This window comes from Acipenser ruthenus, chromosome 3 (assembly GCF_902713425.1).
Source record: "Acipenser ruthenus chromosome 3, fAciRut3.2 maternal haplotype, whole genome shotgun sequence".
Lineage (NCBI taxonomy): Eukaryota > Metazoa > Chordata > Actinopteri > Acipenseriformes > Acipenseridae > Acipenser > Acipenser ruthenus.
The window spans coordinates 86,707,528-86,778,698 of record NC_081191.1 but is presented as its reverse complement, the minus strand read 5'-3'; the positions used below and the strand labels follow the sequence as shown (position 1 = coordinate 86,778,698).

The window sequence follows — 71,171 nt, the reverse complement described above, 5'->3', positions numbered from 1 at the left end:
TTGTGTGGAGTCATAGAATTGAGATCAAAACATTAAACCATCAAAACAGTGTAGTAAATGTCAGTAAATAAGCGAATTGTTTGTAGAAGTGTGGAAAACCCAAACGATAACACTGACAGGCACTGCTTCACTTTTCATAGCCTTGCTCCAAAATACTATGCTCAAAGGGCTTTGTTTAAATAGAGCAATCACTGCTCCTGTGCATCTCATTATCTGAGGTCCAAAAAGAGTAAAATTAGCTCCTGTTTTACACCTACTTTATGGTGGTCTCAAATGAGGAGCAAGCTATAAAACAGGATTATCAATGGAAATTAGTGTGGACTGTCTACAGTGCCGTTCTATTCAATTGATTAATCACAAACTGCACTTTTTAAAAGCATGAATTTAATTTCACCATTTCTGAAATTAACTACTGCAGGATGTTAGAGGGAAGCTAGGAGATTTTGTTAACACTTGGAAAACCAGAGGAAGCAAGGGAGGCAGTGCTTCCTCAAAAAAACAAATTATAATAAAAAAAATATATATATAACAAAATACAATTATTCAACCCTAGATTCAACCTTCTTATATTAACAGCAATTCTGACTGCTCAGAGGAGACAAGCCTCCATTATAAACTCCTATCTGCTATGAAACACAGTCCTAGCAGGAGCATGTGATCTGAGCACAGGTTTTAATTGGAGACGCCCAGAAGGTTTTTTCTTCAGAGGAGGCAAGCCTCTGTTATAAACTCCTATCTGCAGTAGCAGATGACGTGATCTGAGCACAGGTTTTAATTGGAGGAGACCAGAAAGTTTTTTCCTCAGAGGAGGCAGGCCTCTGTTATAAACTCCTATCTGCTTTTAAGCACAGTACAATGGCAATGCTGTATTTATTTTATTATCCACCAAAAGGAGACCCCAAGCCCTCTGCCTTTTTTCTGCCTCCCCATTTTTGTTGTCCATCAGTCGCCACTGATGGAAACTCATCTAAATGTTTTCAATGACATTTGCACAATAAATAATTAAATTACTGAATAATAACTATTTGGTCCTTTTGTTCAGTATACCGAATATGTTTCATTTTTCATGCTGTTGTCAGCCAGAAAGCCCTCAGGTACGAATGTTCTAGTGGTCTCATATAAAGCAAATAACGTGTTTCACAGCCTCATTTTTTTAAAAATTAAAAATTATAATGAATAAAATAAAGACTGCATTTGGCTTTAAACATCATTGTAAGGTCACTTACATGTTACCTTAACATATTGATTGTTAAAAATAACCATTAAACAGCAAACTGTGACTTAAACAAATAATAAGAGAGGTCGACTTATTCAGAAAGCTGAATTATTTTTCATTGCCAGTGTTTTTTTTTTTTTTGCTTTCAACCTATTTTCATTAATGTTGATGTTTGCTCCTGTTTGGCAGAGAAAACAGAACTTCATTACCATAGGAACAAATACATGAATAGCTGATCGTGGGCTCTGGAGATAAAAAACAGACAGGGATCAATTGAAAATAACATATTAGCATACAAAAATTGAAGCCAAGCAAAATCTTTGATAATCGGCTTCTGAATGCATTGGCCTCAAAGCCCAATTGAATGTGTTTGTAGATATTAACACCTTCACCCTGTCTTCCTGTTTAACTGTACTGTAGCTCATTATTCTAGTGCCATAAACACAGCTTTCTATGCAATAGCAACATGCTTTACTGTGCCTGTACAGTTACTGTGCAAACAGGTGTAGCACACACATTGGAGTAAACAGACATCCCCGCTCATAATTTGTTATGCCAATAGCAGGCTTTGAGGGCTGAGTCTCTCATTGGCAGGTGCTTCCATGTACCCCAAAACTGCACAAATCACTGTTTAAAAAGCAAGAGTCTCAAAAGTGATGTCTCTGGAGTTGGTCTGGAGAACAGAACAGCAGATCTTCACTGAAAAGACAGTTAACATTGACCAAATGATTAATGTGCACAGATTCCGAATTGCAAGATTGAAACGGAAAACTTGAATTGTGACACATCAGAAATGATGTATGTACAATACATGTTAATCAAATATGCAAATGATGATTGCGTTGTTGTTTGACCTTACTAAATTAATAATGTCATTTTCAACACAACTTGATCAGGGAAAATGGAATATCCAGCCATTGTTCCTCACTATCAAATATTTTTCCACTTAATATTCAAACCATCTCTAAAGAGAGTGTGCTTATCCATTCCTCCAGTTGGCGCTCAGTCCCATCCTAGCTGAACCCCATCGTTTGTGGCTGGTTACAGGTGATATGGTGTCTGGGAGTTCCCCTTGTTTTTATACTGTGTGCCGTTCAGTCTGCAGCCCCCCAGACAGCGAGTGCTTTGTGTCTTCTCTTCATACTCCCTGCTCTCATGTTTATCTTGCATCTCTGTGCCCAAGTCTGCTGTGAGCTGGTGCAGGTGCTTCTCAGCAAGCAGCATGTACTGTGTGAGGTTCAAATCCAAAAGATTTCCACAGATAACCTGGCAGTAAAATATGACATTTGGGTAATCAGACTTTGTGGCAATCTGGTTTATTTTTTCTCTGCTTTGCTAGATCTTGTCGGGCACGCACCTGTCTTCTGGCAATGTGGTCCTGCAGCAGCCTCTGTACAGGTTCTAAGGGTAAACTATGAGTCATATTTTCAAAGCGTTTACTTCAGACTTCCATTAACTCCTGTTTTTTGAAAGAGGTAATACACTTGTTAAGCTTACAAAACTAGAACCAGACATTTATGTTATATATTTCAAGTTCTCTTAAGGACTCTCAAGGTTTTTTTGCTTTTCATTTTGTAACATTAAAATATATATTTTTTCTCCTTTAAAAAAATAGGAGTTAATTAAAGAATGGAGGAAATGCTTTGAAAATATGGCCCTATAAGTCAAGTAGACCAATGCTTCCTCAGAGTCCAGTTTACCGTCTGCAGGGTGTAAATCCACTCTGCGCACAGACACCACATGCGTACAGAGTTTAGTCTTCCACTGCCAGTCCCTTCTGGTTGCTTGTAGGCCGATCAGCAGTAGTAGCAGTCTCCTTGAGCATTAGACATCCCTTAATACCTAATACTGCTCTTACCTGTTGTGCACTTCCAGAAGCACATGTTCTAGTAAACATGCATTTTATTGTACATGTTATACTGTTTAAAGAAATCTGTGTTTCTCTAAAAGCATTACTTTAACCATTATTCCATGTAAATGGGGCAGCACAGTAAAGAAGCAACATTACAGCATGTGTCTCATTGGGGCCCGGGGCTTTTCAAGTATGCTACTAATTAAAGCCACTGTGGTCGACTTTGTTTTTCTGTGGTTCAACGTTATATCCGTTCTCTGCATTTTGATTGATGACCCATTTCATTTAAAACTACATGGCTCATTTAAAATCTTGAATGTCTGTGACCACAAAACCTGTTTTTCCAAACTGCGAAAGATGTGCATCTTCAGGTTTAATAATAGCTTTTTCTAATCCTGTTTTTAACTTTGTGTTGTGAAACTGTCCACTGAGGGCCTCTGCTAAAATGAAGTCGAATCTGAATGTATTTTACTGAAAAAGTTTATAGGATTGTGGCAGTGTGACCCTGCCTTGTGCATATTGTTTGTTTATATGTTGCGTGTAGTGTGTTAAATGTTGGTGTATAGTCATTGGTACACGGGATATAAATGGGTCTGTGTAACACGAGTGATTTCAAATGTAGATTTGTATTTAGGCATGAGGATTGCACATCACTTCACATGCAGATAAAATGTGTATACTGTGTGTCACAGGATTGCACTTCATTAATTCATGTGCAGTTGTACCGAGATTCCAATTGAATGACTGATTAGCAATCGAGTCTCGGTACAACTGCATAAAAGCAGCATGTTTTCACCCACTCGGGGTTGGGTGTAGAGAGAGTAGGTACGGGGAGATAGAGAGGAGACAGAATTTAAAAATAACAATTGCTAAAACGTGCTGGATTAGCCAGCACGACACTTACTTGTTTGTCTGTCTGGTTTGTTTGGCCCTTGTGCCTGTTTGTTTTGTGGTTTGTGTAAAAACCTTTGATTTCATTATTATTTAATAAAGAAACCGAGTGCATTCGCGTCTCGGCTTTTAACCCGCAGCTGCTGTGTGTTTAAAAAAAAGTTTGTTTATTTAGCAGACGCCTTTATCCAAGGCGACTTACAGAGACTAGGGTGTGTGAACTATGCATCAGCTGCAGAGTCACTTACAACTACGTCTCACCCCGAAAGACGGAGCACAAGGAGGTTAAGTGACTTGCTCAGGGTCACACAATGAGTCAGTGGCTGTGGTGGGATTTGAACCGGGGACCTCCTAGTTACAAGGCCGTTTTTTTTACCACTGGACCACACAGCCTCCTTTTACATCTTCTTCCGGGTGTGACGTCACCACTGCAGCCATCCTGCCACAAGGATTTATCCGGTGAGATTGTTCCAGTGTTCTAGAACCCCCGACTCAGATTGTTCTAGTGTTCTAGAACCCCCAACTCATCACCCTGAATCAGTGCTGTCAATGATGAGCCACGGCCTACACCTTCTTCTTATTTTTTATTTATTTATTTATTCTTCAACCAGGAATATGCAATTGTTTTCTGTGGAAATCAGTAATTCTGTTATTACTCAATAATGGAATGGCAAATAAAACACAGCTGAAAGATGACCCTAATAATAACACCTGTGTATATATATATATATATATATATATATATATATATATATATATATATATATATATATATATACATACATTTATTCATTGACAGTGTCATGCCAGCTGATTCTATTTTTTGTTCCAGCCCCTGTATTAGGTAGGTAAATTGGCAAGTTAGGCTGAGTGGGAATAAGATGGCAGCAAGAAATCCAGAATCCAAAATCAAGAATCCAGTTGCTGTTTTTGCCAGTCACAAACACGCATTGCAAGTGAGTGGAATGAACCTGACATTTGTATTATTACTACTGAAAGCCCAGACATATTTTATCAATGCATAAAACACCCTTTATACAGCCTATCTAGAGCGCTGTGTACATAAATGGGATGGGTTTCTACAAATGCAACACATTCTACATGAGGTGACTTGGACAGAGAGCACAGACACCCGCTCTCCTTGAGTTCTACACTCACCCGAGCAGCTCTCCCTGCTTTGCCTTTATACATGTGGTCAGGCAAGGCCAATTTAGCCTGACCACGTTTTTACTTGTTCTCCTTGTCACAGGGATAAGGAGTTTTACCCTACTTCTGCCACACAAACCAAAAACTGACAAATGTGCATTCATCATGCAATGGGGAACACCTCACTCCATCACACTTGTGCATACAAATTATTTAAGTAAGGGCTAGTAAATGTGCTTTCATAAAATGCAATTGTGCATAACTGTGATTGTTAAAATGGAGTCTTTGCAGGTGGGAAAATGTCATCTTGTATACTATTCTGTTGCCAATGCTGCTGCTGTTATATCTGTTGTAAGTATGATCTAAAATCATTTGGCTCCTTTAAGACCCAACTTGACAAAGATCAATCGAACTGGATGGGTACTGATGTGCCAAATAACCTTCATTTCTTTTGTTAATTTTCATATGTTCTTGTGACCTCTATTTTAACACAAAAATATAAAACTTAATTATTATTTAATACACAATCCAGTATTGTTAAAGCCAACTGTGAAATATATATTTTGTGTTGGATTCGGAAAGCTTTTTTGAAATATAACAACTTCATTCAGACTACTAACAAGCCCTTCTATGAATACCCCATTCACACTACCAAAATAATGTGCGACCAGATCATGGTTACCAGAGCCAGGTAAGAGAATGTTTTGATGTAAATTAAAATGTAATAACTCATAATAAATAATTAACTGCAAATGTAATAAACTAGTCAAAAATCCAGAGGGCAATTTTGGTCACATCCATGTTCAGTGGAAATGGATAATGTTAATGTTTATTATGTGTCAGATATTATTTTGATCTAGATTAATTGCTGTATCAGTAAATAAAATGAATTGTTCAACACTAAAAGGACATGAAAAAAAAAAATTTTGTTGTGGTGGGTGACAGGGGTTTGATGCCTGTGCTTTCAAATATTTTCACAAAATTAGGTTACGTAGTTGCAAACCTCTGTCCAGTCAGGGTTCACAATCGTGTAATTATGAATTCGCTTTTTTATTTAATTTTTTTTGTGTTTGGCCTGTGTCCATTGTCCAGACGTCTCCATTGTGGAATATGAGAGAGAACATCAGACTGTAGTCAATGGAATGGCAAAATGAACACGCTGTGGCTGCAGTTGACCATCAAGTGGCCGTGGTGGGAATCGACCAACTTTCGCTTCGCTGAATGTCTGCTGGGAAAAAAATGTACGTATAACTATTTGATGTAAAAAGCTTTGAGAATCTGCTGTGTTGTGTTTAATATCTTAAATACTGAAAGCTAAAGATCACTCACCTATAGGAATAATTCCAAACAAAACTATCCCTTGTTTATTACTTTAAATGGAACTGTTAGGATTAATACATTTCAGCCAGTTTAGCATCAGTATAGCTAATACTGGTCTGTCTGTGTCTGGTCTGTTGGTCTTTCTATGAAAGTGTAGAAAGTGTAAACGGTGCATTCTGTTAATGGACCTGATCTGGTCTCAGGGTGTGTGTGCCAGCCTACACCTTACTCAAGACAGTGAACATGACTGTATTATAGTAAGAGATTGCTCAATCTGAGGATTACCTCACTAACATAAGTATTTACCCATTTTATTTTCTTTCATTAATTTATTTACATCACCACTTAAATCCAATATTTGGAACTCTCATGCACATATAATAATAGTGTCTATTGTGTTTGGCATGGATTCATATTTACACAGTGAGGACTATTTGAAGATAAATACATATAAATAAACATTCTCACGCACTTCTTTAGAACATGAGCGTCGGTAAATATTATTCAGTAAACACTGTAATGAACAATGTGAACATTCATGCTGTAGATTGGGTAATTCAATCACTCAAGGGTGGATTAAATTGTAAAAAAATAAAATTAAGCTTAAAGAGTAAGTAGCGGGGTTCTGAAAAATATAGTGTTACACATCCCCATGTGTTGCTACAACTGTTTAAAAAACGTACCAGTAATATTCCTTTTCATTGTTAACGTCCTGACAATTTGTTACACTTATAACTTTAAAGTCTGTTTCAAAGCTCTTTTCAAAATGTCTACTCTAGTGCACTGTGTTTGAGATTCTGTCCTCTAAATTACTGCAGGAAGAGCACTGTCTTTTCTGTTCCATACCACATCATGGATCATTATTGTTACCTGTTTGACAATGCGGGTATAATCCTGTGACAGAGATCGAATGATTCCACTATGTAACACAATTTTTGTTCCTGGGTAGTAAGTGTTATTTCCTAATTGCTTATGCCTCAAAAGTATAGAAAATGGCTATTATTCCCCACAAACTTTGCTTTTGTGACCAGGACAGTGATATTCTGAAATTTACCTATTTCCAATGAGAAAACGGGCAAATTTGTGTCTTTTCGTTCACATAAAGTCAGAAAAAAACAACATATGAATCCAAATTAACATGTATTTATACTAAAGTAATACAAAAATGACTACAAAAGATTTAGAAGTGAGTAGTTTTTCGAGATTTACGATTATACTGTAAATCACTTTCACGAATCAGCCTCCAAATGTAGTCTCCCATCATGTTCTCGTTATAGTGTCCTTGGTAGCGGCGTTCAAAGTCCAGTATATCCTGGTGGAAGCGTTTGCCTTGCTCCTCCGAGTACACTCCCATGTTCTCCTTGAATTTATCAAGATGAACATCAAGGATATGGACTTTGAGGGACATCCTACAGCCCATTGTGCCGTAGTTCTTCACCAGAGTCTCAACCAGCTCCACAGTTTTCGGCCTTGTGATTGCCCAGGAAGCCCCGAACCACTGCGACAAAGCTGTTCCAAGCCGCTTTCTCCTTACTAGTGAGCTTCTTGGGGAATTCATTGCACTCCAGGATCTTCTTTATCTGTGGTCCAACGAAGACACCGGCTTTGACCTTTGCCTCAGACAGCTTAGGGAAGAAGTCTTGAAGGTACTTGAAGGCTGCCGACTCCTTATCTAGAGCTCTGACAAATTGTTTCATAAGGCCCAATTTGATGTGCAGTGGTGGCATCAGCACCTTCCGGGGGTCCACCAGTGGCTCCCACTTGACGTTGTTCCTCCCCACAGAGAACTTGGTCCGCTGTGGCCCGTCCCGCCTGTGGTAGTGCGCCTTGGTGTCCATGCTGTCCCAAAGGCAAAGATAGCAGGGAAACTTGGTAAAACCGCCTTGGAGACCCATCAGGAATGCCACCATTTTGAAGTCTCCTATGACCTCCCAGCCGTACTCATCATACTTCAAGGCGTCCAGCAAGGTCTTGATGCTGTTGTAATCCTCTTTGAGGTGCACCGAGTGAGCCAGGGGAAGAGACTGGTACTTGTTACCATTATGGAGCAGCTATTTATATTACTGGAAAGTTCTAGAAAGTTCTAGAAGTTACTCCAAGTTTACTCAGCACTGAATCTATCTGGAATGTTCTGGAAAATAGGTAAATTTCAAAATATCACTGTCCTGGTCATAAAAGCAAAGTTTGTGGGGAATAATAGTCATTTTCTATACTTTCGAGGCATAAGCAATTAGGAAATAACACTTACTACCCAGGAACCAAAAAAAAAAATAATAATTGTTACACGGTGTTCTTGGTGTTAGATCTCCCTCCCGACCTGTGAGGGTGCTGTGTAAAAGGAACAGAGTACCATTAACTAAATGGCATGACAATTTACCTTGGGGTAGGTGGAAGTCGGTCATTTAGGAAGGGGGCGGAGCTACGGTACCCAAACTCAATGACTTGGACGGGAAACAGCATGGCATCTGAGGATTGGAGGAGCGGATGCGCTCGTTAACCTAGGGGTCATGAGCAAGGGTATAAATAGGGGTTGTAGTGTAAGTTATCTGTTCCTTTGTAAATGGTTAGAACAACCTAGGAGACTGCTGTGATAAGAAACCGTGAGTGTTGTGTTTGTTTGTTTGTCTGTCTAGTAAAAACTGTTTGTTTTGTTTCTAAAGACTACTAACACTATCAGGAGCTGCAGCCGCAGGCCAGCAACAAACCCGGACACCAGCACTTCCCTGTTTCACAACGTACTGTCTTTCACCATGAGCACTAGTTTCACACACTAAATGAACACTGTTTTAAACACTGTTCTGTTTTACGTGTGGGTGAGGACAGAACATGGACTTTGTTTTTGGTTTCGGGTCAAACCTGAGGATTACAAACGAAGTGATACATGCTGTTGTATCACTTCCATCATTTATTATTTACAGGTGTTTGACCTAAGGCTCTGGACATTGTCTAATAAGTCAATAAAGACCTTTGCACCTGGAAATCATTGTCTGTCTTTTTGTATCCGCTCTGCACTGCACACATTTGTAACCACTCACCACTTTGCCAGAAATCCTTACACTATCAGTGCACTAGAGAGGACATTTTGTAAAAAGCTTTGAAACAGACTGTAAAGTTATAAATGTAAACGTTTTTCAGAACCTAGCTACTTACTCTTTAATTTGGACATTAATGAAATATGTTTTGTAATACTTATTTATTGGTTAAGGAATAAGAAAGAAACAACAATGCAAGATTTTGTCAATTGCCCCCGTCTTCTATCCAATTGAAACTGCCAATTTCTGTGTCGCGCCAGCACTGTCTCCACTGTCCACTGTCTTGCCATTTCGCTTTCCAAGGGGTCTGCAGGTGTCACCATGGGAGACCTTCTGATGGGCCCCCAGCTAAGATCAGCCTCAAGGGTGAATCTGCATGCTTCCAATCACATGACTCATTCCTCACTCAACGTGGCAGCGCCTTTACCAGCAGTCCTACTGGGGACCCATGACTCCCACTCTTTATCCCTGAGTAAACTCCTCAGACCGCAGTGTTTACAAAGCACACACCCTCTGCTCCTCGGTGGGCTACATAAAGGAGCAGCACACTCAGAGGAATCCATCATTCAGAAGGAAGGTCGTTTTTACAGGTAAGAATACAAACCATTTTCCTAACTTAATTTTGCAGGTTTGGAACCTCGTAGTACTGATTACAAAAAAGCAGTTCTATCCCACTGTCTAATTCAAGGCGTGAAACTCACACTAGCCCTTGTGCGCCCAGTCCTGGGGCCGTTTCTACTATCGAGATAAAAAAAGGGATCGGATCTGGGATCACTGGAACCAGATCATGAAAATGTGTTGTATTATGCGGACCTGGATCGGGCTCCGCAGATCCTTAATCTTGATCCGATCCTGGAGCTGCAACAAGCCGTAACTAGGGAAACTGACCAATGAGAAGTGAACATGTGTGGTGCGTAGTTTAAAGACCCCAGCTGTCAAAAATGTGTATACAGCCTGAGAGATCACAGTAATGTTGGAAAAAATGACGAATGGACCAAGAAAGAGGAGGATGCGCTAGTCTTACACAATTGCACTCATTACACAATGTAAATTTAGGTTACTGTGTCCAAACACTTTATGTAAATAACAGGAAAACATTTTACATTTGGAACTCACCATAGCTCGGTGTTAGTTACTAATAAAAACATAAGAACATAAGACAGTTTATAAACGAGAGGAGGCCACTCGGCCCATCTTGCTCATTTGGTTGTTAGTACCTTATTGATCCCAGAATCTCATCAAGCTGCTTTTTGAAGGATCCCAGGGTGTCAGCTTCAACAACATTACTGGTGGAGTCGGTTCCATACCCTCACAATTCTCTATGTAAAAAAGTGCCTCCTATTTTCTATTCTGAATGCTCCTTTATCTAATCGCCATTTATGACCCGTGTCCTTGTTTCTTTTTTCAGGTTGAAAAAGTCCCCTGGGTTGACATTGTCTATACCTTTTAGAATTTTGAATGCTTGAATCAGATCACCGCGTAGTCTTCTTTGTTCAAGACTGAATAGATTCAGTTCTTTTAGCATGTCTGCATACGACATGCCTTTTAAACCCGGGATAATTCTGGTCGCTCTTTGCACTCTTTCTAGAGCAGCAATATCCTTTTTGTAACGAGGTGACCAGAACTGAACACAATATTCTAGATGAGGTCTTACTAATGCATTGTAAAGTTTTAAAATTATTTCCCTTGATTTAAATTCAACACTTTTCACAATATATCCGAGCATCTTGTTGGCCTTTTTTATAGCTTCCCCACATTATCTAGATGAAGACATTTCTGAGTCAACATAAACTCCTAGGTTTTTTTCCATATGATATTTATAATGCACATTTTTATTGCCTGAGTGCAGTACCTTACACTTTTCTCTTTTAAATGTCATTTGCCATGTGTCTGCCCAGTTCTGAATGCTGTCTAGATCATTTTGAATGACCTTTGCTGCTGCAACAGTGTTTGCCACTCCTCCTATTTTTGTGTCATCTGCAAATTTAACAATTTTGCTTACTATACAGGAATCTAAGTCATTAATGTAGATTAGGAATAGCAGAGGACCTAATACTGATCCCTGTGGTACACCACTGGTTACCTCGCTCCATTTTGAGGTTTCTCCTCTAATCAGTACTTTCTGTGTACTTTGTTTTTGGTCCCTTTTAAACATAAAGTAAAGTGTCTTTTCTGTAAAGTGTCTTTTTTCGCTGAATATTTTTTTTAAATTGATCTATTAAACCATTTTGGCCATTTTGTGCCATCACAGTGTGGTTTATAACTGTCTACTTAAACATTTTAAACTAATAAATAAACAAATATCGTACCGAATATTATCGTAATATGTTGCCTAAAACATATTAACACAATCTACTCATAATAAAGTTGAGTTCTTACCTGTACACAACAAGAACATTTTTAAAGTTTGGAACTGGTTTGATTTACATGGAAAAATAAAAATAGGTCTCACCTTTTTGGCACGCTATTTTGGTAGTACCTTTCGGGCAATTTGGGTTTACATGTAGTTTTCGTTTAAAATTCAAATGATCTAATTAATATTAATATATGGGAGGGAGTATTTAAATGTTTGGGCTTCACAAGAGGTCTTTAGGTTGTGTTGAAGAACCGCAAGTGCAGCCTACCTTATTTTACTACCAGAAAAATTTAACAAAACAAAAAACCCAGACATATCATTACATACATGCCAAAAAAAATACCAACATCCCATAAGAGAGTGCTTTGCACTATCCCTGTACTATTTGCTAAACAGTTTTTGACTGCATTTATATTTGTATACGTATTATACATATACAACATATACATGGGTTTCTACATAAGGGTGGCAATTATGATCCTATAATAGTCTATAAATGTAGCTAAAATCCATCACTTTACATTAATGATATTAAAAAAAAATATCCAGTCCAAATGTTTAGTAGAGTACATTTTCAAAATACTGGTAGTAAATCTAGAATAGCCTACCCTACTTGCCCACATTTCCCACTAAATAATAATAATAATAATAATAATAATAATAATAATAATAATAATAAATACCTGTATCCAGATTCCGCAGGGACGGTGCAAGGCTTTTGCCTGTAGAATGTTGTTATATTTTTTGTTATTGTGGATCCAGTATGCCAGTATCCTATACAAGTTTCACAAATGCCTCAATAGATGCTAATCCAAATGGGCATTTTTTATAACTTTTGTTCTGTAAGTTTGCAGCAAGCTGATATGTTAAGCCCCATATTTGTCTTTTTTAACAAATTCATGGAACCAACTTTTTCTTCACGTCTTCGTTCTTGTTTTCAGTCTTGTGAACCAATGAATTAAGAGATTTTACTTCAACGGGTGCTGAGGTCGGTAGGCTGCAGCAATAATATGGGACACCACTGGCAGCTGTGCTAAGTGAATACATTTAGGGGTACAAACATGACTTTTTTTATACCCATGATAGATGCTGCTGTAACATGAATTCCATCGTATCTTACTGCTAAGGGACCGAAAGGACTAAGCTTAAAGCATAAGTCATCTATCCGATACGTAGTCATGGGCGTGTTAAAGTGGGGGGGAAAGGCAAAGAAGAACTGCCGAGTGAAGAGAAGTGAAACATGTTTTTGCTAAGAAGCTCTGGGAAACCAATTTTTTTACTGTTCAATCTTTTAGGGCAGGTGTTTCAGCATAAAATGTAGAATATTTACTAACTGAGTATTTATTAAGTACAAACACAAGTAGCACCAAATGGCAGAACCAGTTCCAGTGGCATATCTGCACAATGCTGTACAGTACCTATAATTCCAACATGTAGCTTATTAAAGGGAAGTGCTAAACAAACAATAACATGTACAAAATGTTATAATATGGCTTGTTTATTGATAGATATATTGACATGTACTGTATGTTAACAGTTAAAATATTCTTTGCTCGGCTTTGTTTTAAATGTAGTGCTGGATGCTGCAGAGAATGTTTTTCACGTTTTGTCATCAGACCTTGTTGAGCTCAGTTATCACAGCGAAACCATCTGTTACATGTGCCAGCCTAAAGATACCTCGCTCAGGACAATGTGACACAATTTATAAGAGAAAAGGGTAACAAGAGTATTTACCTATTCTCTTTTATTATATCCATGTCTTAAATCACCCGGCCAAACCTATTGAACTCCATTATGTCATGCGTGTGTAAGAGAAGTCGCTCTTGTATTTGACATGAAAATTGAAAAATGGTTCCCTTATTCTTGTTGTAGAGGAAAAAATAAGGGACCGTTTTTGCTACAGCTTTGAGCAGCACAGGCCAGGCTGACAAGCTACTGGACTGAGTCAGAGAGAACCTGGTATTAGTGATCCAACACTCCAGGTGAGCATCGACAAGATAGTGAGGAACGATTTAAACTAGGTAAGAGGAGCAGGGGGCAGTAGGAAATACATTTCAGGACTAAAGAGGTAAACTAGTAGAGGGATAATCTATGTTTAAATGCAAGAAGTATTAAAAGACATTCCTTAAAACTGCCCTCAAAGCTCTGTGAAATAGACCTGCGTTTCTAGATCACCTTGCACACATATTATAAACACAAGACAATGTTCTGCACTGTTCATTTATCGACTCACCCTGATTAAGACTATTAGATATTTTTAAATATATTTGCAGGAAGTTTATTTTAAAAAGTCCTCACTGTGTAAATATGAATCCATGCCAAACACAATAGACACTATTATTATATGTGCATGAGAGTTCCAAATATTGGATTTAAGTGGTGATGTAAATAAATGAATGAAAGAAAAGAAAATGGGTAAATACTTAAATACTTACTATAATACAGTCATGTTCACTGTCTTGAGTAAGGTGTAGGCTGGCACACACACCGTGAGACCAGATCAGCTCCATTAACAGAATGCACCGTTTACACTTTCTACACTTTCATAGAAAGACCAACAGACCAGACTGCCGGATGTGCTCTCTATAGATGTGAGCCACTGTCTTTACAGCTAAAGCTATACTGATGCTAAACTGGCTGAAATGTATTAATCCTAACAGTTCCATTTAAAGTAATAAACAAGGAATAGTTTTGTTTGGAATTATTCCTATAGGTGAGTGATCTTTAGCTTTCAGTATTTAAGATATTAAACACAACACAGCAGATTCTCAAAGCTTTTTACATCAAATAGTTATACGTACATTTTTTACCCAGCAGACATTCAGCGAATCAAAAGTTGCTCGATTCCCACCACGGCCACGTTTCCTTGATGGTCAACTGCAGCCACAGTGTGTTCATGTTGCACAATCCTCACTCCATTGACCCAAGCCTGCTGTTCTCTCTCATATTCCACAATGAAGACGTCTGGAATACAACACAGGCCACACACAAAAAAAAAAAAAAAATGAAAAAGCAAATTCAAAACCACACGATTGTGAACCCTGACTGGACATATTTTTTTTCTTGTCCTTTTATTGTTGAACAATTCATTTTATTTATCGATATTAATCTAATATTTGACACACAGTAAACATTAACATTATCCATTTTCACTGAACATGGATGCGACCAAAATTACCCTCCGGACTTTTAACTAGTTTATTACATTTGCAGTTAATTATTTATTATGCGTTATTAAGTTGAGTCTTTAAAGGATCCAAGTGATTCTGGATCATACTTACAACAGACATAGCAGCAGTAACATGGGCAACAGAATAGAATACAACAGGCTTCTTGCCAGGAGCATGACATTTACCCACCTGCAACGACTCAATTTAGCATGTTGTATTAGGACAGTCATCTCATTTACAGTCACTGTTATGCACAGTTGCATTCTTTGAAAGCACACTTCCAGAGACCTGCTATCTGTAAAATGGCCGAATCCACAGCAAGTTTCAAAGACATATAAATCCCTTAGTGCTTTAGGATCTGCTCAGAGACTTCATATGTTCTATTTAATTAAAGACATGCCTTTGCCTTGAAAAACAATCTGTGTTTGAGACTTATACATTTTATAGCCCTGAAAGTGTCCTGTTTTTTTTTTTTACTTAAACAATGTATATGCACAAGTGTGTTGGAGTGAGGTGTCATAATAGTACTATATTGCATGTTACATTTTTCAGTTTTTTGTGAAGTGTATGGAAAACTACAAAGTAGTATGTAATTCAATATATTAACGTAACATTATTCAGCAGGTTTCATTCTACTTCATTAAGCAAAATTAGTCAATTCAGTAACACTGTATATTAAGGTGCTGCTTATTAATATTTTATATGTATATAAAGATACTTAATAACTATGTTATAGAGTGTTAATAAAGCATTATAGATGGTTTATAACCATGCAATAGCCATAGACGGAATTACGTTTAAACATCCCAAAGTACAATAGGTGGCTAAAAAGTATCCCCTTTATAAAAATGTAATTCTGTCTATGGCTATTGCACAGTTAAGCATCCCAAAGTAGAATATGTGGCTAGAAACTGTCCTCTTTATAAAACTGTAATTCTGTCTATGGCTAATGCATGGTTATAAACCATCTACAATGTTTCATTAACACCCTATAACATAGTTATTAAACATATATTATATATTTATAAAATATTTATTAAACATTAATAAGCAGCACTTCATACAGAAACAGTTACTGAAAGAGGAATGCAGAGCAAACAGCTTTTTAAGCATATCCAGTTTGTTTAATGAAATAAAGTGTGCATAAAGTTAATGAAATGTTTTACAACACTTTTAGAGTGTTTATCAGTTCATTCAGATTACCGAGGGATTAAACAGTCAACCCTCAGAGACCATTTCCTCTTTTGCCTCTCACTTACGAGTGTTTTTGAAAGAGCTCCTCTGAGTCGACTGCAGTTCCCTTGCATTCGTGCTGAGAGCTGGCTTGTCGCTTTCGTGGAATCAGCGGCTCTATTTTTGAGTTTCTTTTTTGCTTCTTTCTTTCACGGCCTGCTTCACTTGTACTACGACTGTCTGCCGTATGTGAGTGACTGCCTGTGCAATATTTGATTAAGTGTGTGTGTGTTGTCTTTTGAGCCTACACTCTCAGGTAGAACACTGTTCCTCCGCCGGGGCTCGGCTTTGCCATATCTCTGCCGTTGAGTGACTCCGCCAGCTGTCGTTCACGCAGCTTGGGCGAAATAAAAATAAATATTATTTGTGTGCGTTGTTGTTGTGTATCCACCTGTGTGTTGACCCTGTCACACAACGCCGCTTTGCCTGTGTTTGTGCTGTGAATTTTTGCTGCATGGCAGTTAATAAAAAAAATAAAAATAAAATAAAAATAAAAAAAGACAACAACAGCCAGTCAGCCGGGTACTTCCTCCACCGGGGCTGTGTTTATACCTGCCCCCACTGTTGAGTAGACCTCGCCGGCTGCCTTGGCCCGCCCACCTCGGTGCTGGGCTACGCGGCATACTTTCTCCAGGTTCTATCCCTTAATGGTTCGGTGCAAAAGAGGAAATGGTCTCCATGGGATGACTGTTTAATCCCTCGGTAGGCGGGACCGAGGACAGCACCCCACGGAGGGTCCTATCGGCAGATCTGACATAAAATGCTCAGTGAACACCTGTGGCAGGCATATCCCACCCCGCCCCCCAATGAGGGGATGTAGTTGATCAATATGCCCTATAAATACTAAAGTGTCCCTTATATATGTGTTAAAGTACAGGCATCCCAGATATGTATGGGAAAAATCATGTTTTACTATGGTTAATGCATAATGAAAGACAATTTGATAAAACTGCCAAAGTAATGCTCATCAAAATTTAGTTTAAGAGAGGTGTACCAGCTGATGATTGAGCTCTACTTACTGTACAGTTTTAACATTTCTAGATTATGTTCTCTGATGGGAAATCAACGTTAAAAACTTAAAATTAAAAAAAAATAACAAAACATAGCTTTACAGCTAACCAATGAAGTGCGATTGCCCTTATTTGAGGACAGGCTTCTTCGTAATTTCTTGGACTGTCATCTACCTGTTATTTTAATTTTCTCTTTAACTATATTGTTATGGTAACATACTCTAATTTTGTTAACCGCAAAAGAAAAATCTACTTGTAATGTATCAAATTACATAAATACAGCTAAATGGGTATTTGCCCATCATCTAAACAGTTTCTATTTGCTGTGTTGCATGAATACTTTATTTTAAAATATTTTCCACTACTACGTTTATATATTTACAGGGAATATATTAATTACCTGGTCTTGTATTGTATCACAGTGGCTGTGCTATCTTGTCTTCTCAAGTCTTCACTAAACTTGAACTTTTCACTTTACAGACTTTTATACAGCATGATTACTCATATCGAAACCTTTCTGGACAAAACCAAAATGCCTAAGAATGTGAAAGAAACTATAGGGAAATGTACTCACATTGTATAATAGGCTGCAGTGATAAGAACAAAAAACTGCATCAGGTGTTTACACCTTTAGTCAAACCAGTCGGTTCAGATTTAAGCCTGTTCAGTACCATGGATACAGTGTCTGTATTTGATTTAATGATAATAAAACAGCACAGTATAAACAACTTCCTCCTGTTTTTTTCATCTCACCATGCACCTTCAGCACTGACATAAAGTATTGGGCAAAAGTCTTAGTCTTTAAGATCATTCACCTTTGGCATATCTGTTTAATGGAACTTGAAAGGTCATATTGAGGGTAAATAGATCCAATGACTTTTCATATTTAGTTCTTTCTTCATGAACTGGGCATAGAGAATATCCAGGCACCCACTTCCCCCATGCCAAGACAGACAGTGCCAGACAGTGATCAAAACCCATCAAGACTCAGTAACAAAACACTAGCTTATTTAAATTCTTGTCCTCAAAGAAATTTATCAATTTGGAGCAGTGTTTAAGTGAGTTGTCTTGATTTTTATTTTATCTATTAAAAAATACTAATGTCAATGTAAAACGTACCTATGTAGAGTGAAAACTCTACGTATTATTAAAACTAACAAATGAGCTGCATTTTTTGGTCTAGTGTGAGTTTGTAAACATTTTGTATCCTTGCTGCAGCTGAAATGCAGCTCTACACTAGGGCAGATATGGTAACATAATACGGTAACATATTTTCATGATACAATGGTATGAATAGATACAAAATGTATTGTACTGATTTTCAGATAAAAGCATAGCAAAGTGATGATGATGCATAGTTCAGTAGTTGAGGATAAACCCCTGCGACAGTTTGTAATCAATAGTATTTATTTGATGATTATGGACTGTGGCATGAGATGAAAAAAATTGGCACTTGAGGCTCCCTCACCTGGCTGTTTGGACAAGATGATAGACCTCCTGTGGTTGGCAACGGGGCAACTGAAGAAAAGTGGCTTTTGGGGGATGGGGAGGGATGTAAATTGATGGAACAAAATCAAGGGAAGGGTCAATTATATTTTTTACTGTTGACTGAAAGGTGACAAAATGTGTGTGTGTGTGTGTGAGTGTGTGGGTCAGCTTCAAAACTTACATTTAAAGCAAATACTTTAAGAGCATCACAAAAAACAGGACCAGCGTACACAGTTGAACATTAAGGGGAGACTTAAGACAGAGGGTGGGAGGCACACCACACAGAGAGTGCTGAGGGTTTGGAATGGGTAATCGAGCCACGTTGAAGACCCACCTTGACAATGGGATGAGGCATCCATTGGTAGAATGGTATCACAGTGGGAACACTTTCATATTTCAACTTGCCATGGGTAGCGTGATGATATGAACCAATATGCACGGATGCTAATCCATTTTAGGACCACGGTACCATATTCTATGCTATTAGGATCACTATTTTCTTTCCAGTTCTTTCTGTAAGAGCTCTTCCCAGGCTGTGCAGTAACGTGATGCCTCTGGTGTCTCTTTTCCTCTTCCAGGAGCCTGTCATCATGTTTCCAGCAGCGGTCTCAGTTGTGGTTTGCATTGCCCTGGCTCTCAGCAGGGCTGCAGGTAGGGCGTTCACTCTGTAAAGGGTTTAAATAATGGGACAGAAACACTGAAAGAGGTTAAAATTTCTAAGGCTGTGAGTAGCCTGAAATTGTTTTCTTAGTTGAATACAAAATAATAACTCAAAGTTTCACCCGATCCACATTGTGACAGCAGCCACTAGAATTCTGAAAACATCTAGTTATACGAATAGCGAACAGATGATTGCCAACTATTCTTTAATATATGTCACGCTCCCACTGGAACCTATCAGCAGCAACCACACTTAACACACTTTGTATGACAGCAAAAAATACACTCTCAGCTTGGTTAGAGATAGCCATTGAAAACTTAAACATACAGCAGAAGGAAAACACAAGAAAAACAAGTTTCTAGCAAATAATTTTACCTCTCGCTAGCCGCTAGGTCACTCACAACCTCAACTGACACACTCCTGACAGGCAAGTGTAGTTATACTGATCAGGAGGCTGACAACATGTATGCTGCCTTAAAGTGAATTGTCACTCTCCCTGTGTGTGGTGTCCTGTACTTCACAGCCCAGGGTGAGGAGGAGAATGTAGTGGAGAAGAGGGAGATGTCAATGTGCCAAAGCACCTGTTCAGATGGAGGGGTCAGTTTCAACGGCCAGTGCTACCACTACTACAGTGTGACGAAGACATGGGCAGATGCTGAGGTAATTCTCATTATATAGCATCCATAGCTGTGTAGACAGTAGGGATGTAATGTAGCAACACTCTGCTCAAGTTTGTATAACATGCAGTGTTGTGCGATGCCCTGCCGTTACTGACTCTGTCCCATGTTGGCGAGATGAGGTTAAAAGCTATGTAACCAAGAATGCAGACGTGTCCGGCTCTTTTGCATCCCAGTTGAGACACTCGCTGGTGGTGTGCAGGGTCGCCATTTGACGCCCAGTCTCCGCCCTGTTCTAGGTGTAACAGTTCATTCTGTATCATATATTAAATTATATATCATAATAGAATTATGCATCATTTGTATTGTGATACAAGACCACCAAATAGCTCATTGTATGAAGAATAAGTGTGATTTGTAGTTGGTATGAATACATACTCTCTCTATCCTAAAGTCTTTGTCTTTTAACAAAATAGCCCATCATTAAAATTATCAATTGAACTTATAGTGCATCATAAAAGTAGCTCATCAAGACCATCAAATGTATCTTGATAGTGTGAACAATTTACTTATTGTAAGGTTCATTTGCCCCTTTGAAACAGACCCAGATGCAGGAATTTGAAGTTTTTAAGCACTTTCGTGCCTTTTTATTATTGTAACAGAAATAAAAGAAAAGAAATCAAAACAAAAACCTAACTCCCCTCAGAGTACTAACTCAACTTTTCTTTACAATTTTAACTATAATCGGACAGCTAAGCCGTTTACTGACAATTAAAAGGATTACACACTACCTTTAGGAACCACACAGGTCTCTTCACAACGACAGCCTCTTGCCTTCTCACAGACTGCCCTGAGCAAATTTTTTGGTTCTGCTTTTATACCTGCCTGCTCATTACAAGTAGGTGATATCAATTAAACTAAACACAACAATTAGAAACAATAATAATTTACACTTGTGGCTGTGCAAACACAGCCACACACACACACACATTTATCTGGCAGGGACAGAAATTAACCCTATCCCTGCCAGCCACCAACACATTTTTCCCAGGCAGGGATTTGCCCTGCCACAATAGATATTCTATCGCAACCCTCATATCGTAGTATCTATCATGACATCAGTGTATCATTGCACACCTAATAAACAACACTCAATCATTCAATCTGTATAAAACTCTGAATCCTCACAGTGCGTATTGTATTGATGACATGCTGCTTCCCAGTGCTCCCAGTCTGCCCAGCTCAAGCTGTCTCTCTTTGCTCCCTCCAGCTGCACTGCCTCGGCCTCGGGGGGAATCTCGCCTCCGTACACAGTGATGATGACAACCAGTTCATCCAGAATCTGATCAAGAGCAATGAGAAGAAGGTGTCTCTTACCTGGCTGGGGGGCTCAGACTGCTTCAAGGTAGAGCAGTTCTGATTACATGGAGTGAGGTTTCTTCCTGGAGTAATGTTAAGATACATGCAGGTGATCTTTTGACATGATGTCTGCTTGCAGACTGGCCAGTAGACTGCAGCTGGAACTGGCTGCAGCCACAGTTTGAGAACAACGTGAGATTGAATTTTACAGGCTGGTTTCATGGTGCAGATGGAATTGTGACATTAGGTAGAATAATATTTCACCAATAATATTAAAAAGATGTGCAGAAATGTTGTTTTACGAAGAGGCCTCGGTTTATTTACATTCTGTTATCCCCTCCTCGCATTCGGTTACACAATCCACAGAGAGTGAGGTACCGCAACAGCACAATCCACAGAGAGTCAGGTACAGCAATAACACAATCCACAGAGAGTCAGGTACAGCAACAGCACAATCCACAGAGAGTCAGGTACAGCAATAACACAATCCACAGAGAGTCAGGTACAGCAACAACACAATCCACAGAGAGTCAGGTACAGCAACAACACAATCCACAGAGAGTCAGGTACAGCAACAACACAATCCACAGAGAGTCAGGTACCGCAACAACACAATCCACAGAGAGTCAGGTACCGCAACAACACAATCCACAGAGAGTCAGGTACAGCAACAACACAATCCACAGAGAGTCAGGTACCGCAACAACACAATCCACAGAGAGTCAGGTACAGCAACAACACAATCCACAGAGAGTCAGGTACAGCAACAACACAATCCACAGAGAGTCAGGTACAGCAACAACACAATCCACAGAGAGTCAGGTAACGCAACAACACAATCCACAGAGAGTCAGGTAACGCAACAACACAATCCACAGAGAGTCAGGTACAGCAACAACACAATCCACAGAGAGTCAGGTACCGCAACAACACAATCCACAGAGAGTCAGGTACAGAAACCCACTGTGTAGTACAGTACATTTACACAATCCACAGAGAGTCAGGTAACGCAACAACACAATCCACAGAGTCAGGTACAGCAACAACACAATCCACAGAGAGTCAGATACAGCAACCCAATGTGTAGTACAGTACATTTACACAATCCACAGAGAGTCAGGAAACGCAACAACACAATCCACAGACAGGCCCACCGAGAGGGTGGGGAGGATGGGGAAATTTCCCCCGGGGGGCCCTGATGAAGGGGGAACTTTTTTTTTTTTAATATATATAAAATATTTTAAAACAGAAAAAAAGCTGAAAAAAAGGCACAGCAATTTTATATATTTTTTTAAAGACTTTTAAAAACTTTAGTTTTAGTTTTGTAAAATGAACGGGTGTTTAACCTCTCTCAAAAAACAGGAGTTAATTAAAGACTGGTGTAAACACTTTGAAAATGTGTCCCAGGGGCCAGCGGTTACTCCAGTCTTTAATTAACTGCAATTTTTTTAAGAAGAAAACTAGAACCAAGTAACTCATTTACTACTATTCGTGCCCTTTTATACATATTAAAGCTGTTTGCTTATGTTTTTTATCCTTTCAAATAGGAAATGCTGTGAAAATATGGCCCAGAAACTCCAAAAAAGCACAAAGATTAGCCTCAATCGTCTGGAACAGAAAATACAACAAAAAGTCACTTTAATATAAATGTCAGTTGTCAAATGACAGGTTACATAAACCAGCATTCAGGCATATGGCTTGCCTTTTATCTATCTGGCCTTTTATCTCCTTTTATCTCCAGCCTAGCTTACCTAATCATTGCTTGTACATTCACAGGCCTCAGCTTTCCTCAAATTCCTAGCATTCTCAGGAAAGCGGAAGCACATGACAATTACCCCTATAAATTCTGTTTTCTGTGAAAGGGTTGCACTCTCACGTATCATGAGAATACAAGAAGAAGATATTCCACAGGGCCATCACAGGTACATCTCAATAGTGCAGCACTAATACAAAGAGAGACCTAAGTAGAACATACTCAATTAAATAACAATACAAAAATAAAATAATTCCAGACAATTACAATACATCCAGAAATAACACACACCATGCACATAGTAAGATAAAAAAAACATAGTTACGGTTTCATTACAACAAAAACAAGTTCATCTCAAGCGCAGATGATGCTGAACAGCAGTTTTAAACACGAAGAGGCTTGACAGTGTGTTTCCATGTGTGGTTATTTACACGTGAAGTGGCGATGCGCGTGCATGTTTGAGAGAACAGCTTGACAGGATCAGGTCTGTGGCCTGACCCTCTCGAGCCACATAGGCGAGACAGGGTAAATCTCATTTACTCGTGAGCACGACGTAAAACACAGCAAATCCACGCTCATTTTCACATGGAAACCAGCCTTGGGTGCATACGTGGAAGGTGTCTGCCACAGATCTCTATAATCCTACGTCTCCGCAGGTTTTCAGCCATGGTGATCTGCAATAGCTGGGTTGAACAGTTTCATTATATACCTCCAGGTTAATTGTTTTCTTTTTTCTTTAACCAATAAGTCATGTGATAAATTAGTTGAAATATTATTCACTATTAACGATATGCCACCCCACTAATGGACATTTGAAAAATAATTTAGGCAAGAGCAGTAAAACACATTATTAAACAACCAGGCACGAGGCATTTACAAATCACAGCTTTATTACATAAGCTTAATACTGTGCTTTAAAGTTTCACTCAAACAAGATGTCAGCTAACAATTATGGATATTAGATAAAGGGGCATTCAGAACAGAAAATAGGAGGCACTTTTTTACACAGAGAATTGTGAGGGTCTGGAACCAACTCCTCAGTAATGTTGTTGAAGCTGACACCCTGGTATCCTTCAAGAAGCTGCTTGATGAGATTCTGGGATCAATACCCTACTAACAACCAAACGAGGAAGATGGGCTGAATGGCCTCCATTCGTTTGTAAACTTTCTTATGTTCTTATGTTCTTCTTATGTTCTTATTTCCAAGAGATTCTTTCCTGTACCTGTTCTCTGTGCATGGAAACCACATTTTCCCGAACTGTCTGCGAAAACAGCACAAGAACGCTGCATGCATAGCTAATTTACATATCATTTGCATGACATCAGGTGAAAAGAGTAAAAAAAATGGAGCCAATGGAAACCCGAAATGTATAGGGTAATTTTTTCATTTGGCTTGAGCACAGTGTCTCAAGAAAAATTAGAACACACATAGAAGGGCATTCCGTAACCCCAAGGCTGTGCCAAAGAAAGAATAACGACTGAGATACATCATGGTTATAAACTTTTTCATTGTACTGATAGCTCTGATTTTTAATTCACAGTCGTGGCAATGGGGGATGGATGTCACTGACATACTTGTTTTGATAGCAGGAACACGCACTGGCTCTTGATAGCTCTCTAATTTTCATTGCCACAGAAACAAACAAAATGACCGAGTGTTTTTAGTCAGTCAGCCTCCACTAACAAACTTTGTTTTTCATATCCCCCTTTTTCCTTTGACTCCACAGGAGGGTTCATGGATGTGGACCGACGGATCGAAATGGGACTACAACCATTGGAACAAAAATGAGCCCAACAACCATGGAGTTGAAAACTGTTTGCACACCAACTGGGGAGGTAATTGTGTCTGAATGAAACCCATTCCTTCTCTTTCTGTAGCTGGTCTTAGTTTACAGGGAGTCTTTATTGTTATGGTTAGCTCTGACGTCTCTGGTGAAATTGAGTGCTCCTTTCTGCTTTGACTTCCCAAAGAACTAATCCAGGAAATGTAGCTTGTCATGTCTTATGAGAGCTTTACTCTAGATGTTCAGGCCAGAGGGCCACATTCAATGTTTATTTGACGTTGAAACTTGACGAGTATGTCCCCAAAATGTCTTGAACCCTAAAAATAGAATAATTTATTGAACCTTGGTTTTATGATCGGTTGTGTGATCAGTTAAAACGTCATCTTGTATTTTAATTTTCCTGCTCTTTTAAAAACAATTTGAATTTTTCTGTAATTGGTATGAAACTTGTTTTTTTCAGAGCTTCTGTGATTTTGAAAGGATTTGTCTATGACACTGCACTTGAAATGAGAGCAAAAAAATGTCTACTGTTCGTTTATAAAACTTGCAGATTGGAAAGCGTAATGGTGTAGAACAGTGTATTTTACAGAAATATGTGTTTTTGCACTTATCTACGTATGGACATGAAAAATACAAGGATGTATTTCTTGCAATAAAGCATACAGCTGAAACATATGCAAGATGCAAGATGGTTCCAAGTGTGTAAATGAAAAACGTATCAATGGGTAAGGGGAGTTTAAAATAGAGGGGAGATGGTCCTGAATTGTTTATGTCTTTTCTCACAAGCTGATTCTTTTTTAGTTACCCATGAAGAACCATGGTGTTCTGTTTATAGCGCACGTAATTAACCATTTACTCATTTATTTTACGTTGCTGTGGGGAGCTCTGAATTCAAAGCTTGGTGAAGCTGCTATTGTCACACTGCTACAAGCTGGCCATTGAAACATGAAAATAAATACGCTCTGTAGCACCCACACCTGTAGTGTAAAAGGGAATACTTGATTCATAGGTTTCCAATACATTGAATTTGAGTGACAGAGATCCATTTCTTGTTCTTTCAGGCTCTGGAGGTTGGAATGACTACTCTTGTACAGCACAATATCCATTTGTCTGTGTGACCAAGTTTTAAGTGACTATGATGAACTCAAGATTTGATGTATAATCCCCTGTATAATCCTCTTTAATAAAATGCAGAATGTCTGTTAAGTGCACTTGATCAATAAAAATGAGTCAGCATACCCAGCATCTGTGTTGTCTCTTTTGCATAAGAAAATTTACTAACAAGAGGAGGTGAATCGGCTCACTAGTGCTCCTCCAGTTTCTAGTGGGTAATTGAAGGATCCCATTAATTCAGCATCATCAGCATGGCAAGATAACCCATTCCATACCCCCACCACTCTGTGTATGGCAAGTATGGAATGGGTTGCCTAGCCATGTTGTTCTAATAAATAAGATTTAGTGTTCACAAGTATTTTAGATCTTGGTTTCCATGGTGAAAGAGAACAGGCATTATCAGTGTTAACCCAACACAAACTGACCTTGAACAGGCAGAAGAAGTCCAAACTTTGTATAAGTAAATATAGTTTCCTCTCTATATTACAGGCCTGCATCACCCCATCTGTATCACCACCAAGCTCTCTGCTTTCCTGTCAACGCTCTCTGCTCGGCCCCCTCCAATCTGATTTTCGTCCAGCACACTCCACTGAAACTGCTCTTCTCTCCATCACAAACTCTCTACTCTGTTCATGCGGCCTCTCTCTCCTCTGTCCTAATTCTCCTCGACCTCTCTGCTGCCTTTGACACAGTCGACCACTCTATTCTCCTTTCCTCCCTCGCTGACCTGGGACTCTCCGGCACTGCTTTTGCCTGGTTCTCCCCTATTAACATATTGTACAGTAATCCCTTTTGTAGAGTAATCACTGCCCTAACTAAAACCTTGTTGGAGGTAACAATCACAGACATACTATTGGCTAAGCGGGACAGACATACTATTGGCTAAGAACTAAAACTATAGCAAGCGCTGAGGGTTCATGGCTACAAAAGCTGTTTTTTAATTTTTAATTTGATTTATCTTGGTAGGCTTTTACCATTGGTAAACTTTTATAAGGGTGTGTGACAGGGCGGACCCTGTCGCTGCTTCATCTGCACTGTCGCTAATGGGGCTGGGCTGATTGGGAGTTCCTGATTGGCTGTGGAGCATGTCCAGGGAGCCTTCGGCCTGTTCAAAAAGAGGCTGCGCCACAGATCTTGGCTGCTGCTAGGCCATGGACCCACAGACTGGTGCTGCACTGACACTTTTGTGTTTCCAACGAGGAGGAGAGTGTCCGCTCCGGGGAGAAAGAATCATGAATTATTATGCGACAAAATGTTGTCGACTGGAGTGTGCCTCTGGAATGTTGCCTGGCTACATTGCCTATTCCAGGCAGTGCAAGGAACTGGTTTTAATCTGGATTCTTACAGTAAATAATGCCACCACATTACAGTGTGTCACAGCTGCAGAGCTTTATTTAGTTATGTGTTTAAAGGTAGAATACATTCATTTAAAAAAATAAGTTTAAAGGATCTGATGAAAAAAGAAACAAAAAGAACTGGAAACAAAATACTGTGAATGATAGGTGGGATAGTAAAAGCATAGCAAAGTGTATTAAAGCACAGTTAAAGCATGTTAAAGCATAGGTACGCATTGTAAAGTCAACATATGGAAAAGCATATTTAAACACAGGGCAAACCATTGTAAACTGTTCAAGTTGTATAGTAAAAGCAGTAGAGATGGGATGTCTTGTTTGCAAGAGGCTCCTAGGGGACACAGTGGTAGAAAGAAAGAAAGGAAGAACGGAATTTGTAGTAATTTAAATCTAGTTCAATCTAGTTTAACTACAGAACTTTGTCATTACAAGAGAGCCTAGTTCAATAGTTACAAACTTCACCTTTAGGAAAGGTCAAATAAACACACTACTTAACCACATAATATAGACGTGGTTAAGCCTGGAATCTCACTAGTTAAAGACAAGCACAGTTACACAAAAATTTGAAAGAACAAAAATAACAAAATATTAAATAAGAAATCACTGAGTACTTTTTGTATTTAAAAAATAGCAAAATATTACATTCATTTAGGAATGGGAATGGTCTCAATTTTGACCAGTCTCACTCCAAAAAGAAAATCCCCCAGCTAAGAAAATCTCTAAGGAGAGCCCCCCTAACTATACAGGAAGGGGCCAAGAGGAGTGGAAACAATATTATAGGATAATTGAATGTTTGTGGAGGAACTACAATGAGGAGCACACGATTATATGTGATAACTGTCCAGTTAAATTATCATTATGCGGGACAATCTGAAGAACTGTTATTTAAACAAAATAGGGCACAAGTAGCAGACCACGAGCAAATCTTCCCAAACTATTTTTTTCTCCCTACCTTATATGAAAAATATGAAAGGATAGCTTCCTAGATTACTCCACAAATAAAAAAAAACTTTCAGATAGACTACAAGAATGTCTGGTTATCCCGGGTGAAGAACTTGGGCCCGTCTACATAACGAGAGACATACTTTTGAATCTGTTCAAGACTGAATCTATTCAGTCTTGAACAAAGAAGACTATGCGGTGATCTGATTCAAGCATTAATAAATATAAATGGTATTGACAGTGTCGACCCAGGGGACTTTTTCAACCTGAAAAAAGAAACAAGGACAAGGGGCATTCAAAACAGAAAATAGGAGGCAGTTTTTTACACAGAGAATTGTGAGGGTCTGGAACCAACTCCCCAGTAATGTTGTTGAAGCTGACACTCTGGGATCCTTCAAGAAGCTGCTTGATGAGATTCTGGGATCAATAAGCTACTAACAACCAAACGAGCAAGATGGGCTGAATGGCCTCCTCTCATTTGTAAACTTTCTTATGTTCTTATGTTGTAAATAATATGTTTGTAAGAGCAAGACTTCCACAATATTCTCTGAACACTTTATAATAAAAAATATAATCAAATATAGGCTCTTAGGTTACAATAAAATATAGGCTCTTGAGCTATGTATTGATTTGAAGATATTCTTACAATTCAAGGAATTACAGTGCCTTGCATAAGTATTCACCCCCCTTGGACTTTTCCACATTTTGTAGTGTTACAACCTGGAATTAAAATGGATTTAATTAGGATTTTTTGTCACTGATCTACACAAAATAGTCCATAATGTCGAAGTGGGGAAAAATATCTACATAGTTTTCAAAATTATTTACAAATAAAAAACTGGAAAGTCTTGATTGCATAAGTATTCACCCCCTTTGGTGTGACACCCCTAAATAAGCTCTGGTGCAACCAATTGCCTTCAGAAGTCACATAATTAGTTGAATGGAGTCCACCTGTGTGCAATTAAAGTGTTACATGATCTCAGATTAAATACACCTGTTTCTGGAAGGCCCCAGAGTTTGTTAGAGAGCATATCTAAACAAACAGCATCATGAAGACCAAGGAGCTATCAAAATTCTGGGATAAAGTTCTGGAGAAGCACCAATCAGGGTTGGGTTATAAAAAAATATCCCAAACTTTGAACATCCCCCGGAGCACCGTTAAATCCATTATTAAAAAATGGAAAGAATATGGCACAACCACGACTCTGCCTAGAGAAGGCCGTCCACCAAAACTCAGTGACCAGGTAAGGAGGGCATTAGTCAGAAAAGCAACCAAGAGGCCAATGGTAACTCTGAAGGAGCTGGAGAGATCCACAGCTGAGATGGGAGAAACCGTCCATGGGACAACTATAACCCGGACGCTCCACAAAGCTGGGCTTTATGGAAGAGTGGCGAGAAGAAAGCCATTGCTGAAAAAAACCCATATCAAATCTCATTTGGATTTTGCCAAAAGGCATGTGGGAGACACAGCAAATATGTGGAAAAAGGTTCTCTGGTCTGATGAGACCAAAATTGAACTTTTTGGCCTTAGTGCAAAACGCTATGTGTGGTGCAAAGCCAACACTGCTCATCACCCTGAGAACACCGTCCCCACGGTGAAGCATGGTGGTGGCAGCATCATGTTATGGGGATGCTTTTCATCGGCAGGGACTGGGAAACTGGTCAGGATTGAGGGCAGGATGGATGGAGCCAAATTCAGGGAATTTCTAGAGGAAAACCTGTTTCAGTCTGCAAGAGACCTGGGACTGGGGAGGAGGTTCACCTTCCAGCAGGACAATGATCCTAAACACACAGCCAAAGCTACACTGGAGTGGTTTAAAAACAAGAACCTGAATGTCTTAGAATGACCCAGTCAAAGCCCAGACCTCAATCCGATTGAGAATCTGTGGCAAGACTTGAAAATTGCTGTTCACCAACGGTTCCCATCCACCTTGACAGAACTTGAGCAATTTTGCCAAGAAGAATGGGCAAAAATTGCAGGATCCAGATGTGCAAAGCTGGTAGAGACTTACCCAAAAAGACTCACAGCTGTAATTGCTGCCAAAGGTGCTTCTATCAAGTATTGACTCAGGGGGGTGAATACTTATGCAACCAACAAATGTCTTTTTTTTTTGTTTAATTAACTTTTGTGTCACAATAAAAAATATTTTGCACCTTCAAAGTGTTAAGTATGTTGTGTAAATCAAATGGTAAAAATCCCAATTAAATCCATTTTAATTCCAGGTTGTAACACTACAAAATGTGGAAAAGTCCAAGGGGGTTGAATACTTATGCAAGGCACTGTATATTTTAACCGGTTCTAAAGCAGATCAAAGAGAGAGCTTAGCATCACAGAGGGATCCTCTCTTTTTATGAAAGAAACCTTATACTTGCTCCCTTCTCTGATCTATATGCCTATTTTCTAGACTATAATTCCATGTGCCACATTATAGGGACTAAATTTGAAAAAACAAAACAAGGAACACCCTAATTTCCAGCTCCAAGTTTCCACTTTAACCACTTCTATAGCACACTGTACCAGAGTAATGTATGGGGTAAAATGGGGGATGCTATGGTAAAATTGGGTAAGTAAAGAATAACAGCAATACTATAGTAAAATGGGCAAAAAGCTATTTAATAATAAAAACAATACTGTGGTAAAATGAGGGTATATTATGGTATCCGATGGTAAAGTCGTGCCAGTACAAGGTAATAAAACGAAATACAATCTACAGCTTGGTAAAAAGATTGGAGTCCATTGCCCCATGGTATTAATTGATCCAGAGCTGGTCAGATTGACACAGAGCTCTTGTCCTATGCATGCAGCATCTCAATGCCCGCACTGGGCAGAGGAAATTCAATCTCTCATCCTCCGTTGAAGCAAACGGAGGTGGATGGAAGGACTCCAGTTCCACAGATGATAAACGTGGAAGGCCGTGATCACCTTGGGGAGGAAAGCAGGGTTGGTGCGCAGATACACCCTGCTGCCATCCTTCCAAATACGCATGCAGGAGCTGTGCACAGACAGCGCCTGCAGCTCACTGACCCACTTAGCGGAGGTGATAGCCTCGAGGAAGGCTGTCTTCATAGACAGGTACTTCAGCTCTATGGAGTGTATGGGCTCAAACGGGGCCTTCGTGTGAGCCTCCAGTACAATATTAAGGCTCCATTCGGGGAGAACAGTCCTCCTGGGAGGGCGTAATCACAGAGCGCCTTTGAGAAACCGGGTAGCCAAAAAATGCGCGCCTGGACACACTGAATCTACGGGAGCATGGCAAGCAGATATAGCTGCTAAATATACCTTCAAAGTGGAAGGTGACCTACCAGCATCAAGCAGTTCTTGCAGAAACTGTAAGATGACTGGCATAGGGCAAGACACCAAGCCTGGAAATACCTCCACTTATAGGTATACAAGGACCTAGTGAAGTCTGCCCTAGCGCTCTGCAACATACCCACAACCGCATCTGATAGCCCTAGAGCTAACCAGCGGTCCCTTTCAGGGGCCAGACCCATAGCTGGAACCTGCCCGGTTCCGGGTGCCACAGAGAGCCTTTCATCTGACTGAGGAGATCCATGCACAGTGGAATCTCCCAGGGCTGGCCGTGCAACAGCTGGCACAGGATCGAAAACCAGATTCTCCTGGGCCACTTGGGGGCCACTAGGAGAACTGACACTTCCTCTAACCTGACCTTTTTGAGAAAGGCCAGGAGCAGCGGTATAGGCAAAAGTACGCATCCTGTAAGTCCACGGTGGTGAACGGTGTGATGGTGCGTCAGCATTTGGAACCTCCTCTCTTTTAAGAACCCGTTGAGGAGCCTCAGGTCTAAGATGGGGCAAAAGCCACCATCATTTTGTGTACCAGAAAATACCTCGAGTAGTAACCTTCTCCGTGGGAGGTGGGGTCTACAAGACGAATGGCTCGCTTGCACAGCAAGGTGGCCACTTCCTTCTGAAGTACCGAGGCCAGGAGAGGGTCTGTCACGAAAGTATTCCTGATGCCTCAAAAGGGAGGAGGTCCCAAGCAGAACTGAAGCGCATAACCGTTTTGCACGGTGGCGAGCACCCAGGAGTCTGAGGTGCAAGCGTGCCAGTACTGCAGTTGTTGTGCCGAAAAGGGGGTCTGAGGTCGCCAGCCTTCAGGGGCCCTGCTCGGGCTGCTGAGGCTGAGGTGGGGCAGTTTAGGGTGCTGGCTCTGAAAACGCCTCCTGTGATGCCGGTGTGTGGACTGGCCACGTCTTGTGTTCCCTCTGCCTGCCTGGTGGGCCTGGTTGTTTGCTGCTTGTGTGCCCTGTAGGCGATGCCTTAGGTCACCCAGCAGAGCCGTGGGGACTGGAACTGTTCTGGTGACAGTCCGTGTATGAGGAGCTTGCCAGGAGTTCGACCTGCCCCACGCAGAAGTGCGGGGAGGGAGCAACGTGGCCACCTGCCGGGACGCGCTTTGCGTTCCCGGTGGGATCTCTGTAAGATCTCCTCCACGGCTGGCCCAAAGGTATGTCCCGGGGATATAGGTGCATCATGCAGCGCAGCCTTATCAGCATCAGGAACTCTGGCTTGTGATAGCCACAGCTGTCTACAAGCCATGATCAAGCTTGCAAGGCTCCAGCCAAGAGCTTGCCCTTGGAGACCTGCCCTCTGCAGCAGTGTGCTGGACAGGAGACGTAACTCCGTGGCCACTGGCTCAGAGAGCGGGGCCTCGCGCAGCACACCATCCATGTAAGCAGTGAGCATATACAGTAAGCATTTCCGTCACCTTGCATTGAGGGTTCGGACACGCCGGGTCTCTAGCCAACCCACCCACCGGCGGGGCCTTAACCATAGCTCTGGAGGGAGGTGGGGTCGAGGGTAGGTTTTTACGTATAGGCATATCCCATACGTAATGTCATTGGTGGTCGTCTTTGAAATTGATAGGGAACACCAACGCTATTTACAGGCAGAGCTCTTTCTTTTCAATGTGACAGCATATCTCTTTAACATTACAGGGGTCAGGTTTTGGTACCCGTTTCACATTGTGATGATATACCACCTTATAATACTACACCGGTATTTAACTTTATTATTATTATTTTTTATGGAAACCTAGTGTGTGCACATTCATTGCATGTATGACATGTGCCTGTAATACTTATAGTTAAAGAGTTAAGTTATAGGCACAAATCTAACAACAGTAAACAACATGTAAAAATAGCTCAGACAATAAAACGTTCAAAACAAATGTAAAGTAAAAAAAAAAAAAAGTATTTTAAATCCAAACAAATAAATACCTAAAAGAAAAAGAAAGTGCAATTTGGACGTCCTCCAGTTGCAGGCAGATGTAGACATAACAATTAGGTGGTCAGCTGGGAATTGTAATAAGGGAAATGTTTAAAAGCCAAGACAGGATGTAGGAGGTCGTATTTTTCACCAGGAATTTGGGAAAGAGACGCCGAGAGAACTTCCCTCGCCCGCTTCTTGCCCTCCTCACCACGTGACTCGCAGTCTAATTGCTCCTGTCTTGGGGGACTGCGGTGAGGCGCATCTTTAAAAACACAAATACAATACGCTTAAAAAAGCGTGTTTTAAAAAAAGATATATGCATTAGACTGATACGAGAATAGATAAGAAAGAATAAAACACAAAGAAAGGAAAACGTGATCGCGGGATGAGTATTTTTTATTGCTAAATAGTCTATTGTTGTCTACTTGTTGACTTTGGGGGGTGTTAGTGTGTCTGAGCGTGAATACTGTATACTTACTGTATCCACACTTTGAAGTGAATTAAAGGCAATCGGAAAAGAAGAGGCAGAAACAACTAGACAACCCCATCAACAACCAGGTATGCTAAACTTTTTTTGTTTTGTTTTGTGTTGTTGAATGTGTTTCTACTGTAATTATACTGTACTAAAATTCACTATTAGTAAGCGCCGCCAAAAAGTGGTTAAACTTTTAGTTTTAGCCAGGCATGATAGCATTTTGTTTCTATGTAATTGTTGTAACTGTATTTGTATTGAGATTACAGAGAGACATGGATAGAGGTTTATAGTGTGCATCAAGTAGAATTTGTCTTTTTTTAAGAATACATCTTTCGCTGTAGTAGTTCAGCATTGCGTTCTGTATACAGGACAATAAATTAAGTCGTCCAAACGTTCATTTATTTATTTATTTTATGCTTTTTATTTTAATTTGTATTGTTGTTTTGTGCAGATTATAAAATGCGCATAAATAATGTCTGTGCTCAACAATCTTTGTATGTTTCTCTGTTTTAAAACATCGTTTTTTTTTTTTTTAAAGTAATAAATAACCTAGAGGTCATTTATCTGGGGTTTGAACAGTTCGCTAAGCAATCAACATAGCGTTGTTATGCTGCCTTCAAAACTTCGCCCTGAGCTATCAGGAATGCTGGCACAACCGAGTCCTTTATAACAAATCGAAAAACATATTTGTTTTCGTTAGCTTAAAATTGATTGTCCAAGGCTGCTTTTGTTTTATATTTGATAGTGTTTTTTTTTTTTTTTTTTTTTTGTAAAGCGCCCTGGGATGTTCGCATTGAAGACTGCTTTATAAAAGCAATTTGTATGGTATTGTATTGTATTGTATGGGGTAAACGATTTTTTGTTTGTTTGTTTAATCGACGCTTTTTACTACTGTATTTGCAATCAAAAATATTCTATGAAATCACACAGCAACGCATTTTGACCGTTTTGTGTATAGGCTAATCTTGTCTGCTGCTCGGAGACACTGCTCTTCCAGTTAGTGGGCTACTGTTTTTTCACATGGGGGTCTGTGTGGTTGGTGGTCTCCATGTCTTCACTCCATAATTATAAGAAATTGCCATTTATTTTAAAAGAAGGAGCTTTTTAAAGATGTGCTATCAGTTGTAATATATATATATATATATATATATATATATATATATATATATATATATATTTAAATACAATGTGCTGTGCTAAGACTTTAATTGTCAAAGTCATTGCTGTAAGAAGTAGCATTGTGATCAAAATACTGCAGATAACCACCATGCAATGTTTATAGCACATATGTGGCAAACTGCATTTTACAGCATTTAATTACAATGTGTTGCAATATTCACTGTAGAATACATCAGTAAATTGTAGTAAGTATACTAAACACTGCTGTAATATAATCAATAGCATAATCACCTTGTAGTATTTACTGCACAGTACTATGGTATACTATAATTGTACTGTTAATTACAGGATACTGCAGTAAATGGCAGTATATTTATATAAGAGTTAGTGAAAAACAAGGCCACATTTAGAAATGATTTGGAGACAGATTTAGGACAGAGAGTATGACACACGTCTTCACACAGAGCATGGTTAGGGTATGGAATGGGTTACCTAGCCATTGTGTTGATGCTGAATAGTTAGGAAGATAGACTTGACAAAGTCTTCAGATCAATCTGCTGCTACAAACCAGATGAGCACGGATGGGCCGAATGGCCTCCTCTTTGTGAATGTTCTCATCTTGTGTTCTAATCCCGCGTTTGTCGTCTCTGTGTGAATGATCAGGAGATGACCCTCCCTGGTGAAGCCCCACTGGCGCTGCTATTGCTGCTGGCCCTGTTGTCCTGCGTAGAGACCCTAAAGCCGACCCCCTCTGGCTCCAATGAGGTTCTGAAAGCAGGTGAACTGGAGCCCAACAAAGCTGGGGTGAGTTGAACACTGCACTGCCCCTCTCTCTCCAGAAGGTGGCAGAGGAGCCAGTGTTCACTGTTTTGCTGTGCCTGCCCTCTCTGTTCGTTTAAAACCGCTGTTGACTGCTGCTTTTCTTTTACAGATTTTAAACAATTTGATTGACAACATAATCCAGGGCCTAGAAGAGACGGGACAGGGAGAAACGGGTATGCTAAACCTCCTTTGTGCTAGATTTATGAATCTAGCACAATTCATTGCATAACCCTAACATGTGCAGTTTTGAAAGATAAACATGTGATAGTAAGCAGGTATTTTTATTTAAAAAAATGATACCTGGTGACAGTCTCGTAATTAAAGTAATCTGTGTTTTGCGTGTCATGCTTCCAGTTAGCTTGGTCATTTCACCTGGAGGGTGAAATTATCTCCACCCTTCACCTGGAGGGTGATATTGTCTCTACCCTTCTTTCCTCTCATTACCCAACCAGCTGCTTCCCCTGTTGACTCATGTTTTCAGCCAGTAACATGGCCCAGAAGACACTGCAGAGGTGAAATGATCCAGGAAGTGCAAGTGCAACAGATGTTCTGAGAATAGAGAACAAAAACTGAGAACTTCCTTTGACCTAATGCTGTTCTAGATGTTTTAAATGAAAACATCATGTTTGCAATAATGTGTTTCTTTAAAAACTGCACATGTGAGACTTTATAAAGATCTCCTACTAGATGAGTTAATAATACTGGCATCAGCATGAGACCCATACTTGCCTCTCGACTACACAGCTCGCTCTCTAGTTGAATGGTAAGACCTACGTCTTTGAATCGTATGGTTTGCAGTTCTCATCCAGCCCTTGCCTTTCCATTCAGTTCAATGGGCTGAGATGCCGATTCATTACAGTGGTGCCCTATGGGAAATAATCCAGACCCCTGAGGTTGAAACAGGTAACTTAATGTCTGTGTTCTTTGTATTATAAAATGTAACACGTATGCTGGTTTGAGACATGTGATTGAAACTCCCTGGTCTGGTTCCCCCTACACTGCCCCCTTCTCTGTATGTTTCAGCCCCAGAGACGACGGTAGCACCCCCTCCAGCCGGGCTGTGCCCTGGGAATCAGGTCCTGCGGGGAGGAGATCAGAGCTGTGGCTGCCCTGAAGGCCTGGTCCTCCAGGGAGAGAACTGCACCTGCAGGTCCGGCTTTATACTGCAGGGGGAGACACTGCACTGTCAGGGTGAGATCACACTGCTCTCCCTTTTAAAAGTTTCAAATACTAAAAGTATAGCAAAGTGTAATAACGCATAGAAAGCATGGTAAAGCATAGGCAAAGCATATTAATAACAGAGACCATAGCTTACCCGTGCTGCCTGTGTGCTTGTCTCTCGCCCTTCTGCTGTGTTGGTACACAGTGGAAGTGTTTTAATGTGTTTTAATACTCACTGCCTGTTTGAGTGAACCCACCAATAGAGAGGCTGACCCTTTCCCTCTCTCTACTCTCTCACCTCTCTTCCTTTCTACCCTCTCCCCCTATCCCCTCTCTCCTCTCAGACACTGATGAGTGTGAAGGGGGTGCAGAGGCCTGCGGGCCCCATGCCAGCTGCACCAACACTGTGGGCTCCTTCCTGTGCCGCTGCCAGCGAGGTTTCCTCATGGGACCAGCCGGCTGTGAGGGTACGAACCGGGGTTGAGGAACAGGGAGGACAGTGAGGGGTGTGTGTGGGACTGGGGTACATGGGAGGGGGGGTGAGGTTAGGAACAGGAGGACAGTGAGGGGTGTGTGTGGGACTGGGGTACATGGGAGGGGGGGTGAGGTTAGGAACAGGAGGACAGTGAGGGGTGTGTGTGGGACTGGGGTACATGGGAGGGGGGGTGAGGTTAGGAACAGGAGGACAGTGAGGGGTGGTGTGGGACTGGGGTACATGGGAGGGGGGGTGAGGTTAGGGTTGGAGGCGGATGATTTACTGAGCAAGTAGCCGCTTACGTCAGGTGACCAGAGAGTCAAGATTTACTTTATAATGAGATCAGGCTGCATTTACAATACAGGCATGAATTGCACTTACCCCAGGAAAAAATATATACGTATAACAGAAATATAAAGTTTGTTTTATGAAAATGTAATAAACTCACTGATTTTTTAAAATTCAAACTATGATATTATTAAAGTTCATACTATGGTTACACTACTATACTGTTGTATTCTTGTAGTGAAATTACATAGATTCCAACTGTGTTCAGAATTTAGTCGATATATCGGGACACAAGTTCTTTTGTATGCAGTTAGGGAGACGTTGTGACGCATCCACAAAGTAAATTGCTCAATGCTTCTCTCACACCCTCCCCCCCAGACGTGGATGAGTGTCAGCTGGCGCAGGTGACAGGTCTGCAGGCCTGCTCGGAGCACGCTGTCTGTCAGAACACACCCGGCTCCTTCTCCTGCACTTGTGACGAGGGCTTCGTTCTGGCGCTGGACGGCAAGAACTGCGTGGGTGAGCATGCAAACAGACTGGTGGGGCTGTAGTGTGGTGCGGTGCAGTGTGGTGTTGTGTGGTGTGGTGTGGTGTGGTGTAGTGTGCAGTGTTGTGTGGTGCAGTGTGCAGGGTTGTGTGATGCTGTGTTGTATGGTAAATCATATTAAAAAAAACAAACCATGGTAAACTAACCCTTATAAAAGTTTCTCATAGTAAAAGCACAGCAAACTGTATTAAAGCATAGTGGAAGCATGGTAATGGATAGGCATGCATTGTAAAACCCAGAGAGGTACGGTAAAGCATGTTAACAAACATGGGGAGAATACCACGCTTCTATAAGGGTACAAACATGATTGAGAAGCAGGCTTCAGTGAGCATTGCGCTTATTTAAGAACTGATCTCTGCATTCTGGTTAAAAAAGATGAACAGTTTAGTCCAGAATCCTTTTTGTTTTGTTGAAATTGTCCCTTGGGTGATTCCCAAGGCTAACAGTCCATTCCAGCTATTGGAATAACCACAGGGCCCAGGTTATAATGGGAAGCAGCTGTCTCAGCTCTGAGCTCCGACAGGAAGACATTTCCTGACCGAGGGCCTGGAATTAGACTCCAGGCTGCCCCATGCCGGACACAATGCGACGAGCGAGTACGTGCTGCAATGAGACCAAAATAACAGAGCCTCTACCTTTAATAAATGCCTAGTGTGGTTTGTTATTATTAGCGGAGAGTAGTGGTACATGTTAATACTGTACTAAGATTCTTTAGTGTAGATTAATAGGAAATATTTTCAATTTCTCTACAAAGTATTTAGTGCAAGGAATGTAGAAATCTACTTTTTTTCAGATATCTAGTATTTTCTTAACAGTGCTTCAATATTAAAATAAATATAGAGTTCCAAAAGGGAACTGTGTAATCTACACAGATCATAAAGCGATTTTTAAAGAGTAAATATGTCAGTAACTGTATATGAAATATAAGACCAGTGTCGTCTGGTCATTTAGCAGTAAAGTAGTCCGTAGTACACTTGCCTTTTTTTCTTTTTTTTTTTTTTTTTTTTAGCCCTGCTGGATATTTTGGAATCCATGGCTGGTTTTGATTAAACCATGACTGTATAAATTAGGGGTATGCAGACACTGAATAATTCTCTTAATAGCCTTGTTTAGGGTTAACTTTGTCAATTCCTCTAAGGTTTTAAAGACTTCCATCCAGTCCCCTGTGTTTCTCCTGAAGGCCTGTGGTTTGCCTTCCCCTCATGCTGGCTGTGTTTCAGATGTGGACGAGTGCACGTTCGAGGAGCAGTGCCGGAGGGAGCTGGGGAACGTCTGTGTCAACGCGCCAGGCAGCTACGCCTGCAGCTGTCAGACCGGCTTCCGGGCTCACCAGCACGCCTGTGTGGGTAAGGCACCCGCCCGCTTGGGAAGGCACTAAAGGGCTCGGGGCATTTCCCCCGCCAGGGGACCAAGGAAGCGCAACACTAACTGAAAGCATGGCTTGGAAACGGAGATTTCTTTAATCTAGTGTAGTTCTAGAAGTCATTTTTTTCCAATAAAAATACTCTTTTGCTCTTTCAGAACGACACATCTAAGATCCATATAGTGAATAGATGTGCACGGCAGGGAAAATTACGCAATTATTTTATTGGCTACAAAATCCTTTCAGCAGATATTGTGGAACAGATGAACCCATTTCTAGGTTGTTCTGTTTAAAGTTGCCAAGCCAAATCATGAATGCATTTGAAAAACTCCTCTGCCCTGTGCGCTGCGTAGCTGCTGTCTTACCTGTCTTATCTCACTCGCTGCCCGACGCTCACTGCATGTTTCTATGTCTTGTTTTTGCATGTGCCCATTCTCCTGCATCACACGCTGTGTTGCAGGCTCTCGCTACCCAGACCACACCCTGTACCAAGGTACAGCAGCCACCTGCATTATCTGGATCTCTTCATAAAGTGCTCTTCTCCAAGTCTTCTCGAAGTGCATAGATTCTACCCACGTGCAGTTCAGCCCTTATAAAAGATTCCCACAGTAAAAATATAGCAAAGTGTAATAAAGCACAGTGAAAGCATGATAAAGCATAGGTAAGCACTGTAAAGAATAATAAGGTATGGTAAAGCATATTAATAAGCATGTCAATACATAGTATAAGCATGGGAAAAGCATGAGTAAAAACTGCAGAAATATCATGCAAAAACACAGTGGTAAACTTTTATAAGGGAGTACAGACCTGCTCGTTCTCTGTGTGCTGTAAGCTGACTCCCTGGATGTATTAACCTTGTTCTGTCCTACAGTACATAGATTTTTAGTGGTGCATTTATATTTTTTACCTGTCCTTCTAATAAAGGCTGTTTTTCCCCGATATATTAGCTTGCTCTGTGTCCCCCTGTCCCTGCTCTGTCCCCCTGTATTAACCCGTCTCTTCTCTGTCTCCCTGTCCCTGCTCTGTCCCCCTGTATTAACTCATCTCTTCTCTGTCCCCCTATCCCTGTAGATGTGGATGAGTGCACAGAGAGCCCTGATATCTGTGCAGGGAAAGGGGTGTGCCAGAATTCCCTGGGGAGTTTCCGCTGCGCCTGTCCGCTGGGTTTCCGTGGGAACGGCACTCACTGTGAAGGTAGTTCTGAGAACACGTGAACAGACTGAGACAGAAACTCAGACAGACAGAAACACACAGGCAGTCAGACATACACAAACACTCAGAAACATACCGACACACAGTTATAGACAAACTCAGATACACAGACACACACCTATCTAAGACGCTTCACTAGGTGCTAAAGAGAAATAGATTTGTGACAGTGTGACCTTTCAACTCCGCCAGCCCCACCTACTCCTTATGTATATAAAGGTAGAGTAGGCGGGGGGGGTTCAGTTAAAATGTGGGAAAAAAAAATAAAGTAACAGCTGAAGCTGCTTACTTTTTACGATTGCAGTTGCTGTTGTCTTTGATTTGACCTCCCTCCCCCTCCCTCTTTCTCTTTCCATCCCTCCTTCCCTCTCTCTCTCTTTCCCTCCACCTCCCTCCCTCACAGACGATAACGAGTGTGCGTCGGGGAAGCATGGCTGCGACACGAACGCTCGCTGTGGCAACGTCATCGGCTCGTACTTCTGCCAGTGCTACCAGGGCTTCAACGGGGACGGGCACTCCTGCTTCGGTAACAGTTACACTCTTACATGTACCGAGTGTTAAACAGCTTCACTGTGATATCAATCCCTTTGACTTTGTATTTAAAACCATGGCACAGGGGCAGGGGCTATACAGGGTGATTCATAATTCACACAACTTTGTCGTTTTGCATTGTTTTCAATTCTACTTAAGTGTTGACATGTTGACCCTATGGTGGCCAAGCGGTATGTCTGTGTCACAGACATTTTTTCTTTGAATATCCTCCTCCAAGTACCCTCCAGTTTTTGCGATGCTCCACCCTTTCTCCAGGCTCCACCCCATATGTTAACTAATCCCAATTATTTCAGTGATCGAAACTGTAATAGATTAGTTTATTTCTCAAAAATAATAATTCCAGTCCTCCTTCATGTGGTTTTTCAATAAAAACATTTTAATTCCAAGACAAAAAGGAAAATCCAATTAAACACATTACAGAAGGTAACCGCATTTACAAACTACATGTACAGATCTTAAAACAAAACAATACTGTAGGTTTAATTCTACAGGACTATTCTGCGCTGTCAGGTGAGTTTGTTAGAGTCCTGCAGTACAGAAACACACAGGTTAAACAGAAGACAAAACCAGCCCCCCCCTCCTTCCAACATTCATATAATGATTACGATTTTTTATATAACATCTTAAAATCTTACAAAACCATTTATATCAATGCAGCAGAAAACTTTCTTTATCCGACTGCACATTTAAAACCTGTGCAGCTAATGGACGTGTACAACAGTTAAGATTTATGGCAGGGGTATCCAATCACAGTCCTGGAGGTACATTCCAGGTTTAACAGGTAACTACTTCAGGGTCTAGATGGATTGGATGGACATTGAATTTGTTTAATTAAACAATTTAGAAGAGGGACGGAACACATGGAGTGGAAGAGCCCACTTTGAGCACCCTTGATTTATAGAATGATTTTGTTCAGTACAATCTCTTAACATCACAGAATACAGAACCGATATGGTGGGAAGAAGAAGTCAATGAAGGACGGGGGGGTCATTAACTACAATGTGATTGTGCTTGGCTGAGTCAAGTGCCTCTGTGAAGGGGAAGGTGTTCTGTGAGCTGACCCTGCTGCTGCTGTTGTTGTTGTCTGCTCTGCAGATGTGGACGAGTGCTCCCTGAACAATGGGGAATGCCAGCACAGCTGCACCAACGAGGCCGGGGGCTACCAGTGCCACTGCCGGGAGGGGTACAGACTGGAGGAGAACAGCAGGAACTGCACAGGTAGGGGGCGCCCTGGCAAGAACATTTACCAGCAAGGGGAGCCCATTCAGCCCGTCGGTTCCTAATAGCTGATTGATCTCAAAACGTTGTCAAGTCGGGTCTTAAATGATCCCAATGATGCAGCATCAACAACACGGCTAGGTAACCCATCCCATACCGTCACCACTCTCTGTGTGAAGAAGTGTCTCCTTCTCTCCATCGTCAGGCTATCTCCACATCATTTCTAACTGTGTGTCCTCTGGTCCTGGTTTCTGTGCTGAAGCTAAAAGTATTGGTTAGGGGTTTTTTTCAACTTCTTATAATATTTTTAAGACTTAAATCAGGCCCCCACCCCTCGCCCTGTCGAATTTCTTCTATCTTCTAGGCTAAATTCATTCAGTTTCCTGAACCTAGCTGCATGGCTCATTCCTTCAAGTCCTGGGATTAGTCTGGTTGCTCTCTCCAGGGCCACAATGTCCCTGTGGTACTGTGGTGACCAGAACTGGACACAGTCCTCTAAGTGTGGTCTCATCAGTGTGTTGTACAGCCTCATCACTACCTGCTTTGATTTGTATTCTACACTTTTTACTATATACCCAAGACCTCTCTCCCACAGACACCAGGCAGCTCAATTCAAGAGACTGTAGTTTAAGGTAAAACTATAAGGAACTAAGGCAGCCATACAAACGTTATGGCCCATCAAAGCATATGGTTTTATCTTATGAGGTTTTGAGGTTATGGATGTTGTCTCTAGTTTGTGTCTATTTTTTGGATGGCACTTCAGAACAGGATTAGTGTTGCAGTTTGTTGAGTATTAAAATGACTATACTTTTTGATTAAGGTTTCCTTTCTAAAACTTTACCATAGTAAAAGCATAGCAACATGTAATAAAGCACAGTAAAAGCATGGTAAAGCATAGGTAAGCATTGGAAAGAATAGCAAGGTACGGTAACGAATAATAATAAACATGGCAAAGCAGGATAAACATGTAAATGCATAGTATAACCATGGGAAAAGCATGGGAAAACCCCCAAATATTGTAAAAATACAGTGGTAAACTTTTATGAGGGTTCAGCTAATACAAAGTAAAAAAAATCATTTTGTTTTTAATATTGGTAATAATAATGCCTCTAGCTCTCTGTTTTAACTCTCTCCTTGCTCTCTTTCTCTCTCTCTGTCTGTCTCTCTGGCCCGGGCGTGCAGATGTGAACGAGTGTGTGGTTCTGAACGGCACGTGTAGTCAGATCTGTTCAAACACCGAGGGCTCCTTCCTGTGCTCCTGTCGGCCTGGATTCCAGCTGCACGTGGACCAGCGCCAGTGTGTGGGTGAGTACTGAACCCACTTATCAGCACCATTCAGAGAGTGGCTCACACCCATCTGGACCATATTCACAAAGCTTATTGTCATGGATACACTATATAGAGGCAACACCATGAATGTTATTTGCGAACTGGAATGAGAATGAGGCTGAATAACCCGGGTGAGCCTCATGTCAAGTGGGTTGTTTGCTCATGAGCGAAATAACCACAGCACACTAGGAATGGTCTTGTTTATATAACAGGTACAATGCATGGAAAATATAGCGTGTTTAAACCCATATTCAACAACTGAATTCAGAGAATTGCTTTCTATCGGCTGAGCAGCGTAACACTGCGATTCGGCTAGTCATTATATTGTAGATTGCGAAATGAGATCTGATAAAAAAAAAATATCCAGGTGAGTACTAAACCTGAACCCAACCTATTTATTTTTAAAATGTATTGGAATCCTTTCCTGTCCTAACATTTAAACCAACAGAATCAGTGTTTTTCTATATACGTCAATTGTGATATTATTGATTTCACAGTTGTTCCTGATATTAATGGGACCCTCCCCCCTCTTGTTACTGATATTAATGGGACCCTCCCTGCCCTCGTTCCTGATATTAATGGAGTCTCATTCTCCTCACAGACATCGATGAGTGCAAGCTACAGAATGGAGGCTGCTCTCACGGCTGCTCGAACACGCTGGGGGGCCACAGTTGTGAGTGTCCGGGGCCCCTAGTGCTAGACCTGGACAACAAGACCTGCGTCAGTATGTATACCAATAAGTGTATATATCTACCTGAACCAGCCAGGTTCCTTACATCTACTGTATCTACAGCATGGACCACTAGTGTTGTCTGCCTGTGAAATACACAAGTCTGTGTCACTCCTCCCTCTCTCTTCTCCTCTCCTCTCCCCTGCTTCTATCCTTTCTATCCTCTACCCTCTCCTCCCCTTTAGCATGGGTTTTAATGCCAACTATGGTAAATGCCATTTGCCATAGTTTAACATGGTTTGCATGTTTAAAATCATACCTCTCTGCTTTACAATGCTTAGATATGCTTTACCATACTTTTATTACACTTTGCTGTGATTTTAATATGGGAAGCTTTTATAAGGGTTATTTTACCATTGTTTGTTTTTTATATGCTTTACCATACCTATCTGAGCTTCACAATGCTTACCTGTGCTTTACCATGCTTCCACTGTGTTTTTATTACACTTTGCTGTGTGTTTACAGAGGGAAAAGTTTATTAGGGTCCTCTGTCCTCTCTTCCTGTCCTCTGCAGACATCACTTCCTGCTCGCTGCGGAACGGAGGCTGCAACCAGGTCTGTACCGAGCGCACAGAGGGGGTCGTGGAGTGCAGCTGCAAGGCAGGCTGGGAGCTGAGTTCTAACCACAGGACCTGTCAGGGTGAGAGTGGGGTAATGCAGAGTGGAGGGAGAGAGAGAAGGGAAGGGTGAGCTGAAGAGGGAGAGGACAGGGGAGGGAGAGTGAAAAGAGGGATGGGGAAGGGGGGAACTGACGGGGTTGGGGAGATTGGGAGGGAGAGGGAGTGTATGGAACAGAGGCAGGAGAGTGTAGAAGGGGCAGGAGAGGGAAAGGAGGGGTACCAGGGGAAATGGAGAGAGGGAGGGAAGGGAATAGGATTGGCAGGAACAGGGGTGTGAGGAGGAGGAGGGGTAAGGGAGGAGGGGAGGTAGTGGATGGGGGCAGTGGTAAGGGAGGATGATTGGGAGGAAATGAGTTCAAGGAAGAAGAGAGAATGGGGAGGGAGGAGAGGACAAAGAGAGGGGAGGAGAGGCATATTCTAGGTTCAAGTGCATTGGGTTTTATCTCTAAGAGCTTTCACATTGCAGCACTGTGTCAGTGTGTGTGTTTTGTGTGTGTGTGTCAGTGTATGTGTGTGTGTCATTGTGTGTGTGTAATTGTGTGTGTGTGTGTGTGTGTGTGTGTCAGTGTGTGTCATTGTGTGTGTGTGTGTGTGTGTGTGTGTGTGTCAGTGTGTGTGTGTGCTGAGCCCTCCTGTCCTGTACCCTGCGCAGATATTGACGAGTGTGCTGATTTCACGCGCGGCGGCTGTGAGCAGATTTGTGAGAACCACCCCGGGAGCTTCAACTGCAGCTGCAGCACGGGCTACGAGGGGCGCACTGATGACAGGACCCGGTGCCAGCGTGAGTCCCTTTGCATCACCAACGTTTCCTGCAAGCCCCAAAGCTCAGGGCTCTTGTGGCTTTCTTTACTGGTCCATATGAATCTCTCTGACACCACATATTGATTAGACAAGGGGGTGTTCAAGCACCATCTTTATTCTCCGACCTGATCTATGCAAGTCTGTACAAGCATCTGTCATGTTTGTATGCAGGACATCCAGCAGGGGGCAGCACTGCTGGTTATTCACTAATATCATGACAACACACACAGACAAACAGATAGACAGACACACACATGCACGCACACAGAGGCATATTTTTCCATATATCTGAAAAAAACCCTTATCCAGCTTTGATGAAACTACAATAACATTATTCAGCATTAGTTCTTGAGAGTTTCTGGGGATATTTAGGGGTCTCTGAAACATGGTATTAACATTCTTTAGCTGGTTATGAGAGTAGTAGGTTAGGGGCAATAAGGAGATGTCTCTCTTGTCTGTACTGTGTGTCACACAAATATTTTTGACATGCATCTTGAGAACACAAGAAGTTATTCCACATACTAACACCTTATTTACTTACCTAATGAAGGTCTTAAATACCACTTCTCCAATTTCACTAAAGTATGCGTGGCATTCCTTATGTTGTACTATTGTGTACATACTGTTGATGTAAGTCATTTTGTCATACTGATAGCTCGGATTCTGAATTCACAGCCGTGGCAGTGGGGGTGGTATGTAATTCAGTGTCTCTGCTCTGTGCAGTGTTAGCTGGCTCCTGTATCCTGCTCTCTTGTCCCACTCTGGTAATGTGTGTGTGTGTGTGTTCTCTCCACAGCTGTGTGTGAGCCCCCCTGTCAGAACTACGGGGTGTGTGTCTCACCCAACACCTGCCACTGTCCACCAGGGTACCCTGGCCCAGGCTGCTCCGGTAAATCAGCACCTCTGTCTGTCTGTCTGTCTGTCTGTGAGTCTGTCTGCATGCGTGTCTGTATACGATTGTAAGTCGCCCTGGATAAGGGCGTCTGCTAAGAAATAAATAATAATAATAATAATAATAATAATATCAGTGTCAGGGTGTGTGTGTCTGTGTGTCACTACAGCTGTGGCCAAAAGTTTTACATCACCTAGAATTTTAGGATTGAGACATAATTACAAAGAAACAACTATATGAACATAATTTAGATGTTTTATTCAACATGTAATCAAATAAACTACAAAATGATATTGCAAAAGTCTACCGGAAGCCATAATAGTAGTACAGTTTTTCATGTTAGATTTTGAAATGCAATATTTTGTCAGTTTTTTTTCATTAAGAATATAGAAAACTACAAAGTGGTATGTAATTCAGTATTTAAAGTAATGTTATTCAGCCCATTTATTTGACTTTATGAATCAAAATGAGTTCATTCTAGGGTGATGCAAAACTTTTGGCCAGAGCTGTATGTTTGTGTGCATGCCAGTGTCAGTATGTGTCTTTGTATGTTTGTTTGTGTGTGTGTGTGTGTGTGTGTCAGTGTTGGTCTGTATGTGTTTGAATAACCATTAAACTACTTAGTTAGTTTAAGAGAAAACTGTGAATGCAGTATCTGCATAAAAAGTTAAGGGCACATTAACTTCTCCATAGCCAGTTAAGTGGTGTACACACATACAGTCGCACACACATGTTGCTAGAATTAATAAAGTAGTGATATCCCATGATGGCTTTTCTGCTTGGTGAAACACATTCCCAGTCTGAGGTTCCGCATGTAAATGGAAACTCACTTCCCGTAGTTACCAGCCTGCAGTGACCCCCTCGCTGTGTGTCTCTGTCTCAGCCATGTGCTCCCCGCCCTGCGCTCACGGAGGAACTTGTATGCGGTGGAACACCTGCCTGTGCCCTCCTGGCTGGACTGGCCCCAGCTGTCACACAGGTAACAGCTCCACAGCTCCGCTCAGTGGTGTAGTCCAGGGGTAGGCAACCCTGTTGAAGGTCAATTAAATCATTAAAAGTCCTGCAGTGGAATGGATTGGAAGAGCCATGGTTGCCAACCCCTGGTGTAGTCGAGGGAGACGTGGCTCAACCAAGTTCTTATTCCCCTGGTGTAGTCGAGGGAGATGTGGCTCAACTGAGTTCTTATTTGGAGAATAAAGTGTCTACTCAATCCTACTGTCCTGTGCTAAGCAATTCCTGGCTATACCATTTATATTACAGTAGGAACTAGCAGCCACATGAATAATAATGTAGATCAAGTTTGCCCCAGTTGTGTCTTTGTATGTTATAGTATGTGGATCTGTCCAGAAACATTATTTGAATGGTGCTGAAACAACTCTGATAGCTGTGGCAGTTCCCCAAATTTCCCATACATTTGTTTAGTTCGGTAACTCCAAATAATTTCAGAATTCTTACCTGTCGTGCACTCACTTCAAGACCTGCCAACAGAGATTTATTTAACCTAGTGTAGCACCTGATGCTTTAAAATAATAAAACCTTGTTTGCTTAAACTTTAAAAACTATACATTTAAGACCTGTACAGGATGATTCATAATTCACACGACACTGTCGTGTCATCGTGAAAACTGGGGGTTACATGGAGGATGATATTCAAAGGAAGAATGTCTATGACAGAGACAGATAATGTTGTACGAATTACGAATCACCCCGTATAATGCATGTCATGGGAAATAAATGGAATTCTTCTTTTAAGTTCCCTTGAAGGATGAAAAGCCATTCCTGTACGCTGTATCCACTGTATGCTGTGAGTGTGTCAGTGTTAAAGCTCTTATTAAAACCATGCCTCTCTGCAGCGGTGTGTGAGCTGCCATGCTCCAACGGGGGGCGCTGTATTGCTCCAGAGACCTGTCAGTGTTCATCGGACTACAGTGGCCCACAGTGCCTGACACGTGAGTGAACACACGCCAGGATATCACGAATACCTGAACACACAGTTTATCTCCCAGTAATTGTGCAGATACAAACCTCTCTTATAAAAGTTTCCCATAATAAAAGCATAGCAAAGTGTACTAAAGCACAGTGAGTTAAGCACTGAAAAGACCAGAGAGGTATGGTAATGCATATTAATAATCATTGCAAACCATGGTAAACTATGGTAAATGCATAATATAGCCATGGGAAAACTGCAGAAATAACCCAAACAGGACTGATCAATCACAGCTCTCCACACAGGACTGATCAATCACAGCTCTCCACACAGGACTGATCAATCACAGCTCTCCACACAGGACTGATCGATCAGAGCTTTCCACACAGGACTGATCGATCACAGATCTCCACACAGGACTGATCGATCACAGCTCTTCACACAGGACTGATCAATCACAGATCTCCACACAGGAATGATCAATCACAGCTCTCCACACAGGACTGATCAATCACAGCTCTTCACACAGGACTGATCAATCACAGGTCTCCACACAGGACTGATTGATCACAGCTCTCCACACAGGACTGATTGATCACAGCTCTCCACACAGGACTGATAGATCACAGCTCTCCACACAGGCACATGTTCTACCAGGAAATAATAGGGTCTAAAAATGAAGTGATATAACATTTTCAGTTTTCATAACTTCATTTCAAATTACTGTAAGCTGTATGACAAAGTGGAATTCAAGTTACAAATACCCCCTTTTTTTTACTATGATTTGTAATTGATTGAGTGTTTAATGTTATTCATAATGAATTACAAAATGGCAAAGTAGAACATCATAGAGTGTTTATCTAATATAGTGAAATATGTCAATGGCTATATATGAAATAGTTTATCAGAAATAGTTCCATGTGACATTTCATGAGTGTTGGCTGTAGTGTGCATGACCACTTCTCAGAGAAAGTGTCACCCCAGTTTCACCGCTCAGTGATTCATGGACAGCAGCACTTCTGCATTTTTTTTTAAAGCTTCATCATTTCTAATTACATGTTGCGTGACAATTATTGTCCAATATGAATATAACTCTGACTATGAATACAAATATATATTTAATCATATGAACAGTAAAGAACCATTTTCACAGCGTTACTTAAGAGATCAATTTTCCTTTACTCCAGTGTTGCTTATAATTCACTGCCCCCCTCTGTGCTCTCCGCAGCAACCTGCACGCCTGCCTGTCTGAACGGAGGACGCTGTGTCGATGTCAACAAGTGCATCTGTCCCAAAGGGTGGCAGGGAGCGCGCTGCCAGATAGGTAACAGCACCCTCTACTGGACCACTTCGGTACTGCACCACACAGCATGCTGTCAGACCTGCACATGTGATAACTCTCTAGGACACACCATTGAGAATGATAAGGTAGATTGTATTGGTGAGCCCTCCCCCTACAATGTTTTCACATAGTAAAAGCATAGCAAAGTGCAATAAAACACAGTGAAAGCATGTTAAAGCACAGGTAAGCATTCTAAAGCACAGAGAGGTATGATAATGCAAATTCAAAAATGGCAAACCAAGCTAAACTATGGTAAATGCAAAATGGAAAAAAATATGGGGGGAAAGCAATGATTAAAAAACATTTTTTCTACACTTTATGGTGGAGTTATCTACTGTATATCAAAGCTAATCTATGTCCCTGTTCTTGTGTGTCTGCCTGTCTGTTTCTGTGTGTGTGCGTGTTGTTCTTGTACATCTCTGTTTCTGTCTGTATATGACTGTGTGTGTGTGTGTGTTCTCTTTGTCTGTGTGTTATCTGTGTGTTATCTGTGTGTGTGTGTGTGTGTGTGTTTCTGTCTGTGTATGTTCTGTGTGTGTGTATTTATGTTCTCTGTGTATATGTTCTGTGTGTGTGTGTGTGTGTGTATGTTCTCTGTGTGTATGTTCTCTGTGTGTGTTCCCTGTAGAGCCGGTCCTGTGTGAGAAGAAGTGTAAGAACGGAGGCGTGTGCGTGGGGCACAACCGGTGCAAGTGTGTGAGTGGATTCACGGGGGACCTGTGTGAAACCGGTGAGTGTGAGCTGGACTTCTAAAGACCCAAACTCCAGTTTGAGCCTGCGATGGAGTCTAAAATTTAACTCCCTGGGTAGAATATTGAAAATGTTTGCAGTTTTAAATTGGAGGTTTACCTAGATATTACATGTCCTTTATATTGTAATAGGTCACGTACATACCTCTGTACTGTAGAGCTTGCTATTTACAATAAGTAGAGTTACTGAAAGAAATGACACAACTAGAAGTCTTTCTCCAGGTCTTAAATTTGAGTTCTAGTTGAAACTTTTGTCCTTGCACTTGTTACATTTCTTGTAAGTATTTCTAAATGCAGTGATGTTGATGGTTCTAGATGATCCTTCAAAAGTAGCACCAGTGCATGTATGATGTTCTAGAACATTTAGAATTTCCAAGGGAAGTGGTTTCAGCAGAATACTGTGATTGCTGCCTTCCCCCTTTGTAATTGGCTTCTGATAGTTTTTCCCTTCCTTGCAGCTTTGATCGAGCCCTGTATCCCCCCCTGTCGGCACGGCGCCACCTGCGCGCAGTTCAACACATGCAAGTGTCCTGAGGGAACCGCTGGACAGCGGTGCGAGAAACTGTGAGTGCAGTGAAACAGGTGCCGTGAATGCAGTGTGTGTGCAGTGAACCAGTGCAGTGAACCAGGCAGTGTGAGTGCAGTGAAACAGGTGCAGTGTGAGAGCAGTGAAACAGTACAGTGTGACTGCAGTGAACCAGGCAGTGTGAGTGCAGTGAACTAGGCATTTTGACTGCAGTGAACCAGGCAGTGTGAGTGTAGTGAACCAGGCAGTGTGAATGCAGTGAACGAGACTGGGTGAGTGCAGTCAACCAGGCAGTGTGAGTTCAGTCAACCAGGCAGTATGAGTGCAGTGAACCAGGCAGTGTTAGTGCAGTGAACCAGGCAGTGTGAGTGCAGTGAACCAGGCAGTGTGAGTGCAGTGAACCAGGCAGTGTGAGTTCAGTGAAACAGGCAGTGTGAGTGCAATGAACCAGGCAATGTGAGTGCAGTGAACCAGGCAGTGTGAGTGCAGTGAACCAGGCAGTGTGAGTGCAGTGGCATTGTCTGTATGGCTGTAGTGGAGGTGTTTGTTTTCTAGTAAACCTGGCAGCTGATCAGTGTTGTCTCTCTCTCTCCCCCACAGGACCTGCCCGATCATAACAACAACGGTCAGCACGACGCGAGCGATCAGGCAGGGCGTCCGGGAAAGCTATGTGGACCGCTGTGGACCCCTGGGAGTGCATCTGTGCACCAAGTACAGGTAGCAGACCTGAACCAGCTTGCAGTCCCTTAGAAAAGTTTCCCATAGTAAAAGCACAGCAAGTGTATTAAAGCATAGTGAAAGTTACAGTAAAGCATAAAGACAAGTGCAGTATGCTAAAGCATATTGATAAACGCGACAAACTTGTGTAAACTATGGTAAATGTATAGTATAATCAATGGAAGAGCACAGGGGAAAACGTGGAGGCAGTGTGGTCCCGTGGTTAAAGTCCAGGGCTTGTAATCAGAAGGTCACCGGTTCCAATCCCACCTCTGACACTGACTCAATGCGTGACCCTGAGCAAGTCACTTAACCTCCTTGTGCTCCATCCTGCGGATGAGATGTTAAATCAATGTCTTATTGTAAGTGACTCTGCGTATAATGCACAGTTCACAGCCTACCTCTTAAGCGTTTTGTGATGCTGGTCCACTATGAAAGGTGCTATATAAAGATAATATTAAAGATAATATTAAAAAAACTTCAAAAATACTTTTAAAGGGGGTTCCACAAAACTACCAGTTATCATTTGTAAACAGAGCCTTTTCTACATTTAATTTAATTGTGTTTATAGGTTTTTTTAAAAATTGTTAATGTCACATCTTCAGAAAATGTGTAGAATTATAGCTAACAAAATACTCAAATCGTACTTGTCCTTCACTTCTATTCACTATATATCTATTCACTATATATGTCTAACATGTCCAGTTTTCAGTGAATCACACCAAGCTGTATTTTCATTTCAAAACATCTGGTACTGCATGAGTTTAAAGGAAGTTCTCAGTTTGCTGGTCTTGCCTTCCAGGAACTCTGTTATTGCTTTACTTCCTAGTGTCTTCTGGGTCAAAGCATCTTACGAGCTGCTTGGTTAATGACAGGATAGAAGCAGTTGAAGGGTGTGGACAATTTCACTCTCCAGGTGACCAAGCAAGTGCAACACTAACTGAAAGCAGGGCTTGCAAACAGAGATTTCTTAAACCAAGTAATACCAGATTTCTTGTTTTAAAATAAAAGTTTACTGTACATTTGAGACGGATTTATGACTTTAACAGGATATCGAATACACACATGTGACACCCACTTGAAATGACCTTTCCCTGCTTTCCATACAGAATCAATCAGGCCCGTGTGTATGTGCAGGCGTACAAGGTGGGCTACAAGATCCACTGTCCACAGAAAGGGGAATGATGAACCTGGACCCTGGAGAGACCACCAGACCTGCTTCAGACAGACTGAGATCCCCATCACAGCACAGACACTCCCACTGACAGTACAGCGAGACAGGCCTCTGTTCTACAGTACAGCGAGACAGGCCTCTGTTCTACAGTACAGTAGAATGAGGCAGCTCGCTGTGCAGCTCACTCAGTAGAAAACATAAGAACACTTATGAGCAAGAGGCCTTTCGGCCCATCAGTGCTCGTCCGGTTCCTACTAGCTGATTGATCTCAAAACATTGTTTTATAGGATCTCAATGATTCTGCATCAGTAACATGGCTAGGTAACCCATTCCTTACCCTCACCACTCTCTGTGATAAGAAGTTTGTCTCTTCCCTCTGTCCTCTTTCTATCGCCACCTAATTTGGTCCTGGTTTCTGTTTTGTGCTTGAAGTATCGGCGAGGGTTAACTTTGACAGCTCTTGTTCAGATTTTAAAGATTTCTATAATTCCTTGTTGTAACAGTAACTGACAGAACAGCCAGCATGGGGAGGACTGTGGCTTTTCATGTTGAAATATTCTTTCGTTTTCCATTAGCTAGAAAACAAAAGTACAATTCATACCAAAAAAAAAAATCTGTCAGCAGTAAAATAAAGTACTTAATTAAAGTGAATGCGGTTTTTTCAGATAAATTCTGTTGTAGGAACCAATACGAGCATGGTCATTTTTTTGCCACCTAATATTCAATATTTGAATATTTGACCCAACACTAATAGCAACAGTGCAGCGCCCTCTGATGTCTACAAATCTGCATGACCATATTTTACAGGTAATAACCATTTATCGCTGCATTATAAATCATAACGCCACTCTCAGCCAATCAAAACGGCAGATTTCAGAACATTCCAGCTACCAAATGACAACACTTCTAAAGACATGGATATCTTGGATTACCATTGTATTGAGCTCTTTCCTTTTAATTAAAACATGATTTCTAATGTTAATATGTGCAGTTGACCCTGTCTCTTATGGTGTAAGTGTCTTCTTGTTTAGCTGTTGCTTCAGGCCCTCTTGTCCATCCCTCTCAAAGTCAAGGGTGTTCTCTCTGCTCCTCCACACCTCTGAAAGGGTGTTCTCTCTGTTCCTCCGCACCTCTGTAAGGGTGTTCTCTCTCTTCCTCCACACCTCTGAAAGGGTGTTCTCTCTGTTCCTCCACACCTCTGAAAGGGTGTTCTCTCTGTTCCTCCGCACCTCTGCAAGGGTGTTCTCTCTCTTCCTCCACACCTCTGAAAGGGTGTTCTCTCTGCTCCTCCACACCTCTGAAAGGGTGTTCTCTCTGTTCCTCCGCACCTCTGAAAGGGTGTTCTCTCTGCTCCTCCACACCTCTGAAAGGGTGTTCTCTCTGTTCCTCCGCACCTCTGAAAGGGTGTTCTCTCTGTTCCTCCACACCTCTGAAAGGGTGTTCTCTCTCTTCCTCCACACCTCTGAAAGGGTGTTCTCTCTGCTCCTCCACACCTCTGAAAGGGTGTTCTCTCTGCTCCTCCACACCTCTGAAAGGGTGTTCTCTCTGTTCCGCTGCACTGAAAGGGTGTTCTCTCTGTTCCTCCACACCTCTGAAAGGGTGTTCTCTCTGTTCCTCCACACCTCTGAAAGGGTGTTCTCTCTGTTCCTCCACACCTCTGAAAGGGTGTTCTCTCTGTTCCTCCACACCTCTGAAAGGGTGTTCTCTCTGTTCCTCCACACCTCTGAAAGGGTGTTCTCTCTGTTCCTCCACACCTCTGAAAGGGTGTTCTCTCTGTTCCTCCGCACCTCTGAAAGGGTGTTCTCTCTGTTCCTCCACACCTCTGAAAGGGTGTTCTCTCTGTTCCTCCACACCTCTGAAAGGGTGTTCTCTCTGTTCCGCTGCACCTCTGAAAGGGTGTTCTCTCTGTTCCTCCACACCTCTGAAAGGGTGTTCTCTCTGTTCCTCCACACCTCTGAAAGGGTGTTCTCTCTGTTCCTCCACACCTCTGAAAGGGCATTCTCTCTGTTCCGCCACACCTCTGAAAGGATGTTCTCTCTGTTCCTCCACACCTCTGAAAGGGTGTTCTCTCTGTTCCTCCACACCTCTGAAAGGGTGTTCTCTCTGTTCCTCCACACCTCTGAAAGGGTGTTCTCTCTGTTCCTCCACACCTCTGAAAGGGTGTTCTCTCTGTTCCTCCACACCTCTGAACAGCAGCAATCTCTTCTTTGTAAACCCAGTGGAATATTGATCAGTGTTCACTGCTTTCGTGTTTTGTGTTTGTATCACAGTTGAAATAAATCCTATTATTTGGTGTGTACATTCATTGCTTTAGCAGAAGCTAAAACAAGTGGAGTGCAGTGGGCTCAATCAATTCACTTTTTAGAAAATTTAAATTTGTACAATAAAAAAATTCTATTTATTCTAGTCTAAACACAAAATGTGCCTTATCATGTTTGCTTAATAGTTCCATGCATTTGAGACCTTTATGCTGTAGCGAATGGATGTGCACAACAGGTAAAAAAAATGTAATCCCTTTGTTAAACTATAACCACTTTTATATGGGATTTTTTTTTTTTCCATTAAAAGTTAATTCAGTTTGACCCAGTGAATCAGAAACAGTGACAAAACAACACTACTCTGCTTATCGATACTGAGCCCTGCTACGGCTGTGTCCCCCTACTGGCAAGATTGCTGGATTACGACTTGTGCTTATCTAGTATCCTAACCCTTGGACATTTCATGCACAGCTTCGTTTTCCTTTGTGTTTCATGGGTGAAACTTTAAGTTAATCTGTAACCGGTTAATAAAGACCTTGTACATGCCTTAAACTTGAGTTTATAGGAACTCCTCCAAGCTTAACTGCGACCAGAGACTGGCTTTGAAAAACACAGGCAGAGAAAACTGAGCATGCAAAAGACAGTGAGCTGAGGACACTCTTGCAAGGACAGACCAGGAGTTCAGTGAGGAACCAGGTAGGGGCAGGGCATTAGAGCTAAGAGACCAGTAGGGAGGTCGTGTGGTCTAGTGGTCAGAGCTAAGAGACCGGTAGGGAGGCCGTGTGGTCTAGTGGTCAGAGCTAAGAGACCGGGAGGGAGGCCGTGTGATCTAGTGGTCAGAGCTAAGAGACCGGGAGGGAGGCCGTGTGATCTAGTGGTCAGAGCTAAGAGACCGGGAGGGAGGCCGTGTGGTCTAGTGGTCAGAGCTAAGAGACTGGGACGAGGCAATGAGCTCTAGGAGTTAGAGTTAAGGGACTAGAGGGGAGGCAGTGTGGTCTATTGGTTAGAGCTGAGGGGCTAGGAGTAAGGGAGGTAATGTGATCTCGTGGTTAGAACCTAGGGACTGGGAGTAAGGAAGGCAATGTGGTCTAGTGGTTGGGACAGAGGGACTGGGAGTAAAGGAGGCAATGTGGTCAAGTGGTTAGAGCTGAGAAACTGGGAGTAAGGGAGGCAATGTGGTCTAGTGGTTAGAGCTGAGGGACAGAGAGGGGTTCTCTCCAGTCCTCTTCAGTATTCCTCTGCTCTCTCGTTCTCTATTACTCTTGTCTTGACACTGGCTGCTTCCAGCTGGAGAGCTGTGCTGCCCTGTCACTCGGCTTCCAACCCATTCACACAGTCACATGATTTCATAACACACTGCAGGGAAAGAGAAGGAATGTAGCGAATCGGTCCAGTTTAACAGTTTAACCAGTTTATCCTGCTTGACTGAGGCAGAGGGGTAATTGCCTGTTTATTGGACACTTCCTTTTGTTTTGGAAATGTAATTAGACTAAGAGGTCAGATATAACCCTTCTAAAAGTTTACCACTGTAAATTATCATGGTCATTTTGCAGTTTTCTCATGCTTATGCTATTTTTTTCTCCCCACGTTTTTTTGTTTTGCTTTGTTTTGTGCTTTACTTTACCTCTGGATATTACCTATGCTTTATCTGTTTTCAAATATTATTTCTGTAAATCATCTGTAAATCAGGTTGGAAGTTTATTTAAAATTGAGAAAAGAAAATCAAAGGGTATAAAGCTTCAAAAGGCATTTTGTTTTTGTTCGCCGTCCCCTTATGTTTTAATGTGCTGAGCTGTGCTATCTGGTCAGAGACTCAGTGATGGCAGCTCAGCGGAAAACTGTAACTCTGCTGGAAGTGAACCCCACCATCAGAAACATGAAGCTTCCTGCTAAAGGAGTCCTGTTCAGCAGAGCAGCTGAGATCACACAGGAGCTGCAGCAGGTGAGTGAGGCAGGGTGAGGAGGGGTGAGCAGGCAAATTAACTATATGGTTAACATATTTTTAAAAATATATCAAATGGAAACTGAATATATTTTAATACATGTTATCATATATTTTGGTAATCTATTGTGGTATATTACAATATACAGCTATGGCCAAAAGTTTTGCATCACCCTATAGAATTAACTAGTTTTGCTTCAAAAAGTTGACTGAAACCTGTTGAATAATGTTACATTAACATATTGAATTATATACTATATTTTTACAAATAGAAATTTATATTGGAAGTAAATTTGTCAGGAAAACAAGTCTTTTCTCAGATAAATATATAAAGAATACACTCAACCTATATTCATAGCTCATTCTTTTAAAGTAATTGAAGCTCATGAAATAGTTCCAGAACGCTTCCCTGCCATGCACATCTGTCACTTTTTAGTTCTCAGATGTGCAGTTTTGAAAGAAACACATGTTTTAACAGGCATTTGTATTTTCATTTTAAAACATGCTAGCTGGTACTACCCTGGCCTCATGGTTAGAGCTCAGGGACTGGGAGAGAAGGGGAGAAGAGAAGGGTGAGAGGAGAGGAGAGAGGAATGGAAAAGTGATGGTAGGAGAGGAGAGGAGGTGAGGGGAAGGAGGAGATGAGAGAGTAAAGAGAAAGGAGGAGAGGAGAGGTCCTTGTGGTGCACAGAGGTGTGAGGAGTCGTTGATAATTCTGTCTGATTGTCTGGTAGGGGGTGCCGAAGCCCTTCAAGGAGGTGATCTCAGTTGACTACGGGGACGGACACGCAATGGGAATGAAACCAATCACCTTCATTCGTCAGGTAAACACATAAAGAAGGGACATACAAACACAGATCATCTGTATAAAGAGTGATATGTACTAGGGCTGTGCAGCTACTCGGATTTCCTGAGTAAATACCTTTTAACCTGTTTTAAGTTGTTAGGTATTCATTAAAATTGAATCAAACCTCTTAAACAACATTTTGACCTCCTGATTTAAACTCAATATACCAAATCAACTCCCAGTATAGAACACTGGTGATAATCCAATCAGAACAATTACCTCGTCAATCACTCAATGCAGAAATTCATTGCCAGTCATTGGGATATGATAATTGTATAGATGAGGGCAAATTGAATACTTGCTGACAAAAAACACGATAAAGGGAATTGCTTGAAGAATCTGAGTAACTTTTGATACTGTGTCAGTGACTTATCAGTGACTTGTGCATTCTGTCAGATCAGTTTTAAAATACTGATTTAGACCTGGAAATCCATCTTGTCAGGTCATGGCTGCCTGTTTCTACCCTGAGCTCCTGGACAGTGAGCAGCTTCCTGACGATGTGAAGTCACGAGCAAAGATACTGCTGCAGAAGTGCGACGGGGGAAGCATAGGTGACGACCCACTGGGGGCTGGGCATCCCATTGGATCCTGGGGCTACACGAGCACTTGTCAGAGTACTTGCTAGTTGCTAACATGTGTTTCTGCCTGTTCTGTTCTGCAGAAACTAGCGCTAAATAATTTAAAGATGAACATGTTGTTTTCTTTCAATATAGTTTATATTTCTTGTGAAATTGGCTCCTGAACTCTTAACATTCAGTCAGCCAATGGATAGTGGCTTGGGCGCACACTTATAAAAGTTTCCCATAGTGAAAGCATAGCAAAGTGTAATAAAGCACTTTGAAATCATGGGAAAGCTTAACTAATTATTTAAAGCCCTGAGATATACTGTGGTAAAGCGTAATAAAAAACATGGTAAACTAAGGTAAATGCATAGTAGAATTATGGGAAAAAAACATGGGGGAAAACTGCAAAATGACTGTGGGTGGGGCTGGTTGAGGACATTACAGTTAGCGAGTGAGTAAGATTCGACTAAAAAGCTTTCTGTCTTGTGGAGTTTCTGCTGCATCAGGCTCTAAGCCTTTTTTTAATACATTTCAAGTTTCAGTAAATGGCATAAATGAGAAAGAATGAGAATAAACAATAAACCAGGAAAATATACAATCAAGCAACATTAGTGAATGCTGGGAAAATGTTTTAAATATTTCTGTACCTTGACACTGACAATACTGGTATGACTTGTCATGTCAATAAAGACCATTTAAATTAAATTGCAGAGGAGAGAAGGGAGTGGGAGAGAGTGGAGAGGAGAGAGGAAATAGAGGGAAGAGAGGAGAGAGAGAGAGAGGAGAGGGGATGTAACTGTCCCTTTAAGACACTGCTATATCCTGTTAAACTGTAACCTTTTTTCTCACCTCTCTTCCATCCCTGGCAGGTTCGTACTGTGACTCGAGTGGACTACTTCATGTCCGGCACAGCGTGTCGCGGTACATCGAGCGGCGAGACGGGGGGGTACCCTGTGACCCCGGGGATATTTACATCACAGGAGGAGCCCAGCGAGCCCTGCAGGCAGGTCCAGGGCCTAGGAGCCTCCTCGATTTTACATTTCTAATGTTCTTTCTTACTGAAAGACAGGAATCTGGTTTCTGCTGGGTTTCTTACTCTTACCCGTCACTCCTGTGGAGTAGAAGAGTGTCCTGCATGCGCTATGAGGGAGGTGTACATTTGTCAAGATCAAGTCACTGGATGACAAGCGATTGCAAGGATACAGCCTAGTACAACTGGTCAAGCAATAGCAAATGGGACTTTATCTTAATTTTGATGTCACTACACCACACTGCCTTCCTCCCTCCCAGTCCTTCAGAACTCACCACTAGACCACACTGCCATTCTCCCTCCCAGTCCCTCAGCTCTCACCACTAGACCACACTGCCTTCCTCCCTCCCAGTCCCTCAGCTCTCACCACTAGACCACACTGCCTTCCTCCCTCCCAGTCCCTCAGAACTCACCACTAGACCACACTGCCTTCCTCCCTCCCAGTCCCTCAGCTCTCACCACTAGACCACACTGCCTCCCTCCCAGTCCCTCAGCTCTAACTGCTAGACCACACTGCTTAATAGGTATAATTGCAATGCTACAATAGTGATACCTAGTGAAGAAAACATCTAAGTGATATTAACTGACCAAAAAATACAAATTCCTGTCACATTTGAAGCTCCAGGCTCTTTATACTGTCAATCTCTCCCCGTGTCTCAGCTGGTTCTAAAGATGCTGGTGCACAGTGAAGGTCATTCTAAGACGGGTGTCTTGGTTCCTGTTCCCTCGTACATATGGTTCAACAGCGCTGTGCAGGAGCAGGGAGGGGTCATCCTGCCATACCACCTGAGCGAGGAGCAAGGCTGGGAGCTGGAAATCGAGGAGCTGCAGAGAGCCCTCCGCACAGCCAGGGGGCAGAAGTGCAGCCCCAGAGTGCTGTATGTCATCAACCCCGGGAACCCCACAGGTATTTTGCAGGTGCCAGGATAACGCTGGGGAGTTGTGTGCTAGTGTACAACCACTGAGAGGAAACTCCCCACGGTCCCCCTGTGGCCTATTGCATAAAACCCTTCAGCATCAGACTGAAGGACTTCAGGGTACATTGTTCCTTACTGTGGTCTCCATCCACATGAGCCTCAGTACAGCGGTAGGCATGGTTAAATGTAACTTAAAAATACATCGCATTTAGGTCTGCAGTACTTGGCTATAAAACAGAATTGATATTCTCACAAACAATATTTAGACACTTCTCTTGTGTGGAGTAGTGGTTAGGGCTCTGGACTCTTGACCAGAGGGTTGTGGGTTCAATCCCTGGTGGGGACACTGCTGCTGTATCCTTGAGCAAGGTACTTTACCTAGATTGCTCCAGTTAAAAACCCAACTGTATAAATGGGTAATTGTATGTAAAAATAATGTGATATCTGGTAAAAATTGTAAGTCGCCCTGGATAAGGGCGTCTGCTAAGAAATAAATAATAATAATAATAATCTAAGGATAACAGCTGTGTTTCACTCCTGCTCTCTTCTGTTCTGTGATAGGTCAGGTCCAGAGCAGGAAGAGCATTGAAGAAGTGATCCGATTCGCTGCCGAGGAGAAGCTCTTCCTGATGGTGGACGAGGTGAGCAGTGGTGGTTGTTGTACCATTCAGTCTCATTGTTACATTACACAAACTGATTACTTGCAGAACTATCAGCTGCTGTGCTTGTGGGTGCCTTTATATATGTCCTTTCCAGGTCTGCATTGTTTTCCCAGATATTCACAGACCATGGTGATTCTTAGTTCACTGGCCTTGTGGACTCTCAGTCCTACGTTCCCTGCATCAAAGTTGACAATAGACCATCATGAGTAAATCATATTCACAGTTTTTAAATTTAACTGCAAGAGAGGAAAAAAATGTAGAGTAAAAAATGGTGCAGGAAGGTCTTCATCTGAAATTGTGTTCCCCTTATAAAAATTTCCCAAAGCACAGCAAGGTGTAATAAAGCACAGTGAAAGCATGGTAAAGCAGAGGTAAGCATTGTAGAACACAGAGAGGTGTGGTAAAGCAAATAAAAAAACATGGCGAACAATGGTAAGCTATGGTAAATATATAGTACAGGGGTGAACAACCCTGGTCCTGGAGAGCCACAATCCTGCAGTTTTCCTGGGTGTCTTTAAATCATCAATGGCTAAAGACCCGGATAAAATGTTAGTGTTGACCAATTAAGAAAATAATTGGTTCAATTAAGTATTTGAGAACTCGGCTCTCCAGGACCAGCGTTGGCCATCCCTGATATAGTATAACCATGGGAAATGCATGAGGAAAACAGTGCTGTTAGTGAGTGTCTGTCGCCCCCTGCAGGTGTACCAGGACAATGTCTTCAGGGATGACTGTGAATTCCTCTCCTATAAGAAGGTTCTTTTCGAGATGGGACCGGAGTACTTCAACAGTGTAGAGCTGACCTCCTTCAACTCCATCTCCAAGGGGTTTGCGGGGGAGTGAGTACCACACTGTGTTGAAACTAAGCACAGTGACATGAACATGCAGGGAAAAGGGGAGAAGTGTGTGAGAATCACAGAGTCACAGGCATGTTGCTTTTGTATGTTCTCCAATACAGTGAAGCTGAACTGTATATTAGTTTGTTACAATAAATGATGTTGATTCCAATGCTGAATCTAATGGTTATAACTAGGCTCGCTACTTTTCAGGGGCTTACAAAACGCTGTCATGAATAACTCACCTTTTAGAGTAAATATTTGACTGGGTTTCAGTTAGTCTTTATTGGAACACTATGAAACCTGTTAATTATACAGCCGATTTGGCCACTTTCAGTTTATAAGTAGTTTCTGACCAGCTGAGCTGATGACACGTTGTGATTTCCACAGTCAACAATAGAAAATCTTGGATATCTCTGCCCCGGCTGCTGGTCAGAAACAAAGAATCAATTGAAAGTTAGCACATTAGGTAGTAAAGCCCCTGCACCTCATTCCACAATTACCAGGTTCTCTCTCTCTCGCTCTCTCTCTCTTCTGAGGTGTGGTTTCCGCTGTGGTTACCTGGAGTTTGTGAACCTGGACTCCCAGGTGCGGAGGTATGCTCAGCAGGTGAACTCGGTGGAGTGCTGCCCCCCCACCCCCGGGCAGATCATCCTGGACACCCTGATGAACCCACCCCTCCCCGGGGAGACCTCGTACCCCTCCTTCACAGCGGTGAGGCCTCACTTCAAACAGAGCACAGAAACCCATTCCATACCCTCACCCCTCCCCGGGGAGCCCTCGTACCCCTCCTTCACAGTGGTGAGGCCTCACTTCAAACAGAGCACAGAAACCCATTCCATACCCTCACCCCTCCCCGGGGAGCCCTCGTACCCCTCCTTCACAGTGGTGAGGCCTCACTTCAAACAGAGCACAGAAACCCATTCCATACCCTCACCCCTCCCCGGGGAGCCCTCGTACCCCTCCTTCACAGCGGTGAGGCCTCACTTCAAACAGAGCACAGAAACCCATTCCATACCCTCACCCCTCCCCGGGGAGCCCTCGTACCCCTCCTTCACAGCAGTGAGGCCTCACTTCAAACAGAGCACAGAAACCCATTCCATACCCTCACCCCTCCCCGTGTGAACAAGTGTCTCCTTATCCTCTGTCCTCAGTTTGTCCACCTAATTTCCAACTGTCCTCTGGTCCTGGTTTCTGTGCTGAGCTTGAAATCATGGTTAGGTTTACCTTTGTCAACTCTATTTACGATTCTGAAAATTTCAATCAAATATGGTTCTTTGTTTCAGGCTAAATAGATTCATTTCCTTCAACCTATCAACCTATCTGCCTATCTTCGTAGCTCAGTCCCATACGCCGTGTTTGCCCAGGTGCTTATTGAGCCTCATGGACTGAAACAGGTTCTGACACATCGAGAAAGACTTCTAGTCAAAACGTGGAAGACACCGAGTGGAAACGTTTGTCACTGAACTTATTTTGTTTCTTGTAGTATTTCCAAGGATGATTGTTTTAGACGATTGTTTGTTTGATGTGTTTGGGACACTCTTGAGTTTTTAAAATATCCCAGCCTCTTCCAGTCACTGCTGGTGCTGTTGTTTCTTCTGCAGGAGCGCCAGGCCAGTCTCGACACGCTGGCTCGCAATGCCTGGCTGGCAGAGCAGACTCTCAACTCTGTGCCTGGGATCAGCTGCGTCCCGGTGCAGGCAGCCATGTACTGCTTTCCCAGGATCCACATGCCCTCCCGCGCTGTGCAGCGGGCCCAGGTACGAACCACGGGGGAGGAAACACAAGGCAAGCTGTGGTAAAGTGACTGCGCTGCAGCTGACAAAATTATTCTATAACTCTTACCTGTTGCACCTTCCATTCCATATATATAGGAGTCAAATGAGCAGTTTGGAAAGAAACACACAATTATTTTAAAACATGATATCTGGTATAAAGGAGCCGGTTCTAATGCTTTCAGAGAGTATTGCTGATTGGTTGTCAATAACCAGATAGCTGCTTCCCCTATCAGCCAGGAACATGCTAGGCCAGCCAACATATTTATAATAATTGCTTTAATTAAGTGCAGCGTCATTTACCACATTTGAAAAAGTAACGTGTGTTTCTTTCTGAACTGCACATTTGCGATGCCAATAACAAATGGAAGTGCACTGCAGGTACGATTCATGGAATGATTTTGTTAGCAAGGCATCCTCCAGGGATGGATCTCCTCCTAGCGGCTGATGAGTTAACAATACTGACATCTGCTAAAGACACGGACAGTACTTGCCTCTTGACTACTAAGCTAGCTGTTTAGTTGAATTGTAAGACGTTCATCTTTGAACCGTATGGTTAGCGGTTTGCGTCCAGCCCTTGCCTCTCCTTTTATTGAATGATGCCAAGCCATTACACTCATCCTCTTCCTCCTCTCCTCTCCTCTCCCCAGGCCCAGGGCCTGGCTCCGGACCTGTTCTACTGTCTGAGACTGCTGGAGGAGACCGGGGTGATTGCAGATCCCGGCAGTGACCTGGGACAGCGGGAAGGAACCCATCACATCAGGTAAGGACTGCGGGGATGCATCCTACTGCAGCTTGGACACAGCAAGGGAAGAGCAAGTGCGGGCAATGCAGATGCCAGTGTCTGTAGTGTTTTTACTGTGTGTTTCTAAGTGTATTTCTTGTGTCAGGCTCCTGTCAGCCCAGCAAGAGAAATAAACTCTCACCATGATCAGAAGTAGCCGCCGAACTCTTAGAAAAATAAACAAAAAAATGTAAAACTGACAAAAAGCTGATATTAACGTGTTTATATAGAATGTGTTGTGGCTTTTACGTTTTGTCATAGACATTGTGAGTGCAAGATCTGCGCACTCTGAAAAGTTTACGTTTCAATGGAGACAGGACTTGCTGTGTTATTATGCTCTTAACATTTTCTGTAGTAAAAGTAGAGTGCAGATTAAGAAATGTATATTTTTGCTAAAATATTGATGTTTTGTTTATCACAGAGTAGAAACGTACGGTGTATATAAGTCAGGAATGGGGAGCACCTCTCTGTGGGAGCTATGTGTAAAGAGGCACTGTGCTTGCATCTCTCACCCCCTTCCTAACGGATAGCGGAAAAGACGTCATGGACACATGAGGGTCAAAATCATAAACTTCTGTTGAAAAGATGAGAGAACCTTTGGAGACCCAATATTATGTTTTTTTTTAACAAACACCAGAATGTTATTATTCTTATGTTGTTAATTATTTATTATTATACTTAAAAAAAAATGTTATTAAAATGTATATAGCGGAAATCATGCCATGAGATTTCAAAGAGCTTCAGAAAAGTAAACAAAAAAACTAAAGAGAAAAATTGTTAAGTATGTTACTGTGACGGGGTACTGCCCCGTCTTTATGATCAATGTTGGGACTGGCAGGGAGGGGGTTAAAATTCCTCCCTGCCAGAAAAACATGTGAGAATGTGGCTGGAGCCCTAATTGACTAATTAGCAATTATTGATTAATTGGGCTCCAGCCACAGGGGATAAAAGCCAGGGGAGAGGCCCTGGCTAGGAGAGAGAGTTGAAGGAGAGTTCTAGAAGCAAGAGTGTGTTTGTATGTGCTGTTTTTCTGTTCCAGTGAAGGCAACGCCCAGCCTGGAAACTTTATTTTGTAAGTTTTTGATTTGTGTTGGTATTTTGTGTTTGAAATCTTTTTGTTTGGCCCTCGTGCTGGTTTATTTTGTATTTGTGTTTATTAAAAACTTTATTTTTGAACTTTATACTGTCTCTGAGTCTCAAACCTCGGTCCATCCTGTCACAGTTGGTGTCAGAAGTGGGATAGCGCCACCTGGAGGCTCAGAGCGGTAATTTTTTTTTTCTTGAATTTTGGGAGTTTTTTTTTTTTTTGGAAAATGGGGAAGAGCAGACAGCGGCAAAGGCAGGAGAAGCAGCAGCCGAAGAAATGTAGGCTGCTGCAACAACAGCCACCCCAGCTGGAGGACCCAGCCAGTCTTTTCCCCTGGTGCTCCTGGTGCGGGAAGGAGGATCATCGGTGGAGGTCCTGTCCAGATGGGCTACCAGCTGACTGGTGTGGGCGCTGTGAGGCGGATGGCCACAACTGGGCAGGATGCCCCCACAATCGGGACCAGGAGCAGCTGCAAACCCCGTCCTCGGCAGCCACCCCACCACTTCCTACATCACCGCCTTCACCACCATCCCAGGAAATCTGGGACTGGTTGATGCACCCTGAGGCGGACCTCTTCCACGACCTCCCCATAGTTATCAACACGCTGTGGCGTCGAGATGGGGGGAGGTGGGAAAAGTGGGAGGAACAGCATCACCCGGCGTCCTTCGCAGAGCTGGCCTTGATGGTCGTTAATTACCTGGCGGTAGATATGGGAGATGCCCCAATCATTCCAATAAAGAAGGTGGAGCTGTCGTCCCGAGAGCCAGAGAGGGGTGAGTTGTTGTCCCGAGAGCCAGAGAGGGGTGAGCCGTTGTCCCGAGAGCCAGAGAGGGGTGAGCCGCTGTCCCGAGAGCCAGAGAGGGGTGAGCCGCTGTCCCGAGAGCCAGAAGGGGAGGAGCCGCTGTCCCGAGAGCCAGAAGGGGAGGAGCCGCTGTCCCGAGAGCCAGAAGGGGAGGAGCCGCTGTCCCGAGAGCCAGAAGGGGAGGAGCTGCCGTCCCGAGAGCCAGAAGGGGAGGAGCTGCCGTCCCGAGAGCCAGAAGGGGAGGAGCTGCCGTCCCGAGAGCCAGAAGGGGAGGAGCTGCCGTCCCGAGAGCCAGAAGGGGAGGAGCTGCCGTCCCGAGAGCCAGAAGGGGAGGAGCTGCCGTCCCGAGAGCCAGAAGGGGAGGAGCTGCCGTCCCGAGAGCCAGAAGGGGAGGAGCCGCTGTCCCGAGAGCCAGAAGGGAAGGAGCCGGCGTCCCGAGAGCCAGAAGGGGAGGAGCTGCCGTCCCGAGAGCCAGAAGGGGAGGAGCTGCCGTCCCGAGAGCCAGAAGGGGAGGAGCTGCCGTCCCGAGAGCCAGAAGGGGAGGAGCTGCCGTCCCGAGAGCCAGAAGGGGAGGAGCTGCCGTCCCGAGAGCCAGAAGGGGAGGAGCTGCCGTCCCGAGAGCCAGAATGGGGGCCGCTGCCGTCGCCCAGAGAGGGGGAGCCGCTGCCGTCGCCCAGAGAGGGGGAGCCCGAATGTCCACAGCCCGAGAGGGAGGAGCCCGAACGTCCACAGCCCGAGAGGGAGGAGTCCGAACGTCCACAGCCCAAGGGGGAGGAGCCCGAGCGGGAGGAGTCGGTGCGTCCACGGCCCGAGCGGGAGGAGTCGATGCGTCCACGGCCCGAGCGGGAGGAGTCGGTGCGTCCACGGCCCGAGAAGGGGAAGCCCACAGGCCTAGGGCTGAAGGGACCTGTAGGGGAAGAATATAGGCTGTTCCCGCCTCCGCCAGCAGAGGGAGACGAGTTGCCGTTCCTGCCTCCGCCAGCAGAGGGAGACGAGTTGCCGTTTCCGCCTCCGCCAGCAGAGGGAGACGAGCTGCCGTTCCCGCCTCCGCCAGCAGAGGGAGACGAGCTGCCGTTCCCGCCTCCGCCAGCAGAGGGAGACGAGCTGCCGTTCCCGCCTCCGCCAGCAGAGGGAGACGAGCTGCCGTTCCCGCCTCCGCCAGCAGAGGGAGACGAGCTGCCGTTCCCGCCTCCGCCAGCAGAGGGAGACGAGCTGCCGTTCCCGCCTCCGCCAGCAGAGGGAGACGAGCTGCCGTTCCCGCCTCCGCCAGCAGAGGGAGACGAGCTGCCGTTCCCGCCTCCGCCAGCAGAGGGAGACGAGCTGCTGTTCCCGCCTCCGCCAGCAGAGGGAGACGAGCTGCTGTTCCCGCCTCCGCCAGCAGAGGGAGACGAGTTGCTGTTTCCGCCTCCGCCAGCAGAGGGAGACGAGATGCTGTTTCCGCCTCCGCCACTAGAGGGAGAGGGGCCGCCGTTCCCGCCTCCGCCAGCAGAGGGAGACGAGCCGCCGTTCCCGCCTCCGCCACCAGAGGGAGCCGGGCCGCCGTTCCCGCCTCCGCCACCAGAGGGAGCCGGGCCGCCGTTCCCGCCTCCGCCACCAGAGGGAGCCGGGCCGCCGTTCCCGCCTCCGCCACCAGAGGGAGCCGGGCCGCCGTTCCCACCTCCGCCACCAGAGGGAGCCGGGCCGCCGTTCCCGCCTCCGCCACCAGAGGGAGCCGGGCCGCCGTTCCCGTCTCCGCCTCCCGAGGGTCCGCTGCTGCTGCCGTCGCCTCCCGAGGGTCCACTGCTGCTGCCGTCGCCTCCCGAGGGTCCGCTGCTGCTGCCGTCGCCTGGGGTTGCCAGGGATCCTGCTTCGCCTGGGGTCGCTATACTATGGCCGGAGCCCCACGGAGGGGAGTTGCTGGCCATGAAGAGGGGGAGGGAGGTCAGGAGACCAGCTCCCCCAGCTGCACTTTCGCGGCAAGATGGTGTGTGGCCGGAGCCCCGGAAGAGGGAGCTGCTGGCCACGAAGAATTGGGTGGTGCCGGACGTCCCACCATGGCCACCCCCATGGACACTGTGCTTCCCCCTCTTCCGGGACTGAGACTGAGGGGGGAGGTGGCCATTTAGGCCATGTTGTGCTTGGCACAAGGGGGGGGATATGTGACGGGGTACTGCCCCGTCTTTATGATCAATGTTGGGACTGGCAGGGAGGGGGTTAAAATTCCTCCCTGCCAGAAAAACATGTGAGAATGTGGCTGGAGCCCTAATTGACTAATTAGCAATTATTGATTAATTGGGCTCCAGCCACAGGGAATAAAAGCCAGGGGAGAGGCCCTGGCTAGGAGAGAGAGTTGAAGGAGAGTTCTAGAAGCAAGAGTGTGTTTGTATGTGCTGTTTTTCTGTTCCAGTGAAGGCAACGCCCAGCCTGGAAACTTTATTTTGTAAGTTTTTGATTTGTGTTGGTATTTTGTGTTTGAAATCTTTTTGTTTGGCCCTTGTGCTGGTTTATTTTGTATTTTTGTTTATTAAAAACTTTATTTTTGAACTTTATACTGTCTCTGAGTCTCAAACCTCGGTCCATCCTGTCACAGTTACTAATTCTTTATATGTTAAAGTAAACCGTCACATGTAACTTCCACTATACAGGCCTGAGAACAGCGGCACTGGGCCATGGAAACGGAGACTAGATGGGTCCCGTATGAAGCTGCCGTGATCCCAGTCTAATTTTATTTCTATTTTTTCCCCCCAGGTTTTGCATCCTGATCTTGACAGAGACACTGCAGGTTGTGCTGAGCAGCTTGAAGAGTTTCCATCTGAAATTCATGCAGGAGTTTTCATAGCTCTGCTGCAGCCTCGATCTCTCAGAGACATCCTGACAAAGAAAACATACCACATGCAACATTTCAGCATCACTGTGTCTTCATGAAGAGGTCGAATCTCATTTCAATTGCTTCTTTCCATTCCCCTCCCTGCTCATGTATGGTGTTTGCAATCATGCAGAGGGTTCTGGCTCTGTTACTCTCATATTGAGTTCTTATCTGTCTCTGTAACAGTCTTTGCCTGGCTTGGCATTTGCTTTGAGCTGGACTGGAGTTCCTAAGTAGCAGGACTAACACCCTTCCTCATTCATTTAAATCATGTGACAGTGCGCCCTTTCACCTCTGCCAGCCTCACCGTCCCTCTCTATCTATCGATCTATATATATATAATATGAGCAGGTGGGGCCAGAAGTTAAAGTCACATGATTTGAGGAAGGCTGCTCAGACCCGGCATTTAAGATTCTCCAGACACGCTCAAGCCATGTAAAAGCAGATTTTGAGAAAAATTATAATAACTCAATATTGGCAATAATAACACAACCCAGAAGCACTGTGAATGATTGAGCAAACACCAAAAAAGAAAGGGGGAAAAAAGAAAAGTAAACTCAGATTTGTGGTTACCTACTTTTAAGTATTGTAATGAATCTCTGTCTACGAATGCATAGCCTACCCTTTGAGAGTTTGTATTTCATATTCAACTAATTTGCGTATCTCCACCCGAGTCACGGCTAGAGTACAAGGCCTGGTGTCTCCTGCTGTGGGTACTCGATGAGAAGGAGAGCTAGTGTGCGGTCCAACACTCTGTCACACTGCAGAGTTGTTTTCCTGATATGTATTGTCTGACATTTGCTGTTGTATTGAGAAAGTATTTCGTATCCCTCTGACTTTGTCATATTTCCAGAGTTGAGATTGTCATGTGATTGCTGATCAGCACTTCCAAATAAAAGGAGACTTATTTCACTTGCAAGAGTCTCGTGGATGTATTATTTTCAACAGTGAAGACTGCACCCTACGTACAGTTTGTCACAGTGTGGTATTGAATAAACTGCTGTGCTGTTTCTACTCTCTCCCAGCGGAGAGCAGCCAGTGAGCTTAACAAAGGAACCTAATGAGTTACTTTAGAAATGAAAACACGCTTTGTGTATAAAAAAACAAAGTACTTTGACATAATCTGTAACAGATTTCATTTTTCTGCTGTTCTGCCAGACCAGTAAACCAGCCTCAGCTTCATTCCAGATCGCTTGCATTATCACAGCTGGGATTTTGTTACCAGCTTTTTAAAACATTTTATGACGGTGCAGTCACTGT

General features: G+C 42.8%; 3 protein-coding genes across 4 annotated transcripts; all 3 read left to right on the top strand.

Moving 5' to 3' along the window:
• Nucleotides 1-9,992: 9,992 nt before the first annotated feature.
• Nucleotides 9,993-26,130, top strand: LOC117394558 (lactose-binding lectin l-2-like). The gene is made up of 6 exons (XM_059018616.1): nucleotides 9,993-10,047; nucleotides 19,293-19,365; nucleotides 19,899-20,035; nucleotides 21,263-21,397; nucleotides 24,832-24,940; nucleotides 25,950-26,130. The coding sequence occupies exons 2-6, from the start codon at nucleotides 19,305-19,307 to the stop codon at nucleotides 26,015-26,017; spliced, it is 510 nt and encodes a 169-aa protein (XP_058874599.1). The 5' UTR covers nucleotides 9,993-10,047; nucleotides 19,293-19,304; the 3' UTR covers nucleotides 26,018-26,130.
• A 7,559-nt stretch (nucleotides 26,131-33,689) lies between these two features.
• Nucleotides 33,690-54,558, top strand: si:ch211-221n20.8 (multiple epidermal growth factor-like domains protein 6). Of its 2 annotated transcripts, XM_033993556.3 has the most exons (22): nucleotides 33,690-34,085; nucleotides 35,785-35,925; nucleotides 36,053-36,116; nucleotides 36,967-37,134; nucleotides 37,449-37,571; nucleotides 38,246-38,386; nucleotides 39,635-39,760; nucleotides 40,849-40,971; nucleotides 41,390-41,512; nucleotides 42,634-42,756; nucleotides 43,939-44,061; nucleotides 44,687-44,809; nucleotides 45,330-45,455; nucleotides 46,088-46,216; nucleotides 47,033-47,125; nucleotides 48,012-48,107; nucleotides 48,982-49,077; nucleotides 50,284-50,379; nucleotides 51,026-51,127; nucleotides 51,605-51,710; nucleotides 52,273-52,389; nucleotides 53,499-54,558. In XM_033993556.3, the coding sequence occupies exons 2-22, from the start codon at nucleotides 35,788-35,790 to the stop codon at nucleotides 53,572-53,574; spliced, it is 2,412 nt and encodes an 803-aa protein (XP_033849447.3). In that variant the 5' UTR covers nucleotides 33,690-34,085; nucleotides 35,785-35,787; the 3' UTR covers nucleotides 53,575-54,558. The 2 variants fall into 2 exon arrangements, with proteins under 2 accessions (XP_033849447.3, XP_058874581.1); XM_059018598.1 differs by lacking the exon at nucleotides 48,982-49,077.
• Nucleotides 54,559-56,422: 1,864 nt separating this feature from the next.
• LOC117394880 (alanine aminotransferase 2-like) lies at nucleotides 56,423-70,824 on the top strand. The gene is made up of 12 exons (XM_033993557.3): nucleotides 56,423-56,517; nucleotides 57,633-57,763; nucleotides 58,498-58,587; nucleotides 59,053-59,161; nucleotides 60,043-60,176; nucleotides 60,864-61,110; nucleotides 61,682-61,761; nucleotides 62,485-62,621; nucleotides 63,158-63,332; nucleotides 64,223-64,378; nucleotides 65,044-65,156; nucleotides 69,794-70,824. The coding sequence occupies exons 2-12, from the start codon at nucleotides 57,641-57,643 to the stop codon at nucleotides 69,882-69,884; spliced, it is 1,455 nt and encodes a 484-aa protein (XP_033849448.3). The 5' UTR covers nucleotides 56,423-56,517; nucleotides 57,633-57,640; the 3' UTR covers nucleotides 69,885-70,824.
• Nucleotides 70,825-71,171: the final 347 nt, after the last annotated feature.

Excerpts from the sequence above, each read along its gene's own strand:
- si:ch211-221n20.8 (XM_033993556.3), top strand. The coding sequence starts at position 35,788 with ATGACCCTCCCTGGTGAAGCCCCACTGGCGCTGCTATTGCTGCTGGCC. Across the intron at positions 37,135-37,448 it reads GGAGACACTGCACTGTCAGG|ACACTGATGAGTGTGAAGGG; the intron begins GTGAGATCACAC and ends CTCTCCTCTCAG. Across the intron at positions 37,572-38,245 it reads GGGACCAGCCGGCTGTGAGG|ACGTGGATGAGTGTCAGCTG; the intron begins GTACGAACCGGG and ends CCTCCCCCCCAG.
- LOC117394880 (XM_033993557.3), top strand. The coding sequence starts at position 57,641 with ATGGCAGCTCAGCGGAAAACTGTAACTCTGCTGGAAGTGAACCCCACC. Across the intron at positions 57,764-58,497 it reads TCACACAGGAGCTGCAGCAG|GGGGTGCCGAAGCCCTTCAA; the intron begins GTGAGTGAGGCA and ends ATTGTCTGGTAG. Across the intron at positions 60,177-60,863 it reads GAGCCCAGCGAGCCCTGCAG|CTGGTTCTAAAGATGCTGGT; the intron begins GCAGGTCCAGGG and ends CCCGTGTCTCAG.
- LOC117394558 (XM_059018616.1), top strand. The coding sequence starts at position 19,305 with ATGTTTCCAGCAGCGGTCTCAGTTGTGGTTTGCATTGCCCTGGCTCTC. Across the intron at positions 20,036-21,262 it reads AGACATGGGCAGATGCTGAG|CTGCACTGCCTCGGCCTCGG; the intron begins GTAATTCTCATT and ends TGCTCCCTCCAG. Across the intron at positions 24,941-25,949 it reads TTTGCACACCAACTGGGGAG|GCTCTGGAGGTTGGAATGAC; the intron begins GTAATTGTGTCT and ends TTGTTCTTTCAG.